This window comes from Dasypus novemcinctus, unplaced genomic scaffold (assembly GCF_030445035.2).
Source record: "Dasypus novemcinctus isolate mDasNov1 unplaced genomic scaffold, mDasNov1.1.hap2 scaffold_157, whole genome shotgun sequence".
Classification (NCBI taxonomy): Eukaryota; Metazoa; Chordata; class Mammalia; order Cingulata; family Dasypodidae; genus Dasypus; species Dasypus novemcinctus.
The window spans coordinates 27,096-98,203 of record NW_026688157.1 but is presented as its reverse complement, the minus strand read 5'-3'; the positions used below and the strand labels follow the sequence as shown (position 1 = coordinate 98,203).

The 71,108-nt window shown below is 50.0% G+C and overlaps 1 protein-coding gene across 1 annotated transcript; it reads right to left on the bottom strand.

Annotated features, from left to right (window-relative positions):
* Positions 1-12,549: 12,549 nt before the first annotated feature.
* Positions 12,550-38,193, bottom strand: TKT (transketolase). The gene is made up of 14 exons (XM_004464449.5): positions 37,922-38,193; positions 27,381-27,498; positions 26,516-26,629; positions 25,690-25,787; positions 22,041-22,232; positions 20,823-20,941; positions 19,183-19,376; positions 17,822-17,986; positions 16,653-16,809; positions 16,406-16,536; positions 15,547-15,630; positions 15,306-15,399; positions 14,148-14,270; positions 12,550-12,838 (listed from the first exon to the last, which is right to left on the bottom strand). The coding sequence occupies exons 1-14, from the start codon at positions 38,026-38,028 to the stop codon at positions 12,663-12,665; spliced, it is 1,872 nt and encodes a 623-aa protein (XP_004464506.1). The 5' UTR covers positions 38,029-38,193; the 3' UTR covers positions 12,550-12,662.
* Between the last annotated feature and the right edge of the window lie 32,915 nt (positions 38,194-71,108).

Genomic DNA, 71,108 nt, shown 5'->3' with positions numbered 1-71,108 from the left:
AACAAACTAAAAATCAGGAAGGGGAACAGAACTTCGCTCAAGCAATGAAAGATTTCAGAACATTTATCACCTACAAATTTGATGAAGTAATGAAAGAGGTTAACAACATGAAGACAACACTCGGAGGGGAAATTGCAGACATACGCAAAAAGATAACAGATATGATGGGAATGAACACCACAGTTCAAGAAATCAAAAATACACTTGCAGCAAATATCAGCAGACTAGAAGAGGCAGAGCAGAGAATTAGTGATGTGGAAGACAGTACATCAGAAATCAAACAGATAGTAGAAGGGGTCAATAAAAAGATAGAAAAAATCCAGCTAGAACTTAGGGACCTGAATGACAATGCAAAATGCTCAAACATACGTATTATAGGCATTCCAGAAGGAGAAGAGAAGGGAAAGGGGTCAGAAGGAGTGTTGCAGGAAATAATGGCTGAAAACTTCCCAAATCTACTGAAAGAGACAGATGTACATATCCAAGAAGCACAGCGCACTCCACTAGTCATAAACCCCAACAGGCCCACCCCAAGACACATACTTGTCAAATTATCCAATGCTCAAGACAAAGAGAAAATCCTAAAAGCAGCAAGAGAAAAGAAAACCATCACATACAAGGGAAGCTCCATAAGATTAAGTGCTGATTTCTCATCTGAAACCATGGAGGCAAGAAGGCAGTGGTATGATATAATCAAAGTACTAAAGGAAAAAAATTTCCAACCAAGAATACTCTATCCAGCTAAACTAGCATTCAAACATGATGGAGAGTTCAAAATATTCACAGATAAACAAAAACTGAAAGAGTATACCAACAAGAAACCTCCCCTTGAAGAAATTCTAAAGGGAGTTCTGCAGGAAGAAAGGAAAAAACAGGACAGGCAGAGTTGGAGGAGAGTATAAGAGCAACAAAAAAAGACAAAAATAGAAGGGAAAAAAAAATACAAACAAAATATGACAAACACAAATCCAATCAAAATATGGCTAACACAAATAATTCCTTGAAAGTAATAACACTGAATGTCAACGGATTAAACTCACCTATCAAAAGATTCAGACTAGGACATTGGATAAGGAAATATGACCCATCCATATGCTGTCTACAAGAGACACATCTTAGACCCAGAGACGCATGGAGATTGAAAGTGAATGGCTGGAAAACAATCATACAAGCAAACAATAACCAAAAAAAGGCAGGAGTAGCTATATTAATATCAGACAAAATAGACTTTAAAGGTGAAACAATTGTGAGAGACAAAGAAGCATACTACATTTTAGTGAAAGGAAAAATCTGTCAAGAAGATCGAACAATCATAAATATTTATGCTCCTAACAAGGGTGCTTCTAAATATGTGAGGCAAACGCTGGAAAAACTAAGTGAAACAATAGATGAATCTACAATTATAGTGGGGGATTTTAATACACCACTATCTACCTTGGACAGAACATCTCAAAAGAGAATCACTAAAGAAACAAAACACTTGAACAGTATATTAGAGGAGCTGGATCTAATAGACATATATGAATCATTACACCCAAACACAGCAGGATATACATTTTTCTCAAGCGCACATGGATCATTCTCCAAGATAGATCATATGCTAGGCCACAAAGAAAAGCTTAATGAATTCAGAAAGATCGAAATCATACAAAACAAAATCTCTGACCACAGTGGAGTCAAGCTAGAAATTTGCAAGGGACAGAGGCCAGGTTTCACACCACAATTTGGAAATTAAACAGCACAATCTTAGAAAAACAGTGGGTCAAAGAGGAAATATCAAAAGAAATCAATGACTACCTTGAAACAAATGATAATGATAACACAACATACCAAAATTTATGGGATGCAGCAAAAGCAGTACTGAGAGGGAAATTTATAGCCATAAATTCATATATCAAAAAAGAAGAAAGAGCAAAATCTGAAGAACTGCACATTTGAAGGAATTAGAAAAACAACAACAAAGTAACCCAACAGGAAGAAGAAGGAAGGAAATAACAAAGATAAGAGCAGAACTAAATGAAATAGAAAATAAGAAAGCACCTGAAAAGATAAACAAGACCAAGAGCTGGTTTTTTGAGAAGATCAACAAAATTGACAAACCTTTAGCGAGACTAACAAAGAAAAAAAGAGAGAAGATGCAAACACACAAAATAAGAAATGAGAAAGGCGATATCACCACTGACCCCACAGAAATAAAGACTATCATAAGAGGATACTTTGAAAAACTATATTCCAAAAAAATGACAATTTAGAGGAAATGGACAAATTCCTAGAAACAAATAAGCAGCCCATATTGACGAAAGAAGAAATTGATGATCTGAACAAACCAATCATAAGCAGAGAGATAGAATCAGTCATTAAAAACCTCCCAACTAAGAAGAGCCCAGGGCCAGACGGCTTCACAGGTGAATTCTACAAAACATTCCGGAAAGAACTAACACCAATCATGCTGAAACTATTCCAAAAAATTGAAACAGAAGGAACACTGCCGAACTCCTTCTATGATGCCAACATTACCCTAGTACCAAAGCCAAACAAAGACACCACAAGAAAGGAAAATTACGACCAATTTCTCTAATGAACCTAGACGCAAAAATACTTAACAAAATACTTGCTAATCGTATCCAACAACACATTAAATGAATTATACACCACGACCAAGTGGGATTTATTCCAGGTATGCAAGGATGGTTCAACATAAGAAAATCAATCAACGTAATACACCATATAAACAGATCGAAGGGAAAAAATCACATGATTATATCTATAGATGCAGAAAAAGCATTTGACAAAATACAGCACCCTTTCTTGATAAAAACACTCCAAAAGATTGGAATACAAGGAAATTTTTTGAACATGATAAAGAGTATATACAAAAAACCTAAAGCCAACATTGTTTACAATGGAGAAATCCTAAAATCCTTCCCTCTAAACTCAGGAACAAGACAAGGATTATCTTGAAAATAAAAAGATAAACAACCCATTTAAAAAATGGGGAAAAGATTTAAACACACTTCTCCAAAGAAGAAATACAAATGGCTAAAAAGCACATGAAAAAATGCTCCAAATCTGTAGCTATCAGGAAAATGCAAATCAAAACTACAATGAGATACCATCTTACTCCCATAAGATTGGCAGCTATGAAAAAAACAGAAGAATACAAATGCTGGAGAGGATGTGAAGAAAGGGGAACACTCATCCACTGCTGGTGGGAATGCAGAAGGATACAACCATTCTGGAGGGCAGTTTGGCGGTTTCTCAAAAAACTAACCATAGATTTGCCATATGACCCAGCAATACCACTGCTGGGTATATACCCAGTAGAACTGAAAACAAGGACACAAACCGATATATGTACACCAATGTTCATAGCAGCATTGTTCACTATCGCCAAAAGTTGGAATCAACCCAAATGCCCATCAACAGATGAGTGGATCAATAAAATGTGGTATATACACACAATGGAATACTACTTGGCTGTAAGAACAAATACACTACAAACACACGTGATAACATGGATGAATCTTGAGAACCTTATGTTGAGTGAAGCAACCCAGGCATTGAAGGACAAATACTACATGAACTCAATAATATGAAATAAGAAAATTGCCTCAGAGAGATAGAGACTGAACGATAGGCTTACAGGAAATCGGGGGGTGGAGGAAGGATGTGAGCCGAAGTCTGCAGGGGTGGAATTTATGATGAGCTGGTGGGAAGTATGAACACAAAGAAGAGATAAAATGGGGGTAAGGGGTTGCCTTTGGGTGGGGCTTTGCGGGTTTGAGGGGGGCTGGGGCTGGGCGGATGGGTAATATTACCCAAAAGTGGGGGGAGGGAGGGGTAGCATACGAATATAGGAGAGTCAGGTGTTCGTCGAGAGTAAAATGCTGAGAAAATCGTATCAAAATATAATTAAGAGGGTTGTCTGTTTAGGATGCTTGGAGGGGATGATCGGATGCTAGACGGGCTCCTGGGGAATGTCTGAATGCTCATTTTGCCAGAGTGGGTGGTACCATTGATTAGAGACCCAAGTAATGAGAGTGGGGGTGGACCCACATCCTGGGGAGGACTAATGCCATCAGATAAAGGGAACTGTATCTCTCGAGAGAAAGGGTGGCTCCCAGGGCATTGGGGTAGTTGAGCAAGTTAGGCCCTGAACACTGTTGCAAGTATCTCTGGACGGGGCTCCTCGGGAAATGGAGGTTGGCTGTCGCTGTGGGCCCCAAGGGGATGGGAAAATGGATGTTAAATGTGTGGAACCAAAGTAAATGTGGGGTAAGGGAGGAGTTTCACGAGAGTACACAAGGATGGATATAAAACATGTAATATTACACCATAAACATATAGGGGATGACAGACTAATAAAGTAAACCACAATGTAAAACATAGGATAACTAAAAATTTAGAAAACTGTATATCCTAAAGTATGGAACACAATGTAAGCACGATGTCCCCTTGTTTGAAAGCTATTGTCTCAGAGTCTGTACATCACTTTAAGTAAATATGATATGAATAAGTTATAAGAATATCGCTGTGGAAGGGAAAAGGTTTAATGGTAGATGTGGGGGAGTACTGTATATTGTATATATGAATTACTGTGGACTAGGGCTCTTGTGAAGAGAAGTTCAATAATTAGGGGAAAAAAAAAAGAAAAAAGAAAAAGATAGGATGTAGAATTTTTCCAAGTCAACACGTATTCTATATCTAACCTTTAAACCCATCGCTATATGCCATTTTACTAATAAGGGAACCTGACATTATATTGGGCTTCAATTTTCAGGAAGTTTTGGATCACAGAGTGGTCCAACAATGGCAGCGGAGGAATACTGGTATAGGATACTATTGACAGGTGATATATGGCTGACAGGGAGCTATACAGGGCATATGTCCAGGGTGCATGGTAATGTTTGGATATACTCATAGTGGCAACAATTAAAAACAACAGCTGGGGGAGTACTGAGTTCCCGGCCGGAGGTGCTCTGTCATGGTCCCTAGGGGAACAGTGGCAATCCCCCAGATGCAACGGTAAGGACCAGGAAGGAATGAGGGTCCAACAGGGAGAGCATGATACTAATGACTATGCTTGCAAGCCTATATGCCTGAAATAAGAACAAGGCCTAGAGCAGCACTGTGCCTGGGAATTTCCTCCTGACAGCCTTCATGTTACTCAAATGTGGCCAGTCTCGAAGCCAAACTCAGCATGTAGATGCAGTGCATTCCCCCCAGCGTGGGACATGACACCCGGGGATGAGCCTCCCTGGCACTGAGGGATCACTACCAAATACCAGCTGAAGATGGAACTAGAAAATGACCTTGAATTAAAGGTTCAATGCGGATCAGCAGAATATCCCTGTCTACATATAATAACATGACTTTAAAATGCTGTTTGACCTAATGTAAGGGGGAAATGGAAAGCAGAAATGAGTTTATATGGCTACGAGTCTCCAAAAAAGAGTCTGGAGGCTGTCAGAAGGATTGCCCCTGTGCACAGCTGAGCAGAGTCTGGGAGACAGATGGAGTGGATGCAATCCCCAGGTGTTGGTTCCTTTGAGGGCTAAAGAGACCCACGGGTTCTATGGTCATGGCAGACGGGGTTCACTGCCATGTCAGATGGCCCTTCTTTGGAGCTGGTGTTTCTGCGTGATGGAACTGGACTCAGATGGGATCTCTTTTCATAAGACTTTCATCCTACTTTACTGGAATTGTAGTTGGTGTTGGGGTTTAAGATATATTTAGGGGAAACGGACTTTGGCCCAGTGGTTAGGTCGTCCGTCTACCATATGGGAGGTCCGCGGTTCAAACCCCGGGCCTCCTTGACCCGTGTGGAGCTGGCCATGCGCAGTGCTGATGCGCGCAAGGAGTGCCATGTCACGCACGAGTGTCCCCCGCGTGCGGGAGCCCCACGCTCAAGGAGTGCACCCGTGAGGAAAGCCGCCCAGCGTGAAAAAGAAAGTGCAGCCTGCCCAGGAATGGCACCGCTCACACTTCCCGTGTCTCAAATTGATTATCTCAGTTTCCACCCTAAAACTAGATAAAGAGTAAATGTTCTTTTTATTTAATTATTGTTTATGTTTTCAATGATTAAATATACAAAATAAACGGTTTTTTGTTTGTTTTTTGTTTTTTTAAAAGAGTGAATGAAACCCAAAGTAAGCAGAGGAAGGAAAGAAAGATCAGAGCAGAAATCAATGAGATAGAAACCAGAAAAGCAATACAGAAAAGCAATGGAACCAAAAGCTGGGTCTTTTCTTTTAAAGATTTATTTTTTACTTATTTCTCTCCCCTACACACCCCACCCCCGGTTGTCTGCTCTCTGTGTCCATTCGCTGTGTGTTCTTCTGTGACCGCTTCTATCCTTATCAGCAGCACCGGGAATCTGTGTTTCTTTTTGTTGTGTCATCTTGCTGTGTCAGCTCTCCGTGTGTGCAGTGCCATTCTTGGCAGGCTGCACTTTCTTTCGCGCTGGGCGGCTCTCCTTACAGGGCGCACTCCTTGTGTGTGGGGCTCCCCTATGCGGGGGACACTCCTGCATGGCGGGGGACACTCCCGTGTGGCACGGCTCCTCGCGCGCATCAGCACTGCACGTGGGCCAGCTCACCACACAGGGCAAGGAGGCCCGGGGTGTGAACCGCAGGCCTCCCATGTGACAGGCGGACTCCCTATGCATTGGGCCAAGTCTGCTTCCCCAAAAGCTGGGTCTTTGAGAAGATTAATACAATTGATAAATCTCTAGCAAAACTGAAAAGAAAAACAAAAAGAAAGAAAGAGATCTATAAATGACTTATATCAGGAATGAGAGTGGTGCTATCACTATAGATTCTACAGATATTAAAAGTTGTTCATGGGAAACGGACTTGGCCAAGTGGTTAGGGCGTCCGTCTACCACATACCTTGACCCGTGTGGAGCTGGCCCATGTGCAGCGCTGATGCGCGCAAGGAGTGCCCTGCCACGCAGGGGTACCCCCCGTGTAGGGGAGCCCCACGTGCAAGGAGTGAGCCCTGTAAGGAGAGCGGCCCAGCGCGAAAGAAAGTGCAGCCTGCCCAGGAATGGCGCCGCCCACACTTCCCGTGCCACCGATGACAACAGAAGCGGACAAAGAAACAAGACGCAGCAAATAGACACGGAGAACAGACAACCGTGGGCGGGGGGGGGGGGATTAAATAAAATAAAAATAAATCTTTAAAAAAAAAAAAAGTTGTTCATGGGAAGCGGATTTGGCCCAATGGATAGGGCATCCGCCTACCAGATGGGAGGTCCAAGGTTCAAACCCAGGGCCTCCTGACCCGTGTGATGAGCTGGCCCAAGCGCAATGCTGATGTGCGCAAGGAGTGCTATGACATGTAGGGGTGTCCCCCACGTAGGGAAGCCCCATGCACAAGGAGTGTGCCCCGTAAGGAGAGTCACCCAGCGTGAAAAAAGCACAGCCTGCCCAGGAATGGCGCCACACACATGGAGAGCTGACACAGCAAGATGATGCAACAATAACAACAGAAAAACGAGACACAGATTCCGGGTGCGTCTGACAGAGTGGACACAGGAGAACACACAGCAAATGGACACAGAGAGCAGACAACCCAGGGGGGAAGAATGTGGCGGTGAAGGGGAGAGAAATAAATAGAAAATAAATCTTAAAAAAGAGAAACAGAACCAAATTCTATAAATTGAAAAAAACAAAGTTCAGGGAAGCAGCTCTGGCTCAATCAGTTGGGCTCCCACCTACCATACAGGAGGCCCTGGGTTCGTGTCCCAGGGCCTCCTTGTGAAGGCAGGCTGGCCTGCAGATGCCACGGGGCCCTCAAGCGCCACAGAATTCTGGGGAGAGCCGACTCAGCAAGGTGACGCAACGAAAAGGCAAGTAAAAACATAGAAGAGAATCCAGCAAATGGACACAGAGAGCAAACAAGCAAGCTGCAAGAGGGGGTGGGAATAAATAAAAATAAATAGGCACGCAGAAGTACGCAAAGCAAATGGACACAGAGAACAGACAACAAGCAAGCCCTTAGGGGTGGTGGATAAAAAAAAAGTTGTTCATGATATTCCCTTATCCTCTGATATGGGGCTATTCAGGTTATCTATTTCTTCTTGAGTGAGTTTGGATAGTTTGTATCTTAGATGGAATAGATAAATTCCTTGAAAAATACAAACAACCAAACTCACTTGAAAAGAAATAGGTAACCTGAATAACCCTATGTCGATGAAAGAAATTGAACTTGTAGCTAAAAACTTTCCCACAAAGAAAACTCCAGGCCTAGATGGCTTCCCTGGGGAATTCTATCAAACATACAAGAAAGAAATAATACCAATTTTACAAATAAGTGACTTAAAATAATTTTTAGGGGAGCAGATATAGCACAAGTGGTTGAGCTCCTGCTTTCCAAGTACGAGGTCCTGGGTTTGATCCCTGGTACCTCCTAAAAACAAACAAATAAACAGAAAACCCAACTCTCATTGGGGGAGCGGCTATAGGTCAGTGGTTGACTGCCTACTTCCCATGTATGAGATCCTGGGTTCAGTCCCCAGTATCACCTAAAATATAATAATAATAATAATAATAATATTTTTTAAAAACTTACTAAATTTAATAAAGAGTAAAGAATTCATTTGACTAGATCTTTTCCAAAGAGCCCAGCAACTGCTTCACCAGCTCCCCAGAACTTCACATCAACTCATTTACTCATCCCTCCAAAAAGTCCAAGACTATGCCCATTATAGAGGGAAGGGGGAATTGAAAGAGAATTTGACCTTGTTTGAACCTGTTTGAAACTAACCAACACGCTACAAAGCACTGTGGTCAGCTTCAGAGTTACTTTTCCTCCCTTAACAATAAGAATTTTCAATTGTAAAACCGGATGGTATAAAACAAAGGGCAAAATCTGCATGAATTTTAAAGCTAAAATAGGAAGTTTCAGAGAAGGGGTGAGTCTGGAGCAGGCCGCTCTGGGCTCTGCCCGCGTGTCTGTGTACTCAGTTTCTCTTCTTTTTTCAGAGGGGACGCCAGGGCCAAGGACGTGCCTGGAACCTCAGCTGTTGTCAACAGATCTGGGGCTGGCCTGGCTCGGGGCTCCGCCTGCCCCTCAGCCCACCCTACCTGTGTGTCCAGCAGCTGCTGGAGGTCTGGCCTGAGTTCTGAGATGCCGGGTGTGTGATCCTCTCAGCTGGAGATGGTGCTATCCTGCCTTCCGGATGAGGCAGCCAGGCCTTTCTGATGGGGAAGAGTTTTGCCTGAAGCCACCCAGGGGTAGACTGGTTGTCCTGCGATTAGCCGGGTTTTTTTTTTTTTTATTCAGTCTTTATTTCAAATATTGGTAAAATACCATTAGGTTATTCCTCAAAACAATAGCAAAGATCGCCCCCTGCAGAAACGTAAACTACATACAGAACTTTACAGAACAGAGGGCAACGCTTCAGCTTAAGCCTCACTGCCGGCCAGAGAATGGCGTTCTGAGTGGGCTAAGGGAAGAAAAGAAAGCCAGGCAGGGAAGGAAAGGTGCCCCTCTGAACCAAACTACATTTGCCATCAAGGCAAGTCTCGTGGTGATCACAGAATTGGAGACTGTTTTAGAACATGGGGGTCCCATGTCTGCTACACCCCCGTCTGGGGTGCCATTAGGTCAACGTCACTCAAGTTCCTGGCCAGCCAAAAGTCCCAAATTGAGGATCAAGTTTCTCCGGAAATCATTCCTCTCAGTGGCGAAGTGCAAGACACCCTGAAGCCAAACTCCTACGTTGTCCGGGATTTTGGGAGCTTCATTTGCCGACCCCGCAATGCCTACGCCGACCCCGCTGGAAGCCATGGTAGCACCTTCGGTCTGCTCTAGCCGGGTTCTTTCCCCCTGGCCCCAAGGCCCCGTCTCCCCTTCCAGGCTCATTCCACCTCCCTACAAGTGCCCTCTGGTGGACCAGATGTCCCATGTTGCTCAGCTAGGCTGTTCTCTCCCCCTGGAACGTGCCCACTCAGAGCTCACTCTCAGTCAAAAGCCAGCCTACACCTGCAGGCTTGGCTCTGCTGCTGCCTCCTCCTGGAAGTCTTCTCTGATTGCCCTTCCACCCCCAGCCAAGCTCTCTCTTCCTCCTCTTTGGTCCCTATTTCCTTCCCATTGCCAAATTGACTTTTGTTTTCCTAGCTCTAAGTGTTCAGATGCCAATCCAGACGGGGAGAGGGGTAGGAGGCTGAAGGGGAAGCGAGAGTTGGTTGAGGAACTGTGAGAAGATGGAGTGGGATTGGGGGTTGGGAGTGAGGGAAGATGGGTCCAGATGCACAAGGTGGGCAATTCAAGGCGCCAGCCAGAGGCTGGGCTCAACCTGTGGGAGTCACAGGAGGAAGGGGTGTATCAGAGCAGCGGAGTGATTTGTCAGGTTCTCGAAGGTTCTCTTGAGCTGCTGAGTGGAAAAAGAACTGGGGTGGGCGGTGTGGACACTAACTCCATTGAGGGGGAGATAATGGGCGCCTGGACCAGGATAAGGACGGAAGATGGTGTGTTTGGGATCATTTGGGAATCAAAATCGAGGGTGTATATATATATATATACATATGGGAGCACGCCCTGTCCAGTCTACAGTGAATGACTAATGGCCCCCAAATCTCCCTCTTCGTGCCAGCACACATCTTGCAATTCTGGTGCTGTGTGAGCATTGGGTGGCACTGTCGGTCCATGAATCCATCACTCCCTGGCCCTAAAGGTGGGGGGATCGGGCTCCTCTGCTAAGGGGGCAGCTGCCAGGACCCAAAGTGGCACAACTGGGGCCTGAGGCTGAGCGGAGAGCCAGGCAGGTGGCTGAGGTTCTGTGTCCCTGAGATCTGTTGCATGAAATTCCAAGCGGGGCCCGAGGTACCGCCTTCCCTGCCCTGGTGAACTTGGGCTCAAGCACGTGCAAGTCCCAGCTTGTTTCTGAATAATCTGTAAGGGATGAAGCTTTGTTCATCTAGTTTTGAATCGTCTAGTGTTTTGTTCAGTCCCTTGGGGTGCAGGAATGGAGATGGAAATTTCCAAAATGTAGGTGTAGCATACAGATGGAAATTTTTGTCTAAATTCTGGTCTGCTATTTCCCCACCCCTCATGAAAATATGTAGAAAGTATTAAGTGTTCGGATTTGAAGTCGCTGCAGGGAACATGAAGATGGGCCACGTCAGCCTGGTACGCTGACACACTCCCCTTTGGCACTTTGATGAAGACTGGGGTAGAAACACATTTGGGGGCGGGGGCATTTGCTGGTGCTGGAAACTGTGTTGTTCTTTGCAAGGTGAGAAGCAGATGAAGGACAGGGCTTCTGGGACTCCTCTTACCCTGGGCCCGGGTGTGTGTTGGGGAGCGGTCAGAGGCCTTTGGATGAATGTCTGCCCCCCTTTTCAAGAACCCTCCCTCTTCCCCTGTAAACGCCAGGTCTTTTCCAGGCCCCGGCACTGGCCCCCCGAGTCGACCCAAGCGGCCCGGGTGGGGCCGCCACCAGCATGGTTCAGAGCCCGCCACGCACCCCTCCACACACCACCGCAGCCAGGGCCGCCAGGCTGAGAAGCTGGCCCAAAGGTAGTGGTGAGGCCCCTGGCAACTGAGACCCGCCTGCGTCCCCCACCCCGACCGTCTTTGGGATCGAAGTTGGGTCAAATGGAGGCACAGAGCTCCCGGTATGGACACGGCTGGCCGAGTGGCTGAGTGGCTGGCAGGTTGCTGAATGTGGGTTTGACTGGCTCATCCTGCCCAGGCTGTCAGGTGGACGAACGGCCACGTCCGCACACGTGCCTCACCCTCCCCAGCGGCTCTGACCAGGGGCTCGCCCTGGGCCAGTGCAAGGTACAATGCCGGGGACCTCACAAGTAGGCCCACCCCCTGCTCAGGGCACCAGGCCAGCCAGGGGAGAAATAGGATGTAGCCGTGCAAGAAGCTCACTTGGGACCAGTGGCAGTGGGGGGGAGCTGGTGCTCTCATATCCAATGTGGCCCTCAGGTGTGGCACCAGAAACTCCTGGGCCAGCTGTCAAGGCCCCAGATTCCCAGACCCCAGCGCAATGCCCAGGGATGTGTATTTTAATAGACCGAGGGGTTGGGGGTTGGGGACCTCCGGTGCACAAGCTGCGTTTCCCACCACCTGCAGCTCCGACGCCCACCAGAGGCTCACCTGCCCCAGGGGAGGGGCTGGCCTGTCCCTTCTCTGCTTCTCTGAGATAATCGGTTAAGATGCGGTCAGGAGGGGACTATGAGCAAAAGAACCTCTGGACCCAGGTGACCCCCGCCTGCAGGGCTGTGGGATGTGAGGGAGGCGACTTGAGGTCCTGGATGCTTCCAGAAGGAAGGCAACTCCCCAGCCCCTCAGGGCCTGGCCGAGGGAGGGCTGACGGATGGGGCTTCCAGGCTGCAGCAGAACCTAGCCCGGCGGGCGGCAGCAGCTCCGGGCCGAGGTGGACGCCGCGCCCAGGGAAGGGGACTCCAGAGGGCCTCGGGCTGCCGGGTCCCGCTCGGCGCCGGTGGCGCCAGCCTCCCGACTTCTCCTGCCTTTCCCCAGAGCCAGCGCCGGCTGCAGCCACGTCACGGAAAAAAACATTTCAGGGGCGGATTCATTTTTCTCAAAACATATATTGACCACTCCTCTCGGTATACTCTGAGCACCTTGACCGGAAGCTCTTGGAATGCGTAGACCCCCGTGGCGCCCCGCGCGCCATCAGCCCCCTAGGCCTTGCCGACAAGGCCCTTCACAGCCTGCACGATGGCGTCCTTGTCGATGCCAAACATCTTGAGCAGCTCAGCTGGCTTCCCGCTCCTGGGAACCCGGCTGACGGCCAGGCGGGTGACGGTGACGCCAGGCTCACCCATGACTGCGGCCGACACCGCCTCGCCTATGCCACCTGGGTAAAGGAAAGGGGGGAGTCACGTGATGTGGCTTCAGGGGGAGCAGCGGGTGGGTTCCTGGAGCCCCAGAGAGCCAAGAATGCAAGGGCACCTCTTCACCCCCCTGCCAGGACGGGCCCCTCCAACCAACCCCGCTAAGCCCACACGTGGTCTCCAAATCGTTGAGACCACCACCCTCTGGGTGGCCATCCATAGACCGGCATCTGCACTTGACCCCAGAGTCTGAGCCCATCTCCTCCCCAGGGCCTCCTAGAGGAAGGACCCAAAGGCAGTGGCCACCAGAGGTTGAGGGGACGAGAGGGAAGACAAGGCAGAACACGGGGACGTCTCAGGGACATTGGAATTGTCCTGCATGACGCTGCAATGATGGATACAGGCCTTTTTATATATTTTGTCATTACCTACAAAATGGTGTGAGACAGACGATAACCTATATCGTAAACTTAGGGAAGCGGATTTGGCCCAATGGGTAGCGCGTCCGCCAGGGTTCAAACCCCCGCCTCCTTGACCCGTGTGGAGCTGGCCCATGCGCAGCGCTGATGCGCACAAGGAGTGCCCTGCCACGCTGGGGTGTCCCCCGCATAGGGGAGCCCCACACGCAAGGAGTGCGCCCCTTAAGGAGAGCTGCCCAGCGCGTAAAAAGTGCAGCCTGCCCAGGAATGGCGCCGCCCACACGGAGAGCTGATGCAGCAAGAGGACCCAACAAAAAGAGACAGATTCCCGGTGCCGCTGACAAGAATACAAGCGGCCACAGAAGAACACACAGCAAATAGACACAGAGAACAGACAACTGGGGGGTGGGAGAGAAATAAATAAAAAATAAAATCTGTTAAAAAAAAAACCCAAAAACAAACAAACTATATTGTAAACTGCAGCCCGCGGTTCGTAGCGATGCTTCAATGTGTGCAGCGGCAGCCCACGCAGCCCACTAAGGAGGGAGGTTGACGTGGGAAAGTGGGGGAGGGGGAGGGGGCAGGCGGGAATCCCCTATATGTTTAAGGTAATATTTATGTAATCGAAACCTTCTTTAAATAAAGAGAAGGGTGCGCAGAGGGCGGCTCTCTGGCCCCGCGCCTCGTTCTTTCTGCCCCGCGGTCCACCCCGCCCACTGCGAGCAGCAGAGGTGGGGGCCTCACGGGCCTCCTGGGGGGCAGCGGCCGCGCACCCGTTCCGCCGCCACCAGGCCCAGCCTGAGGCCCGTCCCCGCCGCCCCAAGGCGCAGCGCCGGGGCCCCCGCGGCCGCCCTCCTGGGGCTCGGGCGACGGGCCCGCTGGCCCCACCTCTCCCGGCCCGGCTGCCCGGTACCTTCGTAATAGTGGTCCTCCACGGTCAGCACCCTGCCCTTGGTGGCGCGGGCGCTGTCGACGATGAGTTTCCTGTCCAGGGGCTTAATGGTGAAGGGGTCCAACACGCGAATGCTGATCTTGTCTGTGAGGGGACAAGGCACAAGGGCGTGGCTGAGGGGCCGGGGCTGCTCTGCCCTGCAATGCACCCTGGGGGAGGTCTCGTAGGTGCGGGGTCCCGAGGGCCAGCCAAGCCCCCCCACGGCTTGGCCCTCCTCCTCTGCTCATCTGTGACCTGGGTCCACCATGTGCTATGTTTAATTTACCACCTCCTCCAGGGAGCCTTCTCTGATCTGCCCTGTGTGGTGCTGCCTGCCTTAGTGGCATCCGGTCTGGGAAGGGGCGAGCGCCCCCTCCTCCTCTGGCTCCTGGGCCAGCTGACAGTCAGAGCATAGCTCACCCCACAAACGTCACCTCGGGCAGAATATGCGGGCCTGTGTGGCTCTCCCTCATCCTCCCTAGTACACCTCGGAAGATCAAGGGGAAGCGGGAGGGAAGGACAGGCAAGGGCTCACGGGGAGGGAGCTGTGGCCACAGGCAGGATGCCAGAGGGTCAGGCAGAGGCCCAGAAGGGCTTCCTCGGGGCAGACCCCAGCCCGCGCTGGCTCTCAGGACGAGAGCCGCATCCCTGCACGGGGCTCCTGGCCGCGGCTCGCCGCCCTGCCTCCTGCAGCTGCGCCCCGGCTGCCCGCCCTCCTGCGCTCAGCAGCTCCCCCTGGCGTCAGGGCCTTTCCTCGGGGCCCGCCTGCCCGCCAGCCCCAGCGTGTCTGCCCTCTGCCTGGGGGCGCTCAGCGCAGCCCAAACGCGACGGTGAGCCCGTGATTCAGTGAGCCCATGATTCGCGTCACAGCGTGCCACGTCACCTTAACCTCCAGGCCTGCCCTAGGGCACGGGGACAGCTCCACAGGCAGAGCCGTTCCAGCCACGGGGAAGAGCTCTCTTAACTACAGCCTGGCTGAGCCACAGGTCCAAGCCCTCATCTGGCCCCAGAGCTGAGGGTCAGGGGCTGAGCGCCCCGCCGGACACGCGGTGAACACGCTAGGGCGTCCTGAGCTCCCAGCGTCCTCTGGTTAGGCCGAGGGAGCGGTCGGCGCTTGGTCTCCCTGGCTGCCCCCCTCACCTTTCTTCAGCAGGTCGGCTGCAGCCAAGGCCTCGTGCAGGGTCACCCCAGCCCCGATCACGGTCACCTGGTCATCCTTGCTTTTCAGGACCACCTGGGGGTGACATGGGGGGGGGGGCACAGTGAGGCTCAGGGGTCCGGTGGCCCAGGGCCTGACCTCCCGGCTCAAGCAGCTTGCCGAGGCTCAGCAGGGGGGGTTCAGGCTGGCTTGGTGGGTCCCCTGGGCGTGAACCTCACTGACCTTGGCTTGTCCGACCTGGAATTCCTCATTGTTGTCGTAGATGATGGCGTTTTCCGGGCGGCTGGTCCGGATGAAGCAGATACCCTAGGATGGAACAAGGAAACCGAGGCTCCCGGGGCTCAGCACATCCAGCCTGGCGGTCTCTCCTTCCAGAGAGGCCACCCCTTCCCCACCTGGCAAACACCTTCCGCCCTATCGTCCCCACGGGGGTTCACCTTGTCCCAGCCACTCCTCTAGCAGAGAAAAAGGACTTCATTGCCCTGTGCAGGCAGCACTTCCCTAAACACTCCTCCTGAGAACTGCCCAGTGACTCTGCCGGCCTCAGGCTGACAATGACTTTCCCACCAGGCAGACCCACCTCTCGAATGCATGGTCCACCCCTGCCCCCAGAACGGGGACCATCGGGGCCCTCTGCTCTCCTGCAGCCTCTGCCACTCTTGATCTGGGCCAGGTTGCTCGGTCTTTTTATTTTATTAGCAAGTCAATTTTATTGATACATACTAATAAAGCATACTATTCACCCAAAGCATACAATCAACGGTATTTGGCATAATCACATAATCATTCCTTTTCTGTCCTGGAGAGCCCAGCTCAGGAAGGGCAAATAGGTGTCAATGGCAGAGGTTGCTGGGATTCAGTGGGAAATGGGCCACGTCTGCCACGTGGCAGGGGTGGTGGCCTGTATCTGCTTCCCTGTTCTAGTCCCCACAAGCTGCACAGACCCCAGGGGCAAGGCCGGGAAACACCGCCCAGGGCACAAAGTGACCAGCTCTGTGCCTCCGTGCTGGCCTCCGCTTCTGGGCCCAGGGAAGAGCCAGCAGCTAGCACGAGAAAGAACAAGCAGCCGCAGCTGACCTACCTTGGTGTTGGCTGCCAGTTCCACCGCCTTCTCTGTAGACACGCCGTCACTAGGGTAGAAGACGGTTGCCATGGGGACTGCCCGGAACATGGCCAGATCCTCCAGGGCCATCTGAGAGGGTCCATCCTCCCCTGGAGCGCGGGGAAGGAGAAGCTGCAAGGACGCCTCCGCCGTGGAACGCAACCCCGGCCCTGCTCCGTCCCGCCCTGGCCCACAGGCTGGAGGGAGGCCACAGGTGTCGACTCACCGATGGACACGCCGCAGTGGGAGCCGCAGAGGTTGATGTTACTCTCGGAGATGGCTGCCATGCGAATCTGGTCGCTGGCCCGCGTGAAGAAGGCGGCGAATGTGCTGCAGAAGGGCACCGTCCGGTCGCGTGTGGCACAGCCCACAGCGACGCTCACCTGGGGGCAAGCGGGGCAGGCTCAGCCCCAGAAGGGGCAGCGGGAGGGGAGAGAGGGTCTGGGGTCGCAGACTCCACTGCCCTCCCCCCATGCAGTGATTTCTGTGCACCTGTGGACTCCTGTTTCTGAACACCAAAACTTCGACTCCAAATCATCATCCCGAAAGTTCTCCCAGAATTCTTTTCCTGGGGAACATTTTTCTCCTTTCATGGAGAAGAGTAAAGCTTGGTCCGAGAGTGTCTCTCCTTCCTGTGCTTCCGAAAGCCCCCGCCCCTCCACCTCCCTGGCCGTGCCCAGGCCTCTGCGGAGCGCCCCACATCCCCCGCCTGGAAGCAGTGAGCGCTGTCGTGGATCTCCCATCGGCTGCCCCCCTCCACGGCTCCAAAACCTGCTGGCTGGCTTAAGCCCCTTCCCCAGCACTTAGGTTCAGCCTGAGGAAGAGCTGCAGAGGAAGGAGCTCCCTGGCCCTAGGGGCATCCAAGCCAGGCTGGGCTCCCTGATCAGGAAAAAGGGAGATTTTGAAAAACAGGACGAAACGTCATTCCTTATTGGACCATCTCAATTACTGACAAGGGGCTGGTCCCTGACAGGTGCCCGCCGGGGGCCCACGGAGTTGCTTCATCCGTCATCCCGCAGGGCGGTGGCCCAGAGCTTTGTGCCTGAAAGGTCCCCAGCTCCAGCCCCTACTGTGCCTGCCCCTCTACCCAGAAGGTCCTTTGCTCCCAGGTGCCTTCACCAGCACCCCAAGCCTGGGCGCGGCTCCTGCATGACTTCACGGCCTTATATGGTGCCTGTTTGTATGGTTCATTTGCACCTGGGTGTGACACCTTCACCCACTGGGGTTACTCGAGGTCAAGAGTCAACGCTGGCTCCACGCCGTACCTGTGGTCTGAAAGGCTGGCCCACAGCGGGCACGTGGCAGGGCCCACATGGCTGCCCGCAGGGGCCGGAGGGTTCGGCCTGCGTCCTGCCCCTCGGGCCACCCCCCTGCACCCGTCCCCCCAGCACCCACCATGTTCTGCTCCGCAATGTAGCACTCAATGAAGCGGTCTGGGTGCTCTTTCCTGAAGAGGTCGGAGAAGGTGGAATTCTTAGTGTCCCCATCCAGGGCGATGACGCGGTCGCTGGCGTGGCCCAGCTTGGCCAGGGCCTGCCCGTAGGCCTTGCGGGTGGCGATCTGCGGGAAAGGGGGTGGAAGGCTGAGCCGCAGGGCGGGAAGGGGCTCTGGAGCCCCTCGGCCTCCGGGAGGCCACATCCTTTAAGGAGGAGGATAAAAATCGGGCAGAAAACTAATCCCACTAGCACAAGGTCCTTGAAAGCTTGAACAGCGGAAAGGTGACATAGGAGAACGTCTCCCGCGAATGCCTTGGGAATCCAGGGCCAGCTGTCCAAACTGCAAAAGAGGCCCTCATAACCCCACCTTCCCTAAAAGGTCTGTGAGCCCACCCCGCTTCCCAGGGGAGTAAACTGAGGTCCTGAGAATCAGAGAGCCAGACTCAGGACTGCATCGATGGGGGTCACTCAGGGCAGGGGCCCCAGACGGACCAGGAATACAGGGGCTCAGGGGCCCTGGGCTTTGATTCCAGCCCTGTCAATAGCTTGCTGTGCAATGGTGGGCAAGTCCCTTGCCCACTCTGAGCCTCTACTTCTAACCTGTCAAAGGTAGATCATTCCAGAGCTGGCTGTCCCCAAGAAGGAGCTGGCAGCAGCTTCCACCTCAGACTCTGATTTCCCTGACCTTCATTTATTTATTTTTAAGATTTATTTTTATTTATTTCTCTCCCCTTCCCCCCCACCAGTTGTCTGCTTTCTGTGTCCATTCGCTGTGTCATCTTCTGTGTCCACCTACATTCTTGTCAGTGGCACCAGAAATCTGTGTCTTTTTGTTGCATCATCTTGTCAGCTCTCTGTGAGTGCGGTGCCATTCCTGGGCAGGCTACACTTTCTTTCACGCTGGGCAGCTCTCCTTATGGGGCGCACTCCTTGCACGTGGGGCTCCCCTACACGGGGGACACCCTTGTATGGCACGGCACTCCTTGCGCACATCAGCACTGGACATGGGCCAGCTCCACACAGGTCAGGAGGCCCTGAGTTTGAACCCTGGACTTCCCATGTGGTAGGGGGATGCTCTATCTGTTGAGCCAAATCCACTTCCCTCCCTGAGCTTTAAAAATCAGTGCTGTCAGCTCTACGGTACTCCCTGTATTTGTAATGGCGCAATGGAGACACCTCAGGGCTTCCCTCCTCCAGCTAAAGCCACAGCCCCCTTTCCCAGCCCTCCAGAAGGTACCTCTTTGCCCCATGATTGGGTACCAGAACACCAGGGCCATCCCACCCCCAGAAATTCCAGAAGAGCAAGGTCCAACTTTGTACCTTGTCCCCAACTTTGTAGCTGGGCGGGGTGGGCATGCGGATGTTGGTGATGTCCACGGAGGGGGCGTCCTCCTGTGGAGGGGTCGCCAGGATCTTCTTCTTGTTCTGGATCTGGCTGTAGATTTCCTGGATGACCTGGTCAGCCATGTTTTTAGGTAAGGGCTTCCCATGCCAAGACTCCTTGTCTTCTACCCCTGCAGGTCCAGCACAGGAGGGCAGAGCAACAGGTAAGATGGAAGCCCTCAGAGGGGCCAGGAAGGGGCTCCTGGGGGGCCAGCCCTCTACCCGGTGAGGGCAGGACAAGCAGACACACGGGGTGCTGTTGTAGGAGACCCGATGAGCAGGACGCCCAGGTGTCCGGCACACAACAGGCTCTTACTAGAGAGGTGCCCCAGGAGCTCGGTATCGCCCCACCTGCCACCTCCCACCTCCAGCCTGCACAGAGCAGGGGCTGCTGTAGAAATCACAAGACTCAGTGGCTGGGCTGGGAGGGATCTTGGCCATCAGAAAGGGACACTGAGGCCCAGAACAGGGTGGGGACTGCCCCAATCACCGCTGCAGAGCCGGACAGCAGAGCCGGCTGTGTAAGCAGCACCCAGGCGTGCCCAGCCCACGGCACCTTGCTTAGATGTCCCTCTCCTGGAGGTCACCACAGTCCAGGCCCCACCCAGCAGCCTGCAGACAGCCACGAGGGGTGGAACACCTGAGGGGTCCATGCCAAAGAGCAGCACTGAGGCCGTGACAGCCTGGGGCACCCCGAGTATGCCCTCCTCAACCTCCACCCCTCCCAGAAAGCTCCACAAACCACCTCGTCGACAGCAGAGCCGGCAGAGGGAGCCGTGGTCCCTGGGTGGGTGCCCCGCTGCCCCCAGTCTCCCTGTGTCTTGGGCAAATCCCTAACCACATCGAGCCCCATTTCCCATTCTTCAGAATGGGCTCTCGGCCCCCACGAGCCTAGGGAGCGAGTTCCGCCTGTACGGCTCGCAAGCCTGGCACAGGACGCGCCCCCAGCTCTCCCAGGCGCTTGGCCCACATGGGCCTCCGCTAGGAGCTTTCCTATCACTGCCAACCTCCTGGGGCTTTTAGCCACAAACCTGCACTTGGAGCAGACCGCTGGGGCTGCTAAGGACACTGCAGAGGTGCCAGCCAGGCCGGGGTGTTGGGGACTGCCTCGTACCAGAGGCCTTTCTCCTCACCCACAGGCCCTCCCCAACCTGTCCTTGGCTTACTGCTTCAAGGCCAGGCTGCCCTGGGTTCAAATCCTGGCTCAGCCTCACTGGCCACTGAGTCACCTGAGCAACTCACTTATCCTCTCTGAGCCTATTTCCTTACCTGCCAGACACCAACCCGGCCCCACAGGGCTGCTGGGAGGATAGGATCAGGCCTGGCACCCAGACAGCCCTCGGACAACTCAAGTTCCTGCTCGGCTCTCCCACCCTGGAGGCACCTTCCCACCCCACACTGCACAGCTGCTCCAGGCCATGGCCTGTTGGGAAGTGAGGGGTGCCCTCGGTCCCCAATGAGGCAGAGAGCCCGGGCACACCCATAAGGCAGCCGAGGGCCCACGCCTCCTCCCCAATCCCACCCCAGCCAGCGGCAGGCGCCTCCCAGGTGGTGGTGGGGGGCTCGTGCATACTGACCCGTAATCCCCCTGCCCTTGAAGGTCTTGGCGATGACAGCCGTCGGCTGGTGCCTGGCCTGCCCGAAGGCCTTGCACAGCTCCTCCACGCTGTGTCCGTCCACGATGATGGCGTGCCAGCTGGGAACAGAGGGAGCGTGGCACCACGGGGGCAAGGCCGGGGGCTGGGAACCCGACGACAGGAAGGGGGCAGGCCTGACTTGGCATGGGGAGGGGTTTGCCCTCACTCAACTCATAGCCGTGACCTGGGAGAGCCCGCGGAGCTGGGAAACCTAAAACATCCTTGTTGCTGGTTTTTGTTATTTCTTGCTCTTTTCACGTTCTTTTACTTCCTTTTGTTTGCCTTTGAATTCAGTTTCCTCCCCTCTCCTAAGCCATTCAAAGCTTAGTTCATTTATTGTCTCTTTCATTCCTGATCTACTCATTTCCTATGGAGAAGTATTTTGGGATAATGTACTGGTTTGGAATCTATTATATTCTTGATGAATTTTTGACCCAATTTTTATTTAGGAAACACATTTGAACACTCCATAGATGTTGAAGCTGAGTGTGGTACTGAAATGTTTAACAAAATGTCCCAAGTTGGCAAACATTTTGGGGGAGAGGAATGGGAACAGGACCACCTTTCTCTTTAAAGCCATCTTTGCAACTCTTTCTGGAGAGTTAATAAAACAGCAGCTGACCCCTCCAGTGCTCACTCAGCAGGCCGTGTGCTGAGCAGCCTGCCTACCAGCCCATTCGAGCCTTGCAACCCCCTGGGGCTGGCTCTGCTTTTGCCCCCATTTTACAGATACTGGAGGTCAAGGAACTTGCCCAAGGTGGCAAAGCTTGTCAGGCGCGGAGCCTGGACTTCACAGGGAACCTGGCCCCAGGGCTGCAGGAGCCCTGCGGGGCTCTCCTCCAGGTGTCCAGCTCAGCGTGGCCTCGAGCACTCTGTCCAGCAGGCAAACGCCGCTGAGCCACTGCTGGCTGCCTGGTCACCGCCGTGGGCCTCGACCTTCCACCTCCAATTTGCTGCCCTTAAGGCGCTGACTCTTCTGGAGGGCGGCCTGGGAGGCCACACGAGCACGGTGTGCCCAGAAAGAAACTCACTTGAAACGGGGCCTCGGGCCACAAACCCGGCGTGGTGGCCTGAGCCCAGGGGAGGGGCCTGAGCCGAGACCAGCTCTAGACCAGGGCTCGGTCCTGCCACCGACTTCTGTGCTGGGCGAGCGCTCACCCGAAGGCCTCGCAGCGCTTCTGGTACACGTCCACCTGGTGCTGCAGCGGCGCCGGGTCGCTCTGGCCCAGGCGGTTGATGTCGAGGATGGCGACGAGGTTGTCCAGCTTGTAGATGCTGGCGAAGGCCATGGCCTCCCACACCGAGCCCTCCGACAGCTCCCCGTCTCCCAGCAGGCAGTAGACGCGGTAGCTGCGGACAGAGCGCGGCGAGGGCTGAGGCCGGCCCCTCGCCTGGGCGCGGCAGGCGCCCAGCCCCTCCCCACAAAGGAGCCTGCTCTCGAGGCGAGAGGCGAGGGCCAGATGGCATCGACACGGAAGGGGCAGCCGCGCCATCAGGTGCCCATGGCCCCCGCCCCATAAGGAAGGGGCTTTGAAGCCAGGGGCTCCGGAAAGAGGCGCTGGCCACCAGGAAAGAGCTCGAAGACCTCCCAGCCCTGGACGCCGACGTCCTGAGAGATGGGGGTCCTCACGGCAAGATGACGAGGAACCGGTGAGCAGGCAAACTCCTGAAGGCAGGGCGCTCAGGCCAGCGCCCGGGGCTCCTTCCGCCCCCCACTCCCATGGGCCAGCAGTGTTGGGGAAGCCCTGGGGACCTGCTGGGTGGGCCAGAGGTGGAGGGGAGCCTGGAGACCATGCCCCACTGCCACTGTCACACTCGCTCAGTGGCACCCAGAGCAGGAGGCCACAGGTGGGGGCACGAGCACCGGGCAGGAACTGCAGGGCCACAGGCACTGGGAGGACCAGGTGGCCAGGGTGGGACGCCCCCCAGGCTCCATGGCTGGCTCCTGCCCAGCGCCTTCTGGCCTTCTCCTCCCCTCAGTACCGGGGCAGAAGTTTGATATAATTGATAAATTCCAAACAGAAATACTGGATTTTGTTTGTAATCTGATCTGTGCCTGGGCAGGACTGAGTTATCTTTAGGGCGTGGAGTCCCCACCCCTTGGTGAGTGGGACTCACAGATAAAAGGTGTGGCAAAGGACAGAGTTGGAGCTTTGATGCGGGGATTTCTGATTTGTTAGAGTTTGATGCTGAAGACCCGGGAAGCCAGCCCCAGGAAGGAAGGACCCTTGAACCCAGAGAAAAGCCAGCCCCAGGACCGCAGGAACCCGGGAAGCCTGACCCCTCGCAGACGTCAGCAGCCATCTTGCTCCAAACAGACTTCAGTGAGGGAAGTAACTTATGCTTTATGGCCTGGTATCTGTAAGCTCCTACCCCAAATAAACACCCTTTATAACACCCAGCAGATTTTTGGTATTTTGCATCAGCATCCCTTTGGCTGACAGATACAATAGGCAACTAGAATCTTTTCAAAGATCGAAACACTAAACTTGGGAAAGACTAGCCAGTGGGTGGAAGGGGTGAGGCTAGAGATAGACACCAGCTCAGGGGGCCCTGACCCCAGCCCCGGGAGCAGGGAGGGGTCGGGGTGGGGGCTGAGGATAGAAACAAAAACCCCATCCGCTGGGCAGGCCCCTGCTCCCCGGGGGCTCCAGCAGGGCTGGTGCCCGGTGCTAGGCAGAGGGACCCTCTCCACCATGAAGTGCAGCTGTTATTCCCAACACACAGGTGAGGAAACAGGCTCGAAAAGGTCAAGGGACTCGTCCTAGGTCTGGCTGAGCAGGGATTCAGGCACAGGCCTGAGTGGCTGGCTTGGACCCCACATGCCCCACTGCCCTGTGCAGCAGCCCACGCAGGCTGAGGAGCGGGCAGGGCTGTGCGGCCCCCAGCGGAGGCCGGCGCCCAGAAGGGCCCCGAGGAGACCCGGCTGCCCCACTGCTGCTGTAGGGAAGGCCTGGACCCGGCTGCAGGCTCAGCAGCCCGCGTCTCAGGGACCTGCAGCCATGCGCAGGCAAGGAGGAGGAGGAGGAGGAGGAGGAGGAGGGAGGGGCAGGAGGCAGCCAGCCAGGGCGCCGGCGTGAGTCAGCGCTTCTGCGGCCACCAGGTCAGGAAGTGCTCGCCCGCCCCTGCCAGGGCCTCCCCTTCCGCGGCCTCCACCAGCCAGGGACTCCAGGAGGAGGTCTCAGGGCTCATGCTTCCCCAGACCCGGCTTACCCGAAAGTGGGACTTGAACCCGAGACCGCAGACTCAGAAGGCTGTGCCAGAGAGGCCCATGGGGAGCTCGACTTCCCCAGAAGGAGATTCCAGGGAAGCCCACTGGCTGCCTTCCCTGCCCCACACCCACTTCCCGGGAAGCGGCACTCGGGCTGAGAGCTGGCAGCGGCGTCCCGGCGTGGCCTCGCGCTCTGAGGCCCACGGCTCAGGCCAGCAGCGGGTCCAGGGGCACGCCAGCGACGGGCCGGGAAGGGAAGGGGCTCCCGTGGCAGTCTGGGCCAGCTCGGAGGCCTTGGACTGCCTGGAGCTGCTAAGACGTGGGGGTGGGCGCCCTAAAAGCCTACAGCCAGGAGCTCCCGTGAGCAGAAGGGGCTCTAAGCAGAGGGTGCACGCTGGCTGCAGAGCCGGTCCAGCAACGGAGGACGGGCTGGGCGGGTTACCGCCTGCCATAAACCAGCCTGGTGCAATCATTACCATCCCTCGACAGTTACTGTCGTAAGAAAACACGCACAACAGGACGGTTTCCGTTTTTCAAAAAGCAGACCTATACAACTGTATAAATACTAGGCTGACAAGTTTGTGGGTTGTTTTTTGAAGGAAATACAATATGTTGTTCCTGAAGTTTAAAAGGGGGGATTATGAATGAGCAAAATGCTGATTTCTTTTTAATACCCTTCCGTATTTTTCAAATGAGCAGGTATTTTATAATACGAAGGGGGGAAAAAAAGCATCCGAAAGAAGGGCAAGGGAGCCGGCGTGGCGCGCTCTCGAGGGCTGGTGGATGGGGGAGCAGTGTGGGGAGCCGGGCACGCTCCATCGGGCGCCGCCTCCGGGCGCCTGGCCCGGCTTGATAATCCCCTGGATGCCCTGCCCCCCCCGGGGCCGGCCAAGGGCCTGAGCACCCTGGGCTCTGGGAACCCGGCTAAGCCCCTTCTCCCCACATCATGCTCCGCTGTGTTGGGATCTGAAGTGACACTTGAGAGGGAATTATTTCAAGCAACTGTAGACAATGATTAGCTCACATCTCTGGGTCTGTGTCAACGCCCTTAAACACACACCCATTCTCTGTAACTCTCTTCACTTCTGGGTGAATCACTTTCTTTAGGTGAGGCTGAGCTCAGTAGGGACCTGTAAGTGCCCACCAGCCCGGCTCACCTCCCGGGGAACACGCCAGGACCCTTGCCCCCCACTCCAGAGCAGCCCACACGCGAGAGGGACACACGGGAGGTGGCCCCTGGATGGAGCACCCTGTCCACTCGCTTCCTCCCGCAGCCACCTGTCCCCAGAGGGCTCAGCTCCCACATGCCTCCACGTGCCTTCCTGCCCCAAGACCACCCAGGCTGTGGCCCTTCTGCAGTGGGAAAGCCCCTGGCTGTGGACCCCAACCCCGCGCTGGTGAAACAGCCGGGGCCGCCCCGTTGGCCCTCCACCTGCAGGGCCTCCCAGACCAGCCTGGAGAGCCCAACGCGGATCCTGGCCCGAGGGCACATGAGGCACAGGCTCTGGCCAGCCTCGGGGGGTCTGAGGGGCAGAACGGGCCATTCACGCACATCAGTCCAGGCAGACGAGGAGGGATCTGGGAGGTGACGGTTACCTGGCTCTGTCGAAGTACTTGCCGGTGTAGGCCATCCCACAAGCGGCCCCGAGGCCCTGACCCAGGGAGCCAGTGGCCACATCCGTGAAAGCTTGTTTCTGTCATAATAGAGGGTCACAGTTACTCATGGGGCAAAGGCGGAAGCTGTGTGTTCCCCTCCCTCCCTCCCTCCCTCCCAGGAACCTGGCCTCGCCCCTACCTGGACCCAGTGGGGCAGGCTCAAGGGAATTCTCCAGCCTGGGTGGCCTCCACCTGAGATGGAGTTCTCATTCTCCTAATAGTCATTGTGGTATTGGGTGTAGGGGTTCAAATCCCAGCTCTGCCCACTTGCAAGCTGTGTGAGCTCAGGCCAGAAACTGAACCTCTCTGAGCCTCACTTCTCTCATTTGTAAACAGAGCCCACACCATCCATCTCCTAAGGTAGCTGGGAGAGTTCGTGACAAAACTGGCATAAAACATCTGGCTGTAGCAGGTGCCCGTGCCGGGGACTGACAGTTTTCGTTGGAAGCCATGAACTCTGAACATTTGCAGGGATGCCAGCTGGCACGTGAGCAGCAGCCTGGGGCCCCTTTCCTGGGGCGTTGCCAGCATCCTACTGCAACCCTGGGATTGATCGAGCCCGCGATGGGCCTCTGCCCCAAGCACAGCAGGGACGGGAAGCTGGGTGCCCAGGGCTCGGGGGGAGGCCCCGAGACTGGACACGGGTGCCACTGGCGGGGGCCTCAGAAGGTCCCCCCATCTTGACACCCTTCTCTGCCTTTCAGCCTCTCAGTGGGGGTCCGTGCCTTGGGTGGAGCCAGGCCTGGAGGCTCGGGGGTGCGCTCACCGGGACTGGGTGCCCGTCCAGGTCGGAGCTGAGCTTCCTCAGGTTGAGTAGCTCCTCTTCAGGCAGGAAGCCAGCTTCAGCCCAGGCCGCGTACAGGATGGGCGCCGCGTGGCCCTGCCGGAGGGCGGACGGCGGAAGGGGGGTCAGACAGGGAGCCGGGACGTGGGGGCTCGTCCCCCTACACGCCAAAACTCGGGTACCCGTTTCGGAGGGGCGGGAAAGCGAGGCTGCTTCCCTCCTCTCGTCCCCTCCAGCCCCTTGGCTTTCAGCCCCAAGCGCCCAGCGCCGGGCCAGGGCACGGGGCACAGCTGCGAGGCCAGCCAGGCCAAAACCCCAGCAGGCTGCCCGCCGCCCGAATCCCCGGCTGCTGGCAAGCACGGCCTTGGACGGACTTCTGAGCTCCAACGCCTGCCCCGGGAGACCAGAGGTCACAGAGCCAGGCCCGGAGTTGGCGCTGCTGGCGGCACGGCTTGTGGCTGTGATGCAGGACAAAACCCTGCTGTGGCTCGTCACCATCCGAGGGCCATGAAACCCCAGACCTGGCCCGACTCCTGGCTGCCGATGCCACACATGGGCAGAACACCTGGCCTGGCCATGCCTTGTCCCCAAGCCTGTTCCTCTGGGCCAAACCGTACCACACCTGGGCTCCGTGGGAAAGGATCCCGTTAATCCCCTCCTGCCTTCCTTAACTCGGTCGAGCTCATCAGCTGTGCGGCCCAGAGCCAGACCCGGAGGCAGGGCCGCGCTGGCAGGTGGAGAAGGGCCCTGGGAAGGCGGGCAGGCTGGGACTGGACCCCGGACACTGGCTGCAGTAACTTCTCACCCCCAGTCCCAGGAAGGGCAGCCGGGGCAGGCAGGCTCTGACCTTGGAGAGCACGAAGCGGTCGTTGTGCAGGTTCCGGGGATCCTGGGACTTGTAGCGCATGGTGTGGAAAAAGAGGACAGCCATGATCTCCGCGGCGCTGCAGCAGGACGTGGGGTGGCTGCGGCCCAGGAGAGAAGACGGACACGCGCGTCACCCCCCAGACCCCTGACGAGTAGCGCCCACCCGGGTCCCTGCACGAGGACCTGGGGGTGCGGAGGCCGAGGAGAGTCACAAACCTGGCTTATCAGAGAGCCGTAGGCTCCTGCTGCCGGGGGTGGAGGGGGCGGAGGGGATCTTGAGGGCTCCGCTGGGGGCTTGGGGGCCTGGGCCAGCCAGGAGCTGTCACACCCTCCCAGGGGCCACCAGCCCAGACCCTCAGAGTCACAGGAACTGAAAAGCTCTGGGACTGGACGAGAGTAAGAAGGAGGGGCCAGGAGGGCACAGGAGACCAGCCTGAGCAGCAGGAACCCCCCAGGCCCGCCCGAGGCAGCATAATGGCAGGCGGCTGCAGTGGGCCGCTGGGCAGCTGAGGTGGGCGGGGGGCGGGTGGGTGGAGTGGGCAGTGGGGGAGGCTGGCTGAGGTGGGCAGTGGGAGGGAGTGGCTGGGGGGGGGCGCTGGGGTGGGCTACAGTCCGGTTCCCACCTCGTGGCTCGATAGCCATGGGGAAGGTCGGGGAAGGTCGGGGAAGGTCAGGGAACACGGGGTCCCTACCACCAGCCGGTGGGCTCTGTCCAGTGGGCCTGCCAGGACCCTGCCCGTCTGTGAGGGGCACCTGCCCTCCCAGCCCTCAGCGGCCTGGGTCCGGGTGTCAGGGAGTGAGGCTCCCAGAACTACCACAACCCCCCCAGCAGCCTCAGCACATGGTTTGGGCGTCTGAAAAGCTGGGCTTCCGGCTTCCCAACAGCATCCAGGCTGGGCAGCTTGACTATTTAGTTTATTTTTAAATTTTTAAATTTTTGGGCGGCTTTTTAAAGTGGGCATTGTGAGGGCTGGTGTAGCAACTTGGACACATGTTTTTGTGCAGAATTTAAAAAGTGAAACACAATCTCATTTTCTACAAAGGCCTAAGGGCTGGCGCAGGGCCTGGAGTGGTGGGTTGAGGGGTTGCCCCCTGACCCATTTTAGCCTCTGGCTCTAATCGTTGTACAATCAGGTATTCGAACAGCTATTGGGCAAAAGGATTAACAACAGCAAGTTCAAGAATTACACCCTAGGATGAGACTTGCCCAGGTCTCTGAGGACCGCCTGATTACTCCAGCCCCTGCCTCTCAACACTGGGCTGGAGCTGGGGTTCCCGCCACGGCAAGCCGTAAGCCTGGCTGATGCCCTGGGGTCCCGGGGTTTGCTAGGATGTCAGTCTCAGGGCACACGCCCCTGGCCCCCCCCATGCAGCTTGGCTCCGCCCTCTGGCTGCTGAGCCCCCCCCCCCCGGGGCCCTGCACACTAAAACATGCCCAGCGCCTATGCCAAGGGCACATGCAGCACCTGGGCACACACGAGCCCCCCGCTCCCCTGATCCCGCCAGCAACCCCTTCGGGTTAGGGGTGAGTCACTCCCAGCGCAGACACGTTAGTAGAGAAACCCCGAGGCCCGTCCATGCTGGTTTAGTAGCCACGCTTCTGGCACACCATCCCCTCATACTTAACCATTTCTACGAACTCCCGGTCAGGGGGAAAAGACACTACACCTGAAAGAGGGAGGTGAGGAAATGTCATCGAGAAACGTGCGGACTGGCAGGACCCCACGCCCCGAGTCCCCAGGGCCAAGCCACACCAGCCAGGCCGAGCTGCCCTGGCCGCCTCCGAGGACAGCCTGCCCTCCTGCCATGAGGGAGGGCCGGGGAGGGATGTGGATGGACCCTGGGCCAAGCTGCCCCGAGGAGAGTGAGGAGACGCAGGCCCCTCCCAGCTCCATCCATGAAGGAAGTGCTGGGAGCGGAGGGCCAGACCAAACACGTTTCTCAAAGGCCTCCCCCGCCTCCGGGGACACACGTCCTCTCAGAAGTCCCCTTGCCAGGAAGGTCTCTGCTCACCCCGCGAGCAGGCATTCTGCCCCCTCACCGGTTTCCCTATAAGAAAAGCATCCCTCTCCCCTCTGACGGGGTCTCTTCAAGAGACGATGGGTGTCAGCTAACCAAGTGCCCCTCCCATCATATACACGCCGTGGGACTACATCACAAGGATCTTTGTGTGTGGTTTCTCAGTATACGAACAAACCAGGGAGGCCAAGCATCTCTAACCGCCTCACTGAGGCAACCCCCACTACTTAAAAATACAAAAGAAGAGGAAGAAGAAAAAAATGTTATGAAGAAAGAAGTACCCCAAGAAGAACGTGAAAACAGGAGTTAAAAATCAATAGCTGGAGCAGATGTGGCTCAAGCACTGGACGCCTCCCTCCCACATGGGAGGCCCCGTATTTGGTTCCCAGAGCCTCCTAAAGAAGACAAGCAAGACAGTGAACTGACACAAAGGGCTGGCGCGGTGAGCTGGTGCAACAAACGGACACAATGAGCTGGTGCAACGAGATGACACAACAAAGAGCTATAACATGCAGGGAGCAAATGTGGCTCAAGAGATTGGGCACCTCCCTCCCACATGGGAGGTCCCGTGTTCATTTCCCAGTACCTCCTTAAAGAAGACAAGCAGACACAAAGAGCATACAACGAACAGACACAGAGAGCAGACAGCAAGCACAAACAACAAGGGTGGGGGGAGAGAAATAAATAAATAGATCTTTTTAAAAATCAGTAGCTAAACTTCAACTTAAAAAACTCTTAGTAAAACAGAGGGAGCTCAAAGAGAGTAGAGAGAAGACCATAGAGAATAGAATTTTATGAAATAGCAACCAAATATACAATAAAAATAATCCAAGCCAGAGTTAGTTCTTTAAAAAAAAAAAAGGCCAAAAATTGAGCAAACTTCTGACAAGGACAAACAAGAAAAAGAGAAAGGCAATATTGGAAATAAGAAATGTGGGGCATAAGTACAGCTGCATTGAAGATTAAAACATAAAGAACACTCTGACCTGATGCCAATAAATTTGAAAATGAGAAAATTTCTAGGAAAAAATTATTTACCAAAACTGACTCAAAAGACAGAGAATTCCTATTTCTACTTCAGATAGTCAGCATCTCCTGGGGAACTCAACAAGGACTTCACCCAGGTCCCTGGCCTGCAGCCTGCCCTATAGAATTTGGACTTGTGCATCTCTCCGGGCATGTGCTACAATTTAATATAATCTCATGCTGTGTACAGGTATCTCCTGTCGGTTGTTTCCCTAGAGAACCCTGCCTAATATAACACATGTCATTCCAACTATCATCCACGGGTTATTCACGAAATAGAGCATGCAGGAGAGTGTAACAGAAGATGGCATACCTTCAGAGGCCCATCACTTGTAAGGCAGATGCTATTCTGTCCTGCACGTTCCTTTTTCTCTACAACTACACTACCAACAGTGGCTAAACCAAGCACATTTGGAACCTTCCTGCTCTAGCAGTGTTGTACTATTTACTAGCGGTGAATAGCATCTAAAACTTTAAGATTTTATGCACATAAAAATAAGTAATCTTAAGAACCCTGGGTAGAAACTTTCAACATTCTTGCTTTATGGTGAATAAGAGTAGCTACATTTATTGTTTCTTCAGAAATCTCTTAAGCTATAGTTCTCACCTGAACAGAACTGTTTGACCTTAATTGACTTTTTTCAAGGACTCATTTTTGTAATAAATGGTCATCGCAATCACAGAAACTGCTAACTTAAATGTACAAGAGAAACAATCCCTAAAACATAAAAGGAAAATACACAAAGTGAGTATTTTGAAAAGAGAGGTTAGGTCCTTTGTAACTTACGTCAGTTCTCAAGAACTTCTGCAGGAGCCTACTGAAAAAAATCTGAGCAAGTGTGGACATATACATGTTTAACTAGTTGACATTCACAGAGCTGATGCTTTACCAATATTCCATCTTCCTTTCAACTTGCTGTTTCTAAATACACTAGAGTATCGAAAACAAAAACTGATACAAAAAGAAACTGAAAAGTTGAGTAATCTTTTAATCATTTCCAAATTAGCAGTAGTGGTTGAGGGTGCACTCTCCCTGAGACCCAGCAACTCCGTGTGGAGAAACGCAATACCCAGGGGGAGTGCAAAGGCCTCCTCCAGCCTTCACGGGACGGTTCCCTGAATCGCTTGTAATGGCAAGACCTGGGAGCCACCTCGAGTCCATCGAAAGAATAGATTAACTGCAGTATATTCACATAATGGAATACTACCCAGCAGGGATGATGAGTGAACACGTCATAGATCCCGGAGCACGTGATCTCACACACAGAGCACACAGCAGAAGGATCCGTATAGAAGATAAAACCAAATGTATTGTTCATGAATGTCTACAGATGTCAGAAAACTATAAAGAAAACAATGGAGGGAAGCAGGCATGGCTCAATTGATAAGAGTATTCGCCTACCATATAGGAGGTCCAGGGTTCAAACCCAGGGCCTCCTGGCCCATGTGGTGAGCTGGCCCACGTGCAGTGCTGCTGTGTGCAAGGAGTGCCATGCCACGCAGGGATGCCCCCAGTGTAGGGGTGTTCCACACAAGGAGTGTGCCCCGCAAGGAGAGCTGCCCTGTGTGAAAAAAGCGCAGCCTGCCCAGGAGTGGCACCACACACACGGAGAGCTGATGCAGCAAGATGACCCAACAAAAAAGAGACACAGACTCCCAGTACTGCTGAGGAGGCAAGCAGACACAGGAGAACACACAGCGAATGGACACAGAGAGCAGACAACTGGGCGGGGGGAGAGAAATAAATAAAAATAAACCTTTAAAAAAACACAGAACAATGGAATGATAAGGTGAAATTCATTGGAGGGGAAGGTAAGGAGAAAAAAGACATACAGGTCTTCTAAAGTACTAGTAAAGTCCTAGTTCTCAAGGTGGTAAGTACACGTAAGGATCATTGTTTATAAAATATATGTGCATTTACACATATTTCTATGTATAAATTTCTTGTAAAAACTGCTCAGAGCAGAGTGGTTGTAGCTCAGTGGTTGAGTGTCTCCTTCACATGTATGAGGTCCCAGGTTCAGTCCCCGGCCCCGGGAACCTCAAAAAACAAAACAAAACAAAACAAACTGCTTGGGAGAGTATTCCAGGATGGCGGGGCAGAAATGAACTTCAGAAGCCACCCTTGTTCTTCCTGTTCCCTTAACCGCCCAAGTTGGCACCTGCCTGGAAAGAAACTCTAACTCCAGACCTCAGATTGGTTCACTTCCTCAGTTTCTTCAGCACGCACGTCACCTCCTCCAAGAAGCCCTTCATGATCACACTATCTAAAACACCTCGCCTTCCCCCTATTTCACACTTGCAACCACCTGACCTTGTATGGTAATTAAAAATATTTTTTTACTGTGGTAATATAAACACAATATAACATTTCCCATTTTAACTACTTTCAAGTATACAATTCAGTGGTATTAATTACAATTCATAATGTTGTGCTACCATGTACCACCACCCATTACCAAAATGTTTCCATCACACCAAGCAGAAACTCTGCATCTATTAAGCATTAATTCCCCATTCTCTACCCACCCCCTCCCCCTGGTACCTTGTAATCCGACTTCTGTCTCTATGGCTTTGCTTCTTCTAGTTATTTTATATATTTCATTTGTGTCTGGCTTATTTCATTCAACAAGACGTCTTCAAGGTTCATCCATGTTGTCCCACGTATCAGGACTTCATTCCTTTTCACGGCTGAATAATATTCCACGGAGTCTCTCTATATGTGGTTATTCTTTGCCTGTCTGTCCTCCCACAACAGAAGCTCCGAGAGGGCAGAGACTTGGAGCCTTTTCACTACTGTGTCCTCAGGACTGAACAGAACCTGACACAAACTGAAGACACAAATAAATAACCGAGGGATCCTGACTCTGTGACCTGGGGAAAAGTGACCTCTGTGAGCCTCAGTTTCCTCACTGTAAAATGGAGATAATAGAAGATGACTGAATGAGGTAGTTTGTGTGTAAAGAGTGCACAGAAAATAGCAACTACTCAGTAAATCTTAGTTCTTATTAGTCTCAGAAAGCCTCCTTATTTCGAGGATGGGATGCCAAGGTCCCTAAAGGGGAAGTGACTTGCCCAAGGTGACAAAGCCTGCCAGCCGCAGAGCTGGGGGAAAAGCAAAGTACTAAGAAAAACCGATGAACGGGTAAACAAAATGTGACATATCCTTAAAGTGCAATACTATTTGGCAATAAAAAGAAACGAGGTACCGCTTTTTGCTTCAATGTGAGTAACCCTTCAAATATTATGCAAAAGGAAGGAAGCTAGACCCGAAAGACCTCATTCTACATGATTCCATTTATATGAAATATCCAGAAAAGACAAATCCAGAGACAGAAAGTAGATTAGTGGGAGCCTGGGGCTGGCAGGAATGAGCAAGTTGGGGTGAGGATGGAGAGTGACTGCAGATGGGCAGAGGGATATGTTTGGGGTGATGCAAATCTCCTAAAATTGGATGGAGGTGATGGCTGCACAACTCTGTAAATGTGCCAAAACTCACGAATTGTATGTAAAGGGTACATGGATTAAACCTCAATAAAGATGCTAAAAATTGTTTTTTAGAGGGAAAAAGTGCTGAGAGAGCCTGGCAGAGGAAGTTCTCGGGTGTCCACACTTCCCTGCCCAGTTGTGCAGCCCTTAGAGATTACGTCCAACCCATGAACGCAACCAGCCTCTGAGCAAGCAGCCCAAACAGTGTGCCAGACCCAGCCGCGGGTGGACCCCGAGCTCCCGCCACGTCCCACCCTGCTCCGAATGCACACCGCAGGGTGCCCAAGGACTCCCAAGGACTCGGTTCTGGGTGCCCTCACGGAGGCCTCTGGACCTGGCAGGGCAAGTTCTGGACTTCCTGGACAGATAACTGCTGCCTGTGGCAATAAGGGAGTTCCTGATTTTGTAGGACCAGTGCTACCTCTGGTGGCAGGAGGTACGCCTAAGCAGAGGCAAAGTCCAGGGGTCGGAGCTGGGACAGGGCCCAAGTGTGGTCAGAGTTCACAGGAAGGGAAGCCATGGGGAGCATCTCGGCCAGACCCTAGCCCCGGGGCTGCACTTCATTCTCAGCTTCAAAAAACACTGACCCTCAGCCCTGCTGAGCTCAGAGGTCGCTTGGCCAAAGAATCGGGTCATTCTGGGGCAGCCAGGTGTCTTCACACTGAGTCGGGACACGGGGGGCCATGGAGGCGACCTCAGCGGAGTTTCCTGCTACCTCAGCTGAGGCCCAGGTCAGGGTGGGAGCTAGGGGTCTGCGGGGAGCAGCAGGCCAGGGCAGACCCTCTCTACATGGTGCAAGAGACCTCGAGGAGCTTGGCCGCAAGGGGCCTCCTGAGCCCTCAGCTGAAGCATTCCCCGAATGCCTGATGCTGAGAGGAGGGAGGGAGAGGGGCCACATGTGCAGCCACTTGAAGGCCGCATGGCCCCCCCGGAAGGAAGACGGAGGGCAGCAGGCCGCAGGCCCCGGAGCTTGCTTACGGGCCGAGCTCAGCCCCACTCCGGAGGCGCCCCACTGGCAAACCGCTCGTCTATGAGCCTCAACTTTAAAGGTGTGGAAACAGGCTCTGGGAGGGAAGGTCCTTCCGACAAGGCCACGGCCACCCCAAGCACGGCCGGCTCAGGGTCCTGGTCTCCTGCTGCCCACCAGCCGGCCTGGCCAGACGTCACCCTCCTGAGCGAAGGAAACCCCCAGCAGTTACCAGACGCTCCGGGGAGAACTGGGGTGTCTAGACCGCCTGCCTCGGCGTGCAGGCCACCTCTGCCACGGCCGGCGGGGGCTCATTTCATTTTGTCAAAGCCTGCGGGAGGTGGACGCTTGCCACAGTCCCCTCAGCACGCGGGTGGAGACGGCCCCGGAGAAGCCCTGGCCACCGTGGGTGCTGCTCAACAAAGAGCCCTCTGTGAAGGCCCCGTCCCTCCACCGCCAGGCCCAGCCCCCCAACACAGAGACCAGTGTCCTCGGGCTGCGCAGGCCGCGCCACTTCCAGGGCCTGGGGAGGCCACCACACGCCAGGCAGCCATACCGGGAGGAGCCACCGAGTCCGGACACCTACAGCCCAAGGCCTGCCCGGCAGCGTCAGGGGGCTGCCAGCAAAAGGTCTGCCCGGAAGTGCTGTTCTGCTGCCAGCACTCTGCCAGCTCCCGGGAGAAGGGGCTACCCGGACAGGGCCCCTTAATAAAGGCTCGGCCCGAGGATGGTCCCTTGGGCTGTGGCTACAGCCGACTGGGCCAGGACCTGGACTCGGGCTGCTCCGGACGGAACCAGGCTCCCTCGGAGGTGAGCCCCAACGCAAACGTCCTAGGGACCAGCTCCCTTGCACATGCCTTTCACAACCTCTCTTGCGACAGGGGTTGCAGAGCCACGTGACTTCCTCCTGAATGCTTCAAGAAATTCTCTGCGGCATCTTTGACACACATACTCAGACAAGTGTGCATGAATCATTGTATTTGACACACACTTGTTTTCTTTTGGCAAATGGATACCTTTTGAGTTCAATTCCTCCCTCAGGCGTCACAATGTAAACAGGGGTGTAACTCCCAAATACAGTATCTGTTTCTTTTTGGGTGTCTAGCTATCTACCCAAGGCCCAGGGGAGCCACTTGACCCTCCTGTAGCTGGAAATGTTACTTCATTTCCCAGGAGGGCCTCTTGAGCTGATACCCTGGCCACTGTGGTACCTGACCTTCCCCTTTCCGATTCCTTTCCATTGGCTGCAGCCCCGTGTGACTGCCACCTTGCCACCCACCCAAGAAGTCTTCCCAGGAACTCAAACCGTCCGCTGGGCAGTATGGAACAGCCCCTAGTTACCAGCATGGGCAAGTTACTTAACACACCAGCCTCAGTTTCCTCTTCTATAGTGTGAACATACTAGAATCTGACTTATTGCATTTTTCTCAGAATGCATGAAACATTATGTCAGCTCATATTAGCAATAAAGGATGCTCTGTATGTCACAGGGACTCCTGTTTATCTGCTCAACCATCCTGTAATTGTCTGGCAAATAATACAAGGTGTGTGGACCTACTGTGTGGCAGACTGGGGGAGGGTAGACTGGGAGTGAGCAGGGTCTCTGGACACAACAGGTGGGACTGGTAGAAACCCAAGAGGGAGGCCTGTGCCTGGGATGGGTGGGGACGTGGAGCAACAAAGGGTCTAATTCCTTGGGAGAAACACAAGGTGGGTGTGTACCTACCCTGCAGAGCAGGAGAGATTTCCTGGACAATATCTCCCCAAGAAGCTGGCCCGAAGCCAGGCTTGTCTTTGTTCTAAGCACAGAGCACAGCTCCGAAGGTCTCTGGAAACCTGACCAAGTCGCTCCTGACCCAGGCCTCAAAATCCCCGTGTGCACCTGGCACACTGCCGTCACCCTGGCCACCTACCTGGCCACAAACGGGGCACCTGAGTCCCTGCAAACACCCGCCATGGTGTGGGAGGTGCTATTATTGCCCCTATTTTACACGCTCTGAAAAAACTCACTGGCTGACACTCTCAACCACCCCGCGGGTGCCCCCGGATGCACAGGGGCCCCTGTGATCACGTCACTGCCACTGGCCGTCTTTGGAGGAGGCTCCTGGGGATCGCAGCAGCCTTCATCCACCTTTTGAGCCAGGAGGGCTGGGGAGAAAGGCTTGTGGAGGATGCGTGCCCCTGCCTTGGGGCACACACGTGGCAGCTGGCCCTGCCCCCAGGACTTCATCCGCTGGGGCCCTAGCCCGGGTCCCCCTTCACTTGTTCAAGTCCCATTCATAGCCCTTTCAGCCCAGATCTTAAGTCAGACCTCCGCTTCCTGCTGGGTGCAAGGACAGTGCACCCACGTGGTCACTTTCCTCCCCCATCTTCCTTCCCCTCCCCCACCTCTCCATCTCAGCAATCCTCTGCTCCCAACCCCAGATGCCGGGAAACTGGGTGGTGAAGGTAGAAGGGGTAGCTGGAAGTGGGGAGCACGCCAGGGCTCTGTCCCTGCCACCCCCCTGTGAACCCTGAGTCTCCCCGCGGTTCAGACTTGGACCGCCTCAAATCCCAGCCCACGCTGCGTGGGACCCGGGCCGGCAGGCTAAGGCTCTGGGTCTCCGAGGAAGGCGGCACGTAGCAGTGGTGGGGAGCACTGAGGGGCCGCGCGTGGAGAGCTCAAGCCGAGGGCCCGGGTCTCGGCAAGGGCGCGGTAATGATGGCCTTCCCCGCACGGCGGCAGACGGGGGCTTTGCGATTTCCCAGCACAGCCCCAGCGTCACCGAGCAGCAGGAACCCAGCGAGGGGCAGACAAGGCCTGCGGCGCACCGGCAGCAGGAACGCAAGAGGACGGCGCGGCGGAAGAGGCCTGGGGTGGCGGCCCCGGGCCCGCGCCCGCCTTCCTCGTGGTGGCATCGGGCGGCACGACCCTGAGCCGGCGCGCCCGTCGTGGCCCTGGCCTCCGGGCAGTGCTCCCTCACCCCTGCCTGCGCCCCCGGGCCCGCGCCCCCTCCCCGGCCCCCGCGCCCGCGACCCACCCGGAGCCCGCCGCGGTGGTGGCCTGGATGGAGCTGATGCGCAGGCGGTTGGCCGTGTCCTTGAGCGCCTGCAGCTTCTGCTGGTCGGGCTTGTGGTAGGCGTCCATGGCGCGGCGGCGGAGGGCGTGCGGGAGCGCGTGCGGGAGCGCGTGCGGGAGGCCGAGGGCGAGACGCGCAGGGCGCAGGGGCGGCGGCGCCTCCGGCAGCGGCTGGCAGCGGCCGAGAGTCGGCTCCGCGCGGGGGCGCTTTAAGATCTCCGGGCCCGCCCGCGGGAGGAGGGCGGGCCGGGGCGGGGCGGACGCGGGCCGGGGCGGGGCGCCCGATCACCCGAGGCCGCCGCGCCCGCCGCGCCCCGCCCCGCACGGCGGCGCCCGAGCGACCGCTCCGCGCAACGGGGAAACCGAGGCTGGGGAGGCTGCTGCGGGCCGCGGCGACTCGGACCCCAGCCCGACGCGGTCCAGATGCCTCAGCTCTGCCTGACTTTTGCTGCGCAGCCCCACGGGGTGCGGCGCTCCGGGCTTGGGCCCCTGTGTATCAGGCCGCCCCCTACGGTAGCACTAACTCCAGGCGTGCCTGGAGTTCGGCCGGTGACCGGCATCTTCGCTGCAGCCACGACTCCTTCCTCGCACGGCCCTGGCTGGGACGGACCGGGGAGGCTTCCTCGCTAATCTTGTTTTTCCAGATGCACAAACTGAGATCTAGCGAGGTCAGCCAAGGTCATCGGACCGGCCGGTGACCAGAGCCGGGTCTCCTAATTCCCGGGCCCCTTGGGGACCATGAAAAGGAGAATAAAAGCAGCAGCAGTAGCTGTGATAACTCCACCTAATGGTAACTGAGAGATCACTGAGGCAGAGAGAAGGGATCTGTTTCCCGGTGCCCTGAGGCCGGAGCCCCCACCTCCTCTATCACCAGACCCCGAACCTCCAGGGAGTAAGGCTGCCCAGAGTGGGGGCAGGGAAAGGACTGTCGTCATGGACAACCCCCCCCCCCCCCACGCTCTGGGAGGCCCGTGCTGTTAGGGTGCCTATTTTACAGAGGGAAAAGAAAGGCAAGCCCCTCACACGGGTGGCCCATCAAAGGTCTCATCCACGCCTGCCTGCTGCTGAGGCCGGCGACAGTGGCTAGGCCCTGCCTGTGTCCCCTCTGTGTCCCCTGCATAGCCTGCACTCACCACTCGGGGCATGTGGGACAATGGACTAAATGTGGGTGAGTCCCCCCCTCAACCCCAAGGCGGGGGGAGCGCCAGAGGCGGAGGCAGAGCCAAGCCAGGCCACTCCTTTGGCTGACCTGGCTCCCAGATGCCTGGTCAGACTGCAGGGTGGCATCTCAGAGCACCTGCTGGCCCACCCCACAGAAGTCCCCATCCTGAAAAGTATGTCGACGTGGGGACAGAAAGCAGAAGGGAAAAAGGAGCTTCTTCAGGGTCTCGGCAATCACGCGTCCTGGCCCTCCAGCTGGCCAGGTCATAAAAATTGCTTGAAGCAGTTGTTAAAACACAGGACCCTGGGGGACACGGCTGTGGCTCAAGCAATTGGGCTCCTGTCCACCATATGGGAGGTCCAGGGTTCAATTTCCAGGGCCTCCTGGTGAAGGCAAGCTGGCCCATGCAGCAAGCTGGCCCACATAGGAGTGCTGGCCCATGTGGCAAGCTGGCCCGAGCAGAGAGCTGGTGCAGCAAGGTGACTCAACAAAAAGAAACACAGAGGAGAGGCAATAAGAGACACAGCAGACCAGGGAGCTGAGGTGGCGCAAGAGATTCATCGCCTCTCTCCCACTTGGGGAGGTCCCTTGATCAGTTCTGGAGCTGCCTAATGAGAATACAAGCAGACACAGAACACACAGTGAATGGACACAGAGGGCAGACAACGAGAGGGGGATAAATAAATAATTAAATCTAAAAAAAAAGTGCAGGTGCCTGGACCCCGCACCTGAGAGGGAAACACCCGTGAGTCTGGCAGGATCTTGGACTCTGGAGCTGGGCAAATCTGGATTCAGTGCCCTGCTGGGTGTCCCACAGGACTGAGTTATGGCAGGTAAATCATTTCAAGGCCAGTGTGTGCTGAAAAGATGTCCGTGATCAGCTGTTACTGGAGTAAAAGCAAGGTGCAGAACAGCAGAGTTCAGGTTTTATTTTCTGCATTTCTCTTCTGTTCGAATTTAATTGTAGTGAATGTGGTTATCTTTTATCATCAGAAAAGACAACATCTCCCGTGGAGCAGAAGGGAAAAAGCTCGCTTGATCTTGATTTTCAGTACAAATACTGACCGTGAAAGCGGGGCCTCACGATCCTTCTGGCCTTTTGGGTTTTAGCAGGAGGTGTCAGAAAAGTTACCACAGGGATAACTGGCTTGTGGCGGCCAAGCGTTCATAGCGATGTCGCTTTTTGATCCTTCGATGTCGGCTCTTCCTATCATTGTGAAGCAGAATTCACCAAGCGTTGGATTGTTTATCCACTAAAAATAAAATAATTTTTTAAAAAAAGATTAAAAAAAAAAAAAGAGAGACAACAGGGAAGCAGATGTGGCTCAACAGATAGAGTGCCCGCCTACCATATAGAAGGTCCAAGGGTTCGATACCCAGGGCCTCCTGGCTCGTGTGGTGAGCTGGCCCATGCACAGTGCTGCCCCGTGCAAGGAGCGCTGGCCCACGCAGGGGTGTCCCCATGCAAGGAGAGCCGCCCCGCACAAAACCACAGCCCACCCAGGAGTGGTGCCGCACACATGGAGAGCTGACGCAGCAAGATGATGCGGCAAAAAGAGACACATCCCCAGTGCCACCTGATGAGAATACGAGCAGACACAGAAGAACACACAGCGAATTGACACAGAGAGCAGACAGCGGCGGGTGGGGGAGAAAGAAAGAAAGAAATCTTAAAAAAAAAAAAAAAAGAAACCACAAAGTTCCATTTTGAAAAGAAATTTTTACAAAAAGAAAAAAAAAATACTCTGGAGGTCAGAGGTGGGGCTGGGCTGTTCTGTGGATGCACTTTCTCTCTTGATTTCCTGTGGTCAAGGAGGCTGCCCCTGAGTTTCAGGAGCCAGGCTGCTGTCTTGGATGTTTGGGGCTTGGGAGCCCACTCCGGGCAGTGGCTGCTCCTGCCCGTGCTTGGTTACGCATGTGGATCTCAGTGCAAAGTATCCTGATGTGCCCCTGCACGTCCACTGAGCAGGCAGCTGTGAGGCATGGACGGCTGCGTTCTGGAGTGACAGTGCCGGGCATGGGCATCACATTGGCAGGGTGCTGGGCACACCCGAGCCGGGTGCTGGGAGCCCCAGGCAGGCTCAGGCTTGCAGAGGAGCCAGCAGCCCAGTTTGGGTCCTCAGGGTCCGTTCCTCGACTCACACCAGGACTTCCGGCCGGGAGTCTGAGCTGGTGGGTGGGCCTGTGGGCTAGTTAATTGATTTTTGATAAATCCATCTCTCCTCCCAAATTCCCTTCCGGAGGCATTTTCTGTGAAATGCCTCCGGGTAATGTCGCCCACAAGGAAGTGAGATCTCACACTGTTCCACTCACTCACTGATCCTCTCTGTTTCTTTTGTATTGACATTTTTTTGTTCTTGTTTTTGTATGTATCTTCTTTTCTGATAACAAAAGTAAAGCATGCTCATTGTATGTTTTTTGTTTGTTTGTTTTTTCTCTCCCCTTCCCCCCTCCCCCATTGTCTGCTCTCTGTGTCGACTCGCTGTGTGTTCTTCTGTGTCCACTCATATTCTCATCAGGCGGCACTGGGGATCTGTGTCTCTTTTTGTTGCATCATCTTGCTGCATCAGTTCTCTGTGTGCAGTGCCACATCTGGGCAGGCTGTGCTTCTTTCACATGGGGCGGCTCTCCTTACAGGGTGCACTCCTTGTGCATGGGGGCACCCCTACATGGCACAGCACTCCTTGAGCGCATCAGCGCTGCACGTGGGCCAGCTCATCACATGGGTCAGGAGGTCCTGGACCTCCCATGTGGTAGGTGGATGCTCTATCAGTTGAGCTAAATCCGCTTCCTTCATTGTATGTTTCTAATCAACTATTTTCTTTTCTTTTTCTTTTTAATTATTGCTTATGTTTTCAATTATTAAATGTACAAAATAAAGTTAAATAGTAACAAAAAATTTGTAAAGACTTGGAAAGTACAGAGAATTTTAAAGTAAACTAAAATCACACGTAATCCTACCATCCAAAGATAGCCACTCTGAAAGGCTTTTGCTCATTTGACAATGACTGATTTATTATAATTGCTATGAAGAAAATAAAACAGGGTCTGGGGTGGGGGCTGGTGAGGGGCTGGAGAATGAGAGCAGAGGGGGATCTCCAGTGGGCAGGCCGGGGTGAAAGGCAGTCATTGTTTAGTATGTGCTTCCTACTGTTACATTAGGGGTTCTTTTTCCCCACACATTGTTGGGATCCCATAAAAAAATACCATTTTCTCCTACTTTTTCCCATTGTCAGTAAAAAGTTCTTCAAAGGCATGCTTTTCCCTGGCCATGTATTGCCCCTTCCTAGGGCCATGTCCTCTAACCATCTGCTAGAGAGGGGGGCAGGGACTGGAGACCTGCACAGCTGACAGCGGGCCCCTGGCCTCCTCTGGTCTTGCCTTCTTCATGTCTGTGAAATGGGCTCATTCTGGCAACATACGTAGGCACGTAGGTCGGGTGTATCCTTTTTACCAGGCCCTGCGAGTCAATGCTCTGTCTGGGGGCAGCAAATCCCGCTGGACTCAGTGGGCAGGGAGCTGCCGTCCCTCAGGTCACAGGCCGTGAGCGTTTCCTGGCAGTGGTGCGTGGCGGGTGGGAGGCCCTGCACCCCTTGGCTGGGGTGTGTGGCGGGTGGGAGGCACAGCACCCCTTAGCTGGTAAGTGAAGGGAAGGTCAGAGAGAGGAGAGAACTCTGAGAGGAGTTCTGCAGCTCACTTTCTCCAGGACACCTGCAGGCTCTGGGCTCTAGGCACCGCCAGGTACAGGTGGGGAAGGGGCACCTGGAGGCAGGAGGTCCACTCTCCAGCCTCTTGCCCTGGCTGGTAGCCAGCCAAGCAGAGACCACAGCGCCCTCTCCTGCTTCCTTTCTCATCTGTTGCTTTAAAAAACAAAAAACCCACAGCTCTATTCAGATGTGATTCATATACCACGTAACACACCCTTTTAAAGTATACAATTCAGTGGTTGTTAGTTTATTCACAGAATTGTGCATTCATCACCAAGATCTAATTTGAGAACATTTTCATCACCCCCCAAAGAAACCTCATTAGTGGTGACTCCATTCTCCCCACCTCCCGTCCACCAAGAATCTGCTTTCTGTCTTTATAGATTTACCTATTTCAGATAGTTTCTATAAATGGAATCTTATACTATGTGGCCTTTGTATCTGACTGGCTCTTTTCCCTTAGTAGGTTGTTTTCAAGTTGTATCCATGGTGTCATATTTCAGTATCAGCCTTTTTATGGCTGAATAATATTCCGTTGTATGGTTTCCCCAAACTTTATCTGTTTATCAGTTGATGGGCATTTGAGTTATTTCCCCTTTTGGGCTATTATGAATAATAATTCATATGAGCATTAGGAATAATGCTCTTATGAATATTCATGTGAAAATTTTTGTGTAAACCTATGTTTTCAGTTCTCTTTGAACCACGTAGGAGCGGAATTGCTGGGTCATAATGATAACTCTGGCTAATTTTTGAGGTACTGCAAATCTGGTTTCCAAAGTGGCTGCACCATTTTACATTCCCACCAGCAATATATGAGGGCTCCAATTTCTCCACATCCTCACCACCACTTGTTATTGTCTTTTTTTTTTTTTTTAATTTTAGCTATCCTAATGGGTGGGTGTAAAGTGGTATCTCATTGTGGTATTGTCATTTGATTTTAAAAAACATATAAATAACATGTGTTCCTTATAAGAAAATTTGGAAAATTAAGAAAAACAGGCTACAGTCCCCAGATATTTAATCAAACCCTGACCTAGATGTTATTGTGACCCGGACCTGCCCGCGGGCCAGGCCAATTCGACAGGACGTCTCCCGTCCGACCAAGCTCGGGGATCTAGAAACAAAGCAAACGACACAGAGACGGGGACAAGAGACACGAAGAATGGAGGCAAGACAGGACTCTGATCAAGCCTCATTTATTGGGGGTAGAACATGGGATATATACTGAGGGAAGGGAACGTGTCCACAGGTGAGAGGCTAGTCTCGCAGGTGACAGGCGTCCAAGGAGGGGATTGGCTGAAAGTTCGCGCCGGGTCTGCAGAGTTTCCCGCCTTGCGCATGCGTGCTGCTGTGTTTACCAGAGTTGTGGCGGGAAGGGGAGAACAAAGGAGAAGAAGAAGAAAATGGCGGGGCAGGGTTGTGAAATCCGCCACATTGTTGGAGGCTGTAAACAGACCTCACAGCGGGTGACTCCCCACATTATTGTAAAGGCGTTCTGTAGATGTGATTAAAATCCATACCATAATCTAGTGATTTTAAGTAAAGGAGATTATCGCAGATAATCTGGGTGTGTCTGATACAGTCAAAGTCTTTAGAGGAAGAAATTCCTCCTGTTGGACAGCAGCTTCATTGACCCCACGCCCAAGAATCCAGCCCGCTCTTCCCGGCAGCCTGCGCCACCGAGTTCCGGTGTGCCCGGCCAGCGCCCCAAATTGAATAAGCCAGTTCCTCCCCATACATTTCTGCTGTCTGCTGGTTCCATTTCTCTGGTTGAACACAAAGAAGAGAATTCAAATCCCCCATCATCTCTGATCACCCAGAGATAACACTGATAACATTTTGGTTGTTTTCTTCCCGTCTTTTTCCGTTTGTACCCGTATATATAAATGTTTTAAATAAAGCCGAGAATCCTCTGTGCAGCTTGCTTCATGCCTGCTTTTGTTCCTATCGCCGTGTGTCTTCGACCTTTCCTTACACAAGTCCACGTGCTTTTCTACTCCAGGATTGCTCCTGGCTTAGTCAAAGGTGATCCCCTTTGGTTGGACATTTGCGTTGCTTCTGCTTTCATACTATAACAAGCAATCCTTAAAAGAGTTCTCTGCTTCTGGGGGAGAGAGTTTTTGTCTGGTTGCCCCTGCGGGCAGGATCCTGCCTGTGCCTGGCCAATCCCAGGACCAGCCTGGGTCCATGACCCCCTGAGTCACCCCAGAAAGCCTGAGGCTGGAGACACATGACACTCCCAAATGGCAATCACTGCCGCCCGCCTGCTTTCCTTGTACACAAAGAAAAGGTGCCTCGTCATGACAGCTTGCATTTTGAGTCGTGGAGCCAGATCCCGGCCGCCCACGCCTGCCGGGGTCAGCCTGGCACCGCCGGAGGCCTGGGCACCTCCCTGGGCAGGGAGCAGGTTGCCACTTCACCAGCAGCGCCCTCCACCCCTCGTGAGCACTTTCCCCAGGGCTCTGTGCCAGGTCGGGCTGGGCTGGGGCAGTGCCCTTGGCAGGGAAGGCACTTTTAGGGGGCTGGGCCCCATCTTGCGTAGGCTGCAGGAGGGTGTAAGGAGAGATTGTCATCCTTGGCCCCTTTTCTGGCAGCTCCTGGGTTTTCCTGGGCAAGGCAGGGTGGTGGAGGTGGCTATTTGGTTCCCATGGATATTAAAGATTAAAGCTTTTTGCCAAGAAGAAAGCATAACCAGGAAGTGGCCCTCTCATTACAGGGAGCCTGGAAGGGCACATTCTAGCATCACGCCGTATCTTGTGTTTCAACTCTCTCTTCCCAACCACCCACTCTCCTGCGAACCTTCTCTGCCACTCCAGAGTCACCCAGGATTTAAAACGAAAGATTAATGCTGTCCTTGTGTTCTGGGGGACGTTGGGTGGATTTTCTCCTGGGCTGGTCGTTACATGGCTGAAGTGCACGGTTACTTAAGGCTGGACCAAAGGGCTCTGGGGAGAGGCGGAGGAGGGGTTGCTGAGCTGGGGAAGTCGCAGAACTGCCGGAAGCCGGGGAAGTTGCACAACCAGTAACTGCTGGGAGCCAGGGCTCCTCCACAGAACACGCCTCCCTGCTAAGTTCAGGTGAGAGGGTCGGGAAGATGGGCTGGGAAGCGGATGTCGCTCAGTGGTTGAGTGCCTGCTTCCCACGTACAAAGTCCTGGGTTCAATACCTGGTACCGCCTGAAAAAAATAAAAAAGGAAGGAGGTCTGTCAAGCCCGAGCCCCAGGTGAGCTGCCCACCCCGCCTCAGACACAGTGGCTTTTGTCACCTCTTTCCTCACACCCTCCTCCAGAATTAGTGACAGCACCCGGTGGCCGCCTGGGTTGGTCACTCCGACGAGGCCTTGGAGAAGCCTTTGCTGGGTGTCCCCGTGCCGCGGGCATTGGTCCCTTGGTCAGGACAGGGAAACGGTTTTGCTACCCCTCGGCTCACGTATCAACTCATTTGTTCGTTGATTCGTTTGTTCCTTCCTTCCCGGAGGCCTGCGCTGGGCCGGGGGGCGGATGCTCCGGGTGGAAGGGTGAGCCTGGCTCGGTTCTTTTTTTTTTTTTGATTTTGTAAAAATATTGCATTAAAAAAAAATTATATGAGGTCCCATTCAACCCCACCACCCCCACCCCACTACTCCCCCCCCAGCAACACTCACTCCCTTCATCATGACACATCCATTGCATTTGGTAAGTACATCTCTGGGCATCTCTGCACCTCATGGTCAATGGTCCACATCATGGCCCATACTCTCCCCATTCCATCCAGTGGTCCCTGTGAGGATTTACAATGTCCTGTGATTGCCCCTGAAGCACCATCCAGGGCAACTCCAAGTCCCAAAGGCGCCTCCACATCTCATCTCTTCCTGCCATTCCCCATATCCATCAGCCACCATGTCCACTTTTCCCATTCCAATGCCACCTTTTCTCTGTGGGCATTGGATTGGTTGTGTCTGTTGCACCTCTATGTCAGGAGGAGGCTCAGATTCCACATGGATACTGGATGCAATCCTCCTGCTTTCAGTTGTAGGCACTCTAGGCTCCATGGTGTGGTGGTTGTCCTTCTTCAACTCCATCTTAGCTGAGTGAGGTTAGTCCAATAAATCAGATTGTAGGAGCTGGAGTCTGTTGACGCTCAGGGCCTGGCTATCCTATTGTCAGTCCAGAGATTCAAATCCCCTAAATAGATCTTAAACCCAAACACCAACTACAATTCCAGTAAAGTAGGATGAAAGTCTTACGAAAAGAGATCCCATCTGAGTCCAGTTCCATCACGCAGAAACACCAGCTCCAAAGAAGGGCCATCTGACATGGCAGTGAACCCCATCTGCCATGACCATAGAACCCGTGGGTCTCTTTAGCCCTCAAAGGAACCAACACCTGGGGATTGCATCCACTCCATCTGTCTCCCAGACTCTGCTCAGCTGTGCACAGAGGCAATCCTTCTGACAGCCTCCAGCCTTGGCTCAGTTCTTGATTCTAGGGCGCTCACTGGCCCTCGGGGTGTGTACACGAGGCACTGTCCTGTAACCTGCTCAGAGAATGGCCTGCCGATGCTGCAGACCAGGGACGGCTCCCAGGAGGAGGCGACTGTGGGCAGCAAGCTCTGAAATAATATATCAAGCTGGCGTGGGGGAGGGGGGCATTGAAGCCGTGAACATCTCAGATTTACACACTCGGAGTTGAAAGTGATGGCTGGGGAGGGGAAAGGAGGGTCTAGCTACCCTTGTTTCTCATCCTGGGCCTTGGTTTCCCCACCTGGCCAGGGTCCCTGCAGGATGCCACTGAGCTTCACTCCTGCGGGACCGTGAGGGGTCAGTGTGGATAGTCACAAGAGAGGACAAGCAGTCCCTTGAGCCCAGCAACTGTCCTATCGGGGGATGCCACTGTCATTTCAAAGTACTTGGGGAGCGGGGAGCGCCTGCTTCCTGTGCATGAACGAGGCGCTGGGTCCAATCCCCGGTATCTACTTAGAAAAAGAAAAAACTCTCCAGGGGCCCGGAAGCTTTCTCCCTGTTCCACAGACCCTGAGAGACACAGGAGACCCAGGCAGCTCTGGCCTCTGCTGCTCTAGCTGGGTGAACTTGGGCTGATTGCTTTAAGCAAATTTCTTTATCCCCAGTTTCCTCATCGATCACACGGGGGTGGTGAGGATGCAGCTACTGCTGTCCAGCCCCAGCGCCTCGCGCCTCTGCTCTGCGCCACGCTGCAGGTAGGAAGGGCCCGAAGCAGCCCGACTCCTCCAGGGGTGCCCGGTTTAATGGGGAGTATGTGTGTGGGGTGGTGTCGAGCCGGGTCCTCGGTCCCGAGGGTAAGAAGGGGGGACCGAGGAGGCTGCGTTTCTCTCCTGCCACCTGCCCGTCCAACTCTCGCTTGCCCTTTCTCTAACACCCAGCCTGGGGAGGGTGCTGGTGATCAAAGGGCTCCAAGTACTTCTGGATCATTCGTTAATAGCCGCACCACCTCAGGCTGGAGTGCAAACAGATCTCCAGTCTCCTTCCGGCAGGAGCCTGGGTGAGTCAGGGCACAGGGCGGCTCAGGGCCAGGAGCCGCGGGCCGTGCTGGGGCAGGTGAGCTGCGGGGGCAGGTGAGCTGCGGGGGCAGGTGAGCTGCGGGAGCGGGAGGCTGGCTCCTGGGTGCATCCGGCCCGGGACAGGCCCTGCCCTGCCGTCTCTTAGGGAGAGCAGTGATCTTCTGGGCAGGGCAGGGAGAAGTGTCAGAGACCACTGGTTCTTTGTGGGGCCATTCTGAGATGTGCATAGTGGTGTCCAAGCATTTACAAATTTACTATGGAACATTTCATTATAAATTATCTAAATTTCTCCTTTATACCACAGTTAGGATATTATTTTTAAAATTTGTGTGTAGACATAGGTTACATTCTCCACAAATTCCAGAAAAGGAGAGTAGAGGGGAAATTACAAAATATTTGTGGAAGAATGGGCCAGGTGCCTGCTGGGAGCACACAGAAGCAGGACCTACACCAGGTAATGAGTCCCATTTCCAGTCGGAAGGGCCAGACAGAAGCAGGGGAAGCAATGCCTGTGGGATGAAGAAGAGGTTGGAAGGAAGTGGAAGTGGCTCAAGTGATAAGGCCTCCGCCTACCATATGGGAGGACGTGGGTTCGAGCGCTGGGACCTCCTGGTGAAAAGGAAGAGAAAGCGTGCCTGCGTGGTGAGCCGTGACCACACGGTGAGCTGAGTGCTCGTGCGAGTACCCACATGGCGAGCCGAGTGCTTGTGTGAGTACCCACACGGCGAGCCAAGTGCTCGTGTGAGCACCCACACGGCTAGCCGAGTGCCCACATGTTGAGCTAAGTGCCCGCGGGGAGAGCCGAGTGCTCACGCAAGTACCCGCATGGCGAACCGAGTGCCCGCGTGGCACTGGCTGATTGTAGATGTAATTAGCCATCTATGCAGTAAACTCACTGATGATTAAAGTCCATGAATGTTCTTGTATTACAATTAGCCCAGGGCTTGCTTAACCAAACAACTGGGCACAATTACCTGGTCCAGTTGACACATCAGCCTGACCATCACAGTCTACCCCTTGTTAACTTGGCAACTATACACATTACCTTAAACCATAATTTGTCTCTAAGTAAAAACAATAACAGACACGCATATGTATATTTGCGTCTAAGAATATTCAACTCTCCTGTGTACAAGCAGAAACATGTTAATTTCCTACAGAACAGGGCACAAGACCTTTGGTAATATTCACTCTTAAACTTTACATCCTTAAATATTATGACATGAAACTAATACAATTTGTCATATGATAAGGGTAAGGGTTAGGAAAGAAAACAAAGATATTAATTTTATGTGCATATACAATCATACTCATAACAAAATAAGGAAGAAATGTTCATGGCCATTTTAGTCCCCGGTTCTGTAAATGGTCATGTGGTCAAAGCTCTGTCTTCCGCTACCCATTCCATGTTCCCATTACCCTCAGCAAGCACTTCAGCTGGTCATATTCTTTGCCTGATGGTGTGACCCAAACTTTCATTCCTGAAGATTCTGGGCTATTGTTAGTCCTGCTTGGCCTGGGTTGTTGCAATTTTACATTGACTTTAATCACAGGGCATGGCAGTACTAAGAGATGCCCTAGAGGATCTCCTGTATTCCAGGCAAACTCATCTTTACTCCCATTATGGAGATGCAGTCCTATTTCCCCTTGATAGTTGGAATCAATTACCCCAGCCAGCACAGTAATTCTCTTCTTCGCCTGTTGATTCAGAGGTAAGAGGAGCCAGAAATGGCAGTCTTAACTTCCAGTTCAATGGAATCACTGTTGTGTTCCCTGGTGGCAGCACTCCTCCTTTTGGAACTAAGACCTGTAGACCAGCAGAGCTTAAGATTGCCGGGACAGGAAGCAAAACTTTTCCTAGTGGATCACTAGGGGTAATAATGAGTGGTACCACTCCCATGGACCCATGAATCCTGGCTATGGGAGAAACAATGCTGTAGAGTAGACACTGATTTAGAGCACACACAGCCTCCTGGAGAACATTGCCCTAGCCTTGCAAGTTATTGCCACCTAGTTGGTGCCATAAATGAGTCTTCAAAAGGACATTCCGCCATTCTAGCAATCCAACTGCTTCAGGATGTTCAGGAACATGGTAAGATCAGTGAATGCCATGGGCATGTGCTCATTCCCGCACATCATTTGCTGTGAAATGGGTTCCTTGATCAGAAGCAATGCTGTGTGGAATGCCATGGTGGTGGATAAGACAATCAGCAAGTCCACGGATGGTAATTTTGGAAGAAGCATTGCATGTAGGGACCACAAATCCATACCCAGAGTCCATGTCTATTCTAGTTCAAACAAATTGCTGCCCCTTCCATGATATAACTGGTTCAATGTAATTAACCTGCCACCAGGGGGCATGCTGATCACCTCAGGGAACGGTGCCATATTGGAGGTTGAGTGTGGGTCTCTGCTGCTGGCAGATTGGGCACTCAGCAGTGGCTGTAGCCAAGTCAGCCTTGGTGAGGGGAAGTCCATGTTGCTGAGCCCATGCATAACCTCCATCCCTACTTCCATGGTTGCTTTGTTCATGAGCCCATTGGGCAATGACAGGAGTGACTGGGGAAAGAGGTTGAGCATTAACCACAGAGCAGGTCATCTTACTCACTTGAATATTAAAATCTTTCTCTGCTGAAGTCATCCTCTGGTGAACATTCACGTAGGACATAAATATTTGCATGTGGTTTTTTTTTGCCTATTTGGAAAGGTCTATCCATGTACCTCTTCCCCAGACCTCTTTGTAACCAATTCTCCAATCATGTTTCTTCCAAGTCCCTGACTAACCAGCCAAACCATTGGCAAAAGCCCATGAATCAGTGTACAAATGCACCTCTGGCCATTTCTTTTTCCAAGCAAGATGAATGACCAGGTAGGTACACTGCTCAAAGTTCTGCCCACTGGGAGAATTTGCCCTCACCACTGTCTTTCAGGGATATCCCAGCAAGTGCTGCAGCTGTCCACTTTTGGATGGTACCTGCATATCATGCAGAACTATCTATAAACCAAGCCCGAGTTTTCCCTTCCTCAGTCAACTGATTGTAAGGGACTCAGCAAGAGGCCAATGCTGTGGGCTGGGAAAGAGAAGATAACATGGCAGGGGTGGTGAACATGGGCATTTGGGCTACTTCCTCATGTAACTTACTTGTGCCTTCAGGACCCGCTTGAGCCCTATCTTGTATATAACACTTCCACTTTATTATGGAGTTCTGCTGTGCATGCTCAATTTTATGGTTTGGTGGGTCAGGCAATACCCCGCTCATGATAGGCAACTCAAGTCTCATGGTAACTTCATGGCCCATGGTTAAGCGTTCAGTCTCCACAAAGGTCCAGTAGCAGGCCAAAAGCTCTTTCTCAAAAGGAGAATAGTTATCTGCAGAGGATGGCAGGGCTTTGCTCCAAAATTCTAAGGGTCTACATTGTTATTCTTCTGTAGGAGCTGGCCAAAGCTCCAGACAGCACCTCAATTTGCCACTGAAACTTCCAGTGCCAGTGGATCTGCTGAATCATATGATCCAAGTGGTAGGTGCAGCTTGCACAGCAGCCCGGGTGTTGCAGGGCCTCCTTGTGTTCTGGTCCCCAATCAAAACTAACAGCTTTTCTAGTCACTCAGTAGATGGGTGGGAGTAGCACACCCAAAAGAGGAATGTGTTGTCTCCAAAATCTGAAGAGATCAACTAAGTGTTGTTCCTCGTTTTTGGTCATTGGAGGGGTTAGATGCAATAGCTAATCCTTTGCTTTAGAAGGGATGTCTCAATATGCCCCACACCACTGGACACCTAGAAATTTCACCAAGGTCGAAGTTCTCTGTATTTTTGTTGGACTTATCTTGCGTCTTCTCTTCATGCAAATGCCTTAGCAGCAAGTCTAGAGTCTTTGCTACTTCTTGCTGGCTAGGTCCTAGCAACATGATGTCATCAATATAATGAACCAGCGTGATGTCTTGTGGGACGAAGAGATGATCAAGGTCCCTGTGGACAATATTATGACATAGGGCTGGAGAGTTGATACACCCCTGAGGCAGGACGGTGAAGGTATATTGCTGGCCTTGCTAGTTGAAAGCAAACTGTTTCTGGTAGTCCTTACTAATGGCAATTGAGAAAAAAGCATTTGCCAGATCAATAGCTGCATACCAGGTACCAGGGGATGTGTTGCTTTGCTCAAGCAATGATACGACATCTGGGACAGCAGCTGCGATCAGAGTCACCACCTGGTTAAATTTACAATAATCTACTATCATCCTCCAAGATCCATTTTTTTCTTGTACTGGCCAAATAGAAGAGTTAAATGGGGATGTGGTGGGAATCACCATCCCAGCATCCTTCAGATCCTTGATGGTGGCACTAATCTCTGCAATCTCTCCAGGAATCCAGTATTGCTTTTTACTTACTATTTTGCTAGGCAAGAGCAGTTCTGGTGGCTTCCACTTGACCTTTTCTACCATAATAGCTCTCACTCCACAAGTCAGGGATGCAGTGTGGGGATTCTGTCAGTTACTGAGTATATCTATTCTAATTATGCATTCTGGAACTAGGGAAATAACCACAGATTAGGTCTGGGGACCCACTGGACCCACTGTGAGACCTGAGCTAAAACTCCATAAGCCCCTTCTCTGACTGGTGGACCACAGTGACATTATGGGTTTCTTGAAAATAATGTCACTTCTGAACCAGTGTCTAATAATCCCCCAAATGTCTGAGCATGTCCTTTTCCCCAGTGCACAGTGGCTCTGGTAAAAGGCTGTAGGTCTCCTTGGGGAAAGCTGGGAGGAATATTAACAGCATAAATTTTTGGCAGTTTAACAGGTCCTTCCCCAAGGGGACCTGGCCTTCTTCTCATTCAAGGGACTCTGGGTCTGTAAACTGTCTCGAGCCTGGGAATTGATTAAGGGGCCATGATTCTCTGTGTCTGTAATTAGTGTTTTTTTTTCCTTTTTGAAGTGTTAGGGTTTTGTTCACTCGACCTAGAACTCTTCTGTTTATACAGATCCAGAAGGAATTTAGTAGACTGCCCATCTATTTCACTTCTATAGCTCTATGTGACTCAGACTATTTTGAGTGATTTTTTTTTTAATCACTTCCTGCTAGTTTAAAAAAAAATGTTTATTTATTTATTTATCCTCCCCCTTCCCCCCTTCCCCTCCTCCCACCCGGCTGTTCTTTTGTTTTTTGTTTTGCTGTCTGTGTTTTCTTCTCTTCTCATTTTCTTTCCTTTGGGATTCACTGGGATTTGATCCTGGAGACCTCTGATGGGGAGAGAAGTTCCCTGTCAATTGTGCCACCTCAGTTCCTGGTTTCTGCTGCACTTCACCTTGACTCTCCCCTTGTCTCTCTTTTGATGTGTCATCATCTTGCTGCGTGACTCACTTGGTGGGGCACTGGCTCACCATGCAGGCACTCACACGGGCACTGGCTTGCTACACAGGCACGCTTTCTCTTCTTCTGTGACCAGGAGGACCCAGGGATCAAACACAGGTCCTCCCATATGGTAGGTGGAAACTTTACCACTTGAGCCACATTCACTTCTCTTGAGTGCTTTTTTAAAAAGATTTATTTCTTCCCACCCCTTTGTTGTTTGCACGTTGCTGTGTCTGTTCATCTTGTTTATTTGGATTTTTTAAAGATTTGTTTTATTTATTTATCGTCCCCGACCTTGTTGCTTGAGGTTGCTGTCTGCTCTCTGTGTCTACTCTTCTCTTGAGGAGGCAGCAGGAACCAAACCTGGGACCTCCCCTGTGGAAGAGAGGCGCTCAATCACCAGGGAGCCATATCAGCTCCCTTGTTTGCTGTCTCTCATTGTCTTTCCTCTTTGTGTCTCTTTTGTTTCATCATCTTGTTGCATCAGTTCACCATGCCTGCCCACCACGCCAGCTTGCCTTCTCCAGGAGGCACCGGGAACCAAACCTGGGACCTCCCATATAGTAGGTGTAGCCCAATTGCTTGAGCCACATCCACTTCCCTCTTTGTTTCTTTAGGAGGCACTGGGAATTGAACCCAGGACCTCTGATGTGGGAGGTCACTTGAGCCACCTCCATTCCCTGCTTTGTTGCATCTCTTACTATGTTTTTTTCCCTTCTTGTGTCTTTTGTTGTACCATCTTTTTTAAAAAAATTAAAGTTAATGGATCACAAGGAATGTTACATTAAAAGAAGCATAAAAAAACAAAAAACTTAAGAGGTTCCCATATATCCCACTCCCCACCCCCCACCACACCATTTTTGTAAATTGTATTTTTTTTGAAGATATAAACATCACGAAAAAGTGTTACACTAAAAAATATAAGAGGTTCCTGTATACCCCCTACCCCCTCACCCCACTCCTCCCACACCAACAACCTCCCTCATCATTGTGGCACACTCATTGCACTCGGTGAACACATTCTGGGGCACTGCTGCCCTACACAGATAATTGTTTACCCTGCAGTTTGCACCCTCCCCCAGTACATTCAGTGGGTTATGGCAGGATATATAAAGTCCAGCATCTGACCCTGCGATATCATTAAGGACAACTCAAAATCCCAAAAATGCCCCCATATCACATCTCTTCTACCCTCTCCCTGCCCTCAGTAACTACTGTGGCCACTTTCTCCACCTCGATGCTAAAATTTCTTCTATTACTTGTCACAATAGTTTTGTAGTAGAATATCAGTAAGTCCACTCTAGTCCATATTTTATTCCTCCTTTCTGTGGACCCTGGGATGATGATGTCCTCTCCACCTCTAGATCAAGAGGGGGCTTAGATTCCACATGGATGATGGATGCAATTCCTCTGCTTACAGTTGTAGGCATTCTTGATTCCCTGGTGTGGTGGTTGACCATCTTCACCTCCCTCTTAGCTGACCTGGGTAAGACCAGTGAACCAGAGAGTAGGAGTCACCACTCTGCTGAGGCTCAGGGACCAGCTGGCACATGGGCAGTCCAGAGATTCAAGTCTCCTGAGTATGGACCATCCCTAGCACCAACCACAGGTTCAGTAAAAGTGACAGAAGAGACATGTGTAGAAAAGTCACATCTGAGTCCAGCTCTGTCACACTCAGGAGAACAAATTCCAAAGTAGGGCCCTCTGACATGGCACAGAGCTCCAAATCCATCCGCCATGACTATATACCCTGTGGATCTCCATAGCCTTCAGGAGAACCAGTACCTAGGGTTGTATCTACTTTGGCTTTTTCTGAGGTCCTGCTGAGGTGTGCGTAAGTGCAACCCCTATGATGACCTCCCAACTCTTTTTGGAAGACTCTTAGCCATATTAACTCATTTGTCTTTGCCATTTCCCCCTTTTATTCAAGGTCAAAGAGCAGTTTTTAACACTTGTTTGAACATGTAGGCTGAGATATTCTGCTGGTCTGAGTTGACCCTTTTATTTGAGGTCTCTTTCTAGTTGCTTCTCCAGCTAGTGATTGGTAGTAATCCCTCGGCGCCAGGGAGGCTCATCCCCAGGAGTCATGTCATACTGAGTTTGACTTAGAGAGTGGCCACATTTGAGCAACATGGAGGCTCTCAGGAGGTAACTCTTAGGCACCCTACAGTTCTAGACCTAGTTCATATTTCAGGCACACAGTCTCCTAAGCATAGTCATCAGTATCAAGGGCTCATTATTGGACCATCCTTCCTTGTTGATCTTTGCCATTGCACTTGGGGGATTATTGTTGTTCCATTGGGGAATGTGACAGAGCTCCCCTGGGTGGGTACTCAGCACTCCCTCAGTTGATGTTTGTAACTGTAACTAATATAAAAATACCCAACATATATCCTAACATATTTATGTTCCCTATATACATGTCCTGGAGAACCCCCCCCCACCCACCCACATGCCCTCCCATCAATAACACCCCACACCAGAATTCCTCCCCTGCCATAGTTGAACCTCTCTGTGGTCCAAAACTTCTTCAACAATGAATCCTAATATATTGCCAAATTCAATTAATAGGAAATTGAAATACATGATGGGTTTAAAGTTTAGAAATAGAATACATAGTAATTTAAAAATACTAAAATAAAGTAAAAATAAATTGGTATATTAATAAAATGAAAATATTATAAAGCTTTGTTTCTAACATTTTGCCTTTCATCACTGTAATAGGTGTTGCCCTGTATGTACAGTGGCAAGGCACTTCCATTTCTTCCTCAGTGCCTACATACTTTCTTTTTTTTTTTTTCTTAATTTTTAATTTTGTCTTCAAAAAAGTTTTAGATAACAGTAATTCACATGCACAATATAGGGGACTCCCAGATATCCAAAATTAAACCCTTTTCCCCCTTCCCCAGCAATGATCTCTTTACATGTTCATGTTATATTTGTTGCAGCTGATGTACAAATTTTGAAACATAGCTATCAAACATGGTTCCATTTTGATTTACATTATTGTTTATATTTTAGACCGTACAATTGTCTAAATTTTTAGTTTCCTTATGTTTTACATTATAGTTTACATTTTAGTTCATAGACATTTATATATGTTAGATGTAAGTTGACATGTCTATCATTGCATGATCTTGTGGAGCACTTCCACTGCCCCCCAGTTGACCTGCTTCCATCTATGCTATACCTCTCTCCCCCTCCCCTCAGGGTACACCGTGACAATCTTCACTACCTGAGGAACAAGATTTACAGATACTGCAACAACACTGAGTGCTTGACATACTAGACTGCCCTAACTAATTGGGAGCCAGCCATCCTCTTGAGAGACACTATTTCCTCTCTTTGGGAACATCAGATCTCCGCAGGATGTGGGTACACCTTCACACTCATTGTGGGTCTCCACCCAATGATATAACACACTATGACAAAATGAGCACTCACATATTCCCTAGAAGCTTTTCACTGTACCAGATGCCAACCCCCCTTAAGCACCTTAAACATGCGATCCTTATTATATTTTCTGAAGAGTTTTCTTAACAGTATAGTTTCAACCATTAACCTGACATTCTCCCATATTCAACGGTTCCCCCCAGCCCTCCCCCCAATTCCTTGGGTCATCTGACCCATCTTCCCAACCCTAGCCCCCCTCAAGCCCACAAAGCCCCACCCAAAGGTATCCCTATGACCCCATCTTATTCCTTCCCTGTACAAATACTTACCTCCAGCTTATTGTAGACTTCACCCATATAGGTGTCAGCTCGCAAACTTTCTCTCCCCCCCCAGATTCCTTTAAGCCTATCTTCCAGTCTTTAGCTCTCTGAGACAGCTTGGTTTGCTTGTTTCATATCAGAGAGGTCATGTAGTATTTGTCCTTCACTGCCTGGCTTGCTTCACTCAACATAAGGTCCTCAAGATTCATCCATGTTATCACATGTGTTTGTGGTGTATTCCTTCTTATAGCTGAGTAGTATTCCATTGCATGTATATACCACATTTTATTTATCCATTCATCCATTGATGGGCATTTGGGTTGACTCCAACTTTTGGCAATAGTGTATAATGCTGCTATGAACATTGATGTACATATATCCATTTGTTTCCTTATTTTCAGATCTTCTGGGTATATACCCAGCAGTGGAATTGCTGGGTCATATGGCAAATCCATAGCTAACTTTTTGAGAAATCGCCAAACAGTCCACCAGAATGGCTGGATCCTTCTACATTCCCACCAGCAGTGGATGAGTGTTCCCATTCCTCCACATCCTCTCCAGCAATTGTTGTCTTCTGTTTTTTTTGATAGCTGCCAGTCTTATGGGAGTAAGATGGTATCTCATTGTAGTTTTGATTTGCATTTCCCTAACAGCTAGTGATTTTGAGCATTTTTTCATTGCTTTTTAGCCATTTGTATTTCTCCTTTGGAGAAGCGTCTGTTCAAATCTTTTCCCCATTTTTAAAATGGGTTGTTTGTCTTTTTATTTTCAAGATACAGGAGTTCTTTATATATGCAGGATATAAGTCTCTTATCAGATATATGGTTACCAAATATTTTCTCCCATTGTGTAGGCTCTCTTTTCACTTTCATGACAACTCCTTTGAGGTGCAAAAGGCCTTAATTTTGATGAACTCCCATTTATTTATTTGTTCTTTTGCTGCACGTGCTTTGGGTGTGAAGTTCATGAAGCCATTTCCTATTACGAGTTCCTGTAGATGCTTCCCTACATTGTTTTCCAAGCTTGTTATGGTCTTGGCTCTTACATTTAGGTCTTTGATCCATCTTGAGTTGATTTTTGTATAAGGTGTGAGTTGGTAATCCTCTTCCTTCTTTTGCATATGGATATCCAATTCTCTAGATACCATTTGTTGAAGAGGCCATTCTCTCCCAGTTGAGTGGGCTTGGTGGCCTTGTCAAATGTCAGATGACTGTATATATGAGGTTCTATATTAGAACTCTCAGTTCAGTTCCCTTGGTTAGTGTGTCTATCCTTGTGCCAATACCATGCCATTTTCACTACTGTAGCTTTGTAGTATGTTTTGAAGTCTGGTAGTGTGATTCCTCGAGTTTATTTTTTTCAATATGTCTTTGGCTATTTGGGTCTTCTTTCCTTTCCAAATAAATTTCAGTTAGTTTTTCTAGTTCATTAAAAAGTGCTGTGTTGATTTTTATTGGGATTGCGTTGTCCGTAGATCAGTTTTGGTCGGATAGACATCTTAATAATATTTAGTCTTCTTAAACATGAACAGGGAATATCCTTCCACTTGTTTAGGTCTTCTTTGATTTCCTTGAACAGTTTTGTATAGTTTTCTCTGTATAAGTCTTTTACATCTTTGGTTAAATTTATTCCTAGGTATTTGATTTTTTAATTTACTACTGTAAATGGTATGTTTCTTGATTTCCTCCTCAGATTGCTCATCATCGGTGTACAGAAATGCTACTGATTTTTGTGCATTGATCTTATACCCTACTACATTACTGAACTCATTTATAAGTTCTAGAAGCTTTGTTGTAGACTTCTCAGGGCTTTCTCTATATAGAATCATGTCATCTGCAAATAGTGAAATTTTGACTTCTTCCTTTCCTATTTGGATTCCTTTTGTATTTGGGTCTTGCCTCAGTGCTCAAGTAAGTACTTCTAACACAATGTTACATCGAAGGGGTGATAGTGGGCATCCTTGTCTTGTTCCTGATCTTAGAGGGAAAGCTTTTAGGATTTCACCATCATAAATGATGTTAGCTGTTTTTCATATATGCCCTTTATTACGTTCAGAAAGTTTCCTTCTATTCCTATCTTTTGCAGTGTTTTTTATCAAAAAAGAGTGCTGTATTTTGGCAAATGCTTTTTCTGCATCTATAGATATGATCATGTGATTTTTTCCCTTCAATCTGTTTATGTGGTATATTAAATTAATTGATTTTCTTATGTTGAACCATCCTTGCATACCAGGAATGAGGCCCACTTGGTCGTGGCGTATAATTTGTTTAATGTGGGAAACAGACTTGGCCCAGTGGTTAGGTTGTCCGTGTACCACATGGGAGGTCTGTGGTTCAAACCCTGGGCCTCCTTGACCTGTGGAGCTGGCCCACGCGCGGTGCTGATGAGCGCAAGGAGTGCCACCCCACGCAGGGGTGTCCCCCACGTAGGGGAGCCCCACGCTCAAGGAGTGCACCCCGTAAGGAGAGCCACCCAGCGCGAAAGAAACTACAGCTTGCCCAGGAGTGGCGCTGCACACACGGAGAGCTGACGCAGCAAGATGACGTAACCAAAAAAGAGACACAGATTGTCGTGCCGCTGACGACAGAAGTGGAAAAAAAGAAGACACAGCAAATAGACACAGAGAACAGACAACCGGGGCAGGGGGCGGGGGGTGGGAGGGGAAGGGAGAGATAAATAAAATAAATACTAAAAAAAACTTTGTTTAATTGTTTAATGTGTTGTTGAATATGATTAGCAATATTTTGTTGAGGATTTTCGCATCTAGGTTCGTTAGAGAGATTGGTCTGTAATCTTCCTTTCTTGTGGTGTCTTTGTTTGGCTTTGGTATTAGGGTAATGTTGGAATCATAGACTGAGTTAGATAATGTTTCTTCTGTTTCAACTTTTTTGGAAGGGTTTAAGAAGGATGGGTATTAGTTCTTTCTGGAATGTTTGGTAGAATTCTCCTGTGAAGCCGCCTGGCCCAGGGCCAGGAGGTTTTTTTTTGTTTTGTTTTTTGTTTTTTGCTTTAAACAGTAAACATTTATTATCTCACAGTTCTTTGGGTCGAAAATTAAGAAGTTTTGCTGAATGGTTTAGTTAGGGATCTTTCATTAGTGTGTAGTTAAAAAGTTAGCTGTAGCTGCAGTCATTTGAACACTCCACTGAAGCTGGAAGATCTGCCTCTGACATGGCTCACTCACATCACGGTTGGTATAAAGCCTCAGATCTTCACCACATAGACGACTCCAGAGGGCCGTTTGTGAGCTCTCATGACATGGCAGCTGGATTCCGCCTTAGCAAGAAATCGCCACCTCATCATAGATTCCACCCCTGCAGACGTCGGCTCACATCCTTCCTCCACCCCCCGATTCCCTGTAAGCCTATCTTCCAGTCTCTAGCTCTCTGAGGCAGCTTGCTTATTTCATATCATTGAGGTCATGTAGTATTTGTCCTTCAATGCCTGGGTTGTTTCACTCAGCATAAGGTTCTCAAGATTCACCCATGTTATCACGTGTGTTCGTAGTGTATTTGTTCTTACAGCCGAGTAGTATTCCATTGTATGTATATACCACATTTTATTGATCCACTCATCTCTTGATGGGCATTTGGTTTGATTCCAACTTTTGGCGATAGTGAACAATGCTGCTATGAACATTGGTGTACATATATCGGTTTGTGTCCTTGTTTTCAGTTCTGCTGGGTATATACCCAGCAGTGGTACTGCTGGGTCATATGGCAAATCTATGGTTAGTTTTTTGAGAAACCACCAAACTGTCCTCCAGAATGGTTGGATCCTTCTGCATTCCCACCAGCAGTGGATGAGTGTTCCCATTTCTTCACATCCTCTCCAGCATTTGTATTCTTCTGTTTTTTTCATGGCTGCCAATCTTATGGGAGTAAGATGGTATCTCATTGTAGTTTTGATTTGCATTTCCCTGATAGCTAGAGATTTGGAGCATTTTTTCATGTGCTTTTTAGCCATTTGTATTTCTTCTTTGGAGAAGTGTCTGTTTAAATCTTTTTCCCATTTTTAAAATGGGTTGTTTATCTTTTTGTTTTCAAGATATAGGAGTTCTTTATATATGCAAGTTATAAGTCTCTTATCAAATACATGGTTGCCAAATATTTTCTCCCATTGTGTAGGTTTCCTTTTTACTTTCTTGACAAACTCCTTTGAGGTGCAGAAGGCTTTAATTTTGAGGAAGTCCCATTTATCTATTAGTTCTTTTGCTGCTCGTGCTTTTGGTGTGATATTCATGAAGCCATTTCCTATTACAAGGTCCTGTAGATGTTTCCCTACACTGTTTTCCAAGGTCTTTATGGTCTTGGCTCTTATATTTAGGTCTTTGATCCATCTTGAGTTGATCTTTGTATAAGGTGTGAGATGGTAATCCTCTTTCATTCTTCTACATATGGATATCCAGTTCTCCAGGCACCATTTGTTGAATAGGCCATTCTCTCCCAGTTGAGAGGGTTTGGTGGCTTTATCGAATATTATATAGCTATATATATGAGGTTCTATATCAGAACTTTCAATTCGATTCCATTGGTCTGTGTGTCTCTCCTTATGCCAATACCATGCTGTTTTCACTACTGTAGCTTTGTAGTGTGTTTTGAAGTCAGGTAGTATGATTCCTCCAATTTCGTTTTTCTTTTTCAATATGTCTTTGGCTATTCGGGGCCTCTTTCCTTTCCAGATAAATTTCTTTTTTTTTTTAAAGATTTATTTATTTATTTATTTATTTAATTCCCCTCCTCCCCGGTTGTCTGTTCTCTGTGTCTATTTGCTGCATCTTGTTTCTTTGTCCACTTCTGTTGTCATCAGGGGCATGGGAACCAAATAAATTTCATAGTTAGTTTTTCTATTTCCTTAAAGAAGGCTGTGTTGATTTTTATCGGGATTGCATCGAATGTGTAGATCAGTTTTGGTAGAATAGACATCTTAATAATATTTAGTCTTCCTATCCATGAACAGGGAATATTCTTCCATTTATTTAGATCTTCTTTGATTTCCTTGAACAGTCTTGTATAGTTCTCAGTGTATAAGTTTTTTACATCTTTAGTTAAATTTATTCCTAAATATTTGATTTTTTTCATTTACTATTGTAAATGGTATTTGTTTCTTGATTTCCACCTGATCTTGCTCATTATTGGTGTACAGAAATGCTACTGATTTTTGCGCATTGATCTTATAACCTGCAACTTTACTAAACTCATTTATGAGTTCTAGAAGCTCTGTTGTAGATCTCTCAGGGTTTTCTATGTATAGGATCATGTCATCTGCAAATAATGAAATTTTGACTTCTTCCTTTCCAATTTGAATGCCTTTTATATCTGGTTCTTGCCTCAGTGCTCGAGCAAGTACTTCTAAAACAATGTTAAATAGAAGGGAAGACAATAGGCATCCTTGTCTTGTTCCTGACTTTAGAGGGAAGGATTTCAGGATTTCTCCATTGTAAACAATGCTGGTTGTAGGTTTTTCATATATACTTTTTATCATGTTCAAAAAATTTCCTTATATTCCGATTTTTCAGAGTGTTTTTATCAAGAAAGGGTGCTGTATTTTGTCAATGCTTTTTCTGCATCTATAGATATAATCATGTGATTTTTTTCCTTCAATCTGTTTATATGGTAGTATTACATTGATTGATTTTCTTATGCTGAACCATCCTTGCATACCTGGAATGAATCCCACTTGGTTGTGGTGTATAATTCGTTTAGTGTGTTGTTGAATACGATTAACAAGTATTTTGTTAAGTATTTTTGCGTCTAGGTTCATTAGAGAAATTGGTCTGTAATTTTCCTTTCTTGTAGTGTCTTTGTTTGGCTTTGGTACTAGGGTAATGTTGGCATCATAGAAGGAGTTAGGCAATGTTCCTTCTGTTTCGATTTTTTGGAATAGTTTCAGCAGGATTGGTGTTAGTCCTTTCCGGAATGTTTTGTAGAATTCACCTGTGAAGTTGTCTGGCCCTGGGCTCTTCTTAGTTGGGAGGTTTTTAATGACTGATTCTATCTCTTTACTTGTGATTGGTTTGTTGAGATCATCAATTTCTTCTTTCGTCAATATGGGCTGTTTATGTGTTTCTAGGAATTTGTCCCTGTCCTCTGAATTGTCATTTTTGTTGGAATATAGTTTTTCAAAGTATCCTCTTATGATAGTCTTTATTTCTGTGGGGTCAGTGGTGATATCTCCTTTCTCATTTCTTATTTTGTGTATTTGCATCTTCTCTCTCTTTTTCTTTGTTAGTCTCGCTAAAGGTTTGTCAATTTTGTTGATCTTCTCAAAAAACCAGCTCTTGGTCTTGTTTATCTTTTCAAGTGCTTTCTTATTTTCTATTTCATTTAGTTCTGCTCTTATCTTTGTTATTTCCTTCCTTCTTTTTCCTGTTGGATTACTTTGTTGGTTTTTTTTCTAATTCCTCCAAATGTGCAGTTAGTTCTTCAATTTTTGCTCTTTCTTCTTTTTTGATGTATTTATTTATGGCTATAAATTTCCCTCTCAGTACTGCTTTTGCTGCATCCCATACATTTTGGTATGTTGTGTTATCATTGTCATTTGTTTTAAGGTAGTCGTTGATTTCTTTTGAGATTTCCTCTTTGATGCACTGTTTTTCTAAGAGTGTGCTGTTTAATTTCCAAATCATGTTGTGAAATCTGGGCCTCTGACCCTTGCAAATTTCCAGCTTCACTCCACTGTGGTCAGAGATATTATTTTGTATGATTTCGATCTTTCTGAATTCATTAAGCTTTTCTTTGTGGCCTAGCATATGGTCTATCTTGGTGAATGATCCATGTGTGCTTGAGAAAAATGTATATCCTGCTGTGTTTGGGTGTAATGATCTATATATGTCTATTAGATCCAACTCCTCTAAGATACTGTTCAAATGTTTTGTTTCTTTAGTGATTCTCTTTTGAGATGGTCTGTCCAGAGTTGATAGTGGTGTATTAAAATCCCCCCCTATAATTGTAGATGCATTTATTCTTTCACTTAGTTTTTCCAGGGTTTGCCTCATGAATTTAGAGGCGCCCTTGTTAGGAGCATAAATATTTATGATTGTTCGATCTTCTTGACAGATTGTCACTTTCACTAAAATGTAGTATCCTTCTTTGTCTCTCATAATTGTTTCGCATTTAAAGTCTATTTTTTCTGATATTAATATAGCTACTCCTGCCTTTTTTTGGTTATTGTTTGCTTGTATGATTGTTTTCCAACCATTCACTTTCAACCTGCATGAGTCTCTGGATCTAAGATGTGTCTCTTGTAGACAGCATATAGATGGGTCATATTTCCTTATCCAATGTCCCAGTCTGAATCTTTTGATAGGTGAGTTTAATCCGTTGACATTCAGTATTATTACTTTCAAGGAATTATTTGTGTTAGCCATATTTTGATTGGACTTGTGTTTGTCATATTCTGTTTGCTTTTTTTTTTTTCCTTTCTCTCTTTTTTTTTTTTTTTTGTTGCTCTTACACTCTCCTCCAACTCTGCCTGTTCTGTTTTTTCTTTTCTTTCTTCCTGCAGAACTCCCTTTAGAATTTCTTGAAGGGGAGGTTTCTTGTTGGCATACTCTTTCAGTTTCTGTTTATCTGTGAATATTTTGAACTCTCCATCATTTTTGAATGCTAGTTTAGCTGGAGAGTATTCTTGGTTGGAATTTTTTTTCCTTTAGTACCTTGACTATATCATACCACTACCTTCTTGCCTCCATGGTTTCAGATGAGAAATCAGCACTTAATCTTATGGAGCTTCCCTTGTATGTGATGGTTTTCTTTTCTCTTGCTGCTTTTAGAATTTTCTCTTTGTCTTGGGCATTGGATAATTTGACAAGTATATGTCTTGGGGTGGGCCTGTTGGGGTTTATGATGATTGGGGTGCACCGTGCTTCTTGGATATGTACTTCTGTCTCTTTCAGTAGATTTGTGAAGTTTTCAGTCATTATTTCCTGCAACACTCCTTGTGATCCCTTTCCCTTCTCTTCTCCTTCTGGAATGCCTATAATACGTATGTTTGAGCGTTTTGCATTATCATTCAGGTCCCTAAGTCCTAGCTGGATTTTTTCTATCTTTTTATCAACCAATTCTACTATCTGTTTGATTTCCGATGTACTGTCTTCCACATCACTAATTCTCTGCCCTGCCTCTTCTAGTCTGCTGATATTTGCTGCAAGTGTATTTTTGATTTCTTGAACTGTGGTGCTCATTCCCATCATATCTGTTATCTTTTTGCGTATGTCTGCAATTTCCCCTCCAAGTGTTGTCTTTATGTTGTTAACCTCTTCCTTTACTTCATTAAATTTGTCGGTGATAAATATTCTGAGATCTTTCATTACTTGTGCAAAGTTCTGCTCCCCTTCCTGATTTTTAGTTTGTTCATTGGATTCAGCCATGTTTTCCTGATTACTGGTTTGTTATGTAGATTTTTGTTGCTGTCTGGTCATCATTTTATCTTGACGGGTTTAATCAGTTCCTTAGCTTCTTTGTCTAGTCTTGGGGATTAATTAGCTGTTGTTTTTGCGTAAGTGTTATATCTTCTCTTTGTCACTTTGTTCTTCTTATTCTAATTTCTTATTGCTGGTTGAGTTCACTTTAAAGGAAAGTATTAGGGCCAGGGAAAGGCAATTGTGTAAGCTAGGAAAAAGTGTAAAGTAGTATTGGTGATAAATGTTAACAGAGCAACAAAATGAGATCTGGGTGGCTAGATATTAGATTCATGTAAGTTGTGTAGAGTTACAGCAGTAAGTAGAGTACCTATAATGAGGTAGTCAACTGAATATGGGAGGAATATGGTATGAATTTAAAAGCTAGTATTTTCGTGAGAGAGGGAAAGAGAAAAGAAAGGTAATAGTTTCAAGAGTGGATAACAGACAGAAAACAAAACAAAGGTATTAGAAATTAAGAGTTAGACACTTTGTGGATCAAAGAAAGGGAGGTGGATATAGGAGAGACAGTAGATGATGGAGGATATCAAGATGTAGGGGAAAGGGGATAGTGTAGGTGGCCAAAATCAATTCACACAGAAATGAGGCAGTGGAGGATGAGGAAACCCAGCAAATGTGAGGTGTTCCCTGCAGCACCTTCCCACCAAATCGATGTCCAGATACCTCCTGTCCTGCAAAAATCCCCAAACAGCCTGGTCCCAGAGAACCTCCAACGCTGCCCAGCTGTCAGTTGGGAGGTTTTTAATGACTGATTCTCTTTACTTGTGATTGGTTTATTGAGAGCATCAATTTCTTCTTTTGTCAATGTAGGCTGCTTATGTGTTTCTAGGAATTTGTCCATTTCCTCTCAATTGTCTTTCTTGTTGGAATACAGTTTTTCAAAGTATCCTCTTATGATAGTCTTTATTTCAGTGGGGTCAGTGGTGATATCACCCTTTTCATTTCTTATTTTGTGTTTTTGCATCTTCTTCCTTTTTTTCTTTGTTAGTCTAACTAAGGGTTTGTCAATTTTATTGATCTTCTCAAAGAATCAGCTCTTTGTTTTGTTTATTTTTTCGAGTGCTTTCCTGTTTTCTATTTCATTTAGTTCTGCTCTGATCTTTGTTCTTTCTTTCTTCTTTCTTTGGGGTTAGTTTGTTGTTTTCTTTACTAATTCCTCCAATTGTTCAGTTAGTTCTTCAATTTTAACTCTTCTTTTTTGATGTAGGAATTTATGGTTATGAATTTCCCTCTCAGTACGGCTTTTGCTGCATCCCATAAGTTTTGATATGTTGTGTTATCATTTTCATTGGTTTCAAAGTAGTTATTGATTTCTGTTGAGATTTCCTCCTTGACCCTCAGTTTTTCTAGGAGTGTGTTGTTTAACTTCCATATCTTGGTGCCAGATCTCGGCCTCTGGCCTTGTGGATTTCCAGCTTCACTCCACTGTTGTCAGAGAAATCATTTTGTATGATTTCAGTCTTTTTGAATTCATTGAGACTTTCTTTGTGGACTAGCATGTGGTCTATCTTGGAGAATGATCCATGTGCACTTGAGAAGAATGTATATCCTGCTGTATTTGGGTGTAGTGTTCTGTATATGTCTATTAGGTCTGGATCCTCTAATCTATTGTTCAAAGTCTTTGTTTCTTTATTGATTCTCTTTTGAGATGTTCTGTCCAATGGTGATAGTGGTGTGTTGAAGTCCCCCACTGTTGGGAAACGGACTTGGCCCAGTGGTTAGGGCGTCCGTCTACCACATGGGAGGTCCGCAGTTCTAACCCCGGGCCTCCTTGACCGGTGTGGAGCTGGCCCATGCGCAGTGCTGATATACACAAGGAGTGCCCTGCCACACAGGGGTGCCCCCCGCGTAGGGGAGCCCCACGCGCAAGGAGTGCACCCATAAGGAGAGCCGCCCAGTGTGAAAGAAAGTGCAGCCTGCCCAGACAATGGTGCCACGCACACTTCCCATGCCACTGATGACAACAGAAGCGGACAAAGAAACGAGACGCAGCAAAAAGACACAGAGAACAGACAACCGGGGGAGGGGAGGGGAATTAAATAAATAAATAAATCTTAAAAAAAAAAAAATTCCCCCACTGTAATTGTAGAGGCATCTATTCTTTCACTAGTTTCTCCAGTGTTTACCTCACGTATTTGGAGGCACCCTTGTTAGGGGCATAAATGTTTATGATTGTTCTTTCTTCTTGAAAGATTATCCCTTTCACTATTATGTAGTGTCCATCTTTGTGTCTCACAACAGTTTTACATTTAAAGGCTATTTTGTCTGATATTAAATAGCTATGCCTGCCCTTTTTTGGTTATTGTTTGCCTGTAAGATTGTTTTCCAGCCATTCACTTTCAATCTCCTTGAATCCCTGGGTCTAAGATGACTTTCTTGCAGACAACATATAGATGGGTCATATTTCCTTATCCAGTCTTCCAATCTGAGTCTCTTAACAGGTGAGTTTAATCATTGACATTTAGTGTTATTACTTTCAAGGAATTACTTATATTAGCCATATTTTCTTTGTATTTGTTTTTGTCTCATGTTGTTGTTGTTGTTGTTGTTTTTCCCCTTTCTCTTTTTATAGTTTTAGTTGTTCTTACACTCTCCTCCAACTCTGTCTCTCTTGTTTGTTTCTTTCTTCCTGCAGAACTCCCTTTAGTGTTTCTTGAAGGGCAGGTTTCTTGTTGGCATATTCTCTTAGTTTCTGTTTATCTGTGAATATTTTGAACTCTCCATCATTTTTGAATGCTAGCTTTGCTGGATAGAGTATTCTTGGTTGGAAATTCTTTTCTTTTAGGACCTTGACTATGTCATACCACTGCCTTCCTGCCTCCATGATTTCAGATGAGAGATCAGCACTTAATCTTATGGAGTCTCCCTTGTATGTGATGGTTCTCTTTTGCTGCTTTTAGTATTTTCTCTTTGTCTTGTGCATTGGATAATTTGACAAGTATATGTCTTGGGGTAGAACTGTTGGATTTATGCTGTTTGGGGTGTGTTGTGCATGTACATGCAACTCCCTCAATATGTTTGTGAAGTTTTCAGCCATTATTTCCTCCAACACCCCTTCTGTCCCCTTTCCCTTCTCTTCCCCTTCTGGATGCCTATAATGCATATGTTTGTGCATTTTGCATTGTCATTCAGGTCCCTAAGTCCCTGCTGGATTTTTTCTATTTTTTATTGATTAATTCTACTATCTGTTTGATTTCAGATGTACTGTCTCCCACATCACTAATTCTTTCCTCTGCCTCTTCAAATCTGCTGTTATTTGCTGAGAGTGTATTTTTTTAAAAAGATTTATTTATTTATTTATTTCTCTCCCCTTCCCCTACCCCCCACCCCGGTTGTCTGTTCTCTGTGTCTATTTGCTGCGTCTTTTTTTCCCACTTCTGTTGTGAGCAGCATGGGAATCTGTGTTTCATTTTGTTGCATCATCTTGTGGTGTCACTTCTCCGTGTGGGCGGCGCCATTCCTGGGCAGGTTGCACTTTCTTTCGTGCTGGGCAGCTCTCCTTACAGGGCGCACTCCTTGCGCGTGGGGCTCCCCTACACGGGGAACACCCCTGTGTGGCACAGCACTCCTTGCACGCATCAGCACTGTGCATGGAGTGGCTCCACACGGGTCAAGAAGGCCTGGGGTTTGAACCACAGACCTTTCATGTGGTAGACGGACGCCCTAACCACTGGGCCAAGTCCACCGCCAAGAGTGTATTTTTGATTCCTTGGATTGTGCTATTGATCCCCATCATCTGCATGATCTTTTTGTTCACGGTCACAATTTCTTCTGTATGCTCTCCAAGTGTTTTCTTAATATGCTTAATCTCTTCTTTCACTTCATTTAATTGGCCCATGATACATGTTTTGAAAGCTTAAATTACTTGTTCGATGTTTCACTTCTCTTCCTGGTTTTTAGTTTGTTCATTGGATTGGGCCATGTTTTCCTGATTATTGGTATGGTCTGTAGATTTTTGTTGCTGTCTGGTCATCATTTTATCTTGTTGGGTCTATTCTGTTGATTATCTTCTTCATCTAGTCTTGGGGTTTAATTAGTTGTTTTTGTGTGCATGTTAAGTCTTCTCTTTGTACTTTTTTCTTCTTATTCTATTTCCTTTTTGTTGGCTAAGTTCCCTTGAAGGAAAATATTAGGTCCAGAGAAAGCAAAAGGGGTAAGAAAAGAAAAATATAATAGTAGTATTGATAGTGAATGTTAGCAGAACCATGTGTGAGGTCTAGGAGAATGGATATAGAACTCATGTAAGCTGTGTATAGTTATAACCATAAAAAAGTGGAGTACCTATAATGAGATATGAAACTGAATATGGGGAGGAATATACTATGAATTAAAAGGTCTGTGTGGTCAGGAGAGAGGGAAAAAGAAAAGAGAAAAAAATAATATAAAGAGTGAATAAATGACAGAAAACAGATTAGAGGTACTAGAGATAAAAAGTCAGAAATATTGGGGCTAAACAGAGAGAGGTGGAATGTAAGAGAAAGAGTAAATGATGGAGGAGAGAATGATGTAAAGGAAAGGGGAATGCATTGGTAACCATATTCAGTACACACAGAAAAAGAGAAAATTTAGGATGAGGAAGCACAGCAAATAAGAAATGTTGCCTATAGCACTAATAGAAAAAAAAGAAAAAAAAAGGAAAAAGAGAGAAGGGGAAAAAAGCAGAGCAAGGAAAAGAGAAGGGAGAAAAAAGAACAGAAAAGAAAAAAAGGGGGGGGGCAGCGGTGGGGAGGATAAAGAAGAAGAAAAAACAAGAAAACAAACCAATAAAAAAAAAAAAGACCAGACAAGGCCTCAGGCAAAGAATCCTTTTTGCAATTGAATAAACTGCTTAGCAGTCTGACCTTCCCCCTTTCTCCCTTCCCCCTTCCCTCTCTTCCAAGACAGCAGGAAGGCTGCATGAGGGCTCCTGTAGGAAATTCAAATGGGTCCCTCGTGAACCAACTCACCTGAGAAAATAATGACTCTTAATTTCTCGAGAGAGCACCCACCCCTTGACAGGAACCCTAAATTGTATTGGAAGCCTGTAAAGCACGTCCTACTGTCCCTCTCCTTAGGTGTGCTACAAGGGGGCTGGTTAATTTTCTGACTCCACCTTCTCCCAGACCAAGTTTCCTAACCCAGAGCATTTAGGTAAATTGGGCTCTCACCAGATTCGTCTTTTCTCTCTTCCTAGGCTCTCCCCAAGTCAGCTAATATCTCCTCCAAACTCAGTAAAAGGTGAGGACCAGATTATTGAACCTGCACTCCTTGGCCCCTCTGCATCTCCCACCT

Coding starts and splice junctions, on each gene's coding strand:
- TKT (XM_004464449.5), bottom strand. CDS start 38,028: ATGGACGCCTACCACAAGCCCGACCAGCAGAAGCTGCAGGCGCTCAAG. Junction 20,942..22,040: donor AAGCGCTGCGAGGCCTTCGG/GTGAGCGCTCGC, acceptor CTCTGTTCCCAG/CTGGCACGCCATCATCGTGG. Junction 16,537..16,652: donor CCACTGCGGCGTGTCCATCG/GTGAGTCGACAC, acceptor CCCGCGCTCCAG/GGGAGGATGGACCCTCTCAG.